The following is a 72,089-nucleotide window of genomic DNA, read 5'->3' as shown; positions in this document are numbered from 1 at the left end:
GTGGGTGGGCGCTGTGTCAGTACAGACCACCCCCATTCCCTTGCCCAGTACAATCAAACATGCTAACACCACAACTGGTCAGTTCATGGACTTGTCCTTTACCTTCACATACAGATGCAATCAAATGTCCATTACCATGTTGCTTCCTAAACTAGAATCCAAACAACTGCAAGCTCTCATGACCATTCTTTTCTATCCTTGACTCGTGTGACCAGGAAAACCACCTTTGTGTTATATCCCAGGGTCAGCAAGGTATAGCCAGTCCCCTCCTCCCACCAGGCACAGTACTGTATCCATGGATAATTTGCACCCAAAAAGACGTCCCTGGGGCACTGTGGGATTCTGAGAGGGTGACAAAATCAGGATGGATGAGCCATGTGGGGTAGCATTTGCATGCTGGCTGTATTCAATTGAATCATGACTCTGAAAATGGCACAGCCTCTTTGGCATTTGGTCAATTAGAATGTGGAAGCAACTGGGCCAGCCCATGGTCGATCACGCTGGGTATTGAATGTATGGGGAGCACCCTTCTTGGGATGATCTGTCTGTTCTTAAGCCCAGCCTGGCTTCTTCCCGCCACCTGGAGCTCTTCAGGCTGTTCCTGCCCCTTGCTGTGTGCCCAACAAACTTTAATTCATTGTGGAGATTAAGCCAAGCATCCTGAAGAGGACAAACATTTTACCGGAAGGAAAACTCTAAACATTGATGCACTCCTGCCCACGTTACCAGCTGCTTTAACCATCCGCCCCTTTGGCTTAGCTCTGTGAGCCCTGGGAGCTGGACTTCAGAACCTTGCACTGTGGAGACATCCACATGGTGCTTTCTGGGGCAAAGTTGTGCCCACCGTGTTTTGCCGGTCTGTGGACTTAGAAGGTCACTGAAGACAGGGACACCCAGGGGAAGCGCCGTGGGATCCAGGCAGGGAGTGGAGTAAGGCAGCTGTGAGGCAAGGAATGCCCAGGGCTGCCTGCAGAGCACCAGAAGTGGGGAGGAAACAAGAGGGATTCCCTGACAGGTCTGTGAGGGAGTGTGGCCCTGCCCACGCCTGGCTGTTAGACATCTAGCCTCTGGACCTGTGACACAATGTGTTTCTGGTGTTTGAATCCGCCCAGTCTGTGGTCCTTGCTTCTAGAAGCCCTAGGAAACGAATAGCCACCTTCCCCTGCTTTTGTTGAGGTTGCGTCAGTGATACATGGACTGTGTAGCTAATGAAGCAAAGGAGTCGGTCAGGCCCCTTACTTGTGTAAGCTCCTTCCAAGACCCTGCACCTCATTTTGTCTTTGCAAATGGGGATTATTTCTCTTAAACAGTGTCCCCCACATTGTAGAACATTCGCCCTCCATGAGCTCTAGTTCTGCCGCTGTCCCCAGCCACTTTTGCACTCTACATCAGGAGCAGCCTCAGAGGGGTAGGACTGCAGTCTCTCTGAGGTTGGTCCAAAGTTCCCGCTCTGCCATCCCTGGTTCCCCAGGCAGCATCCCCTGTCTGGAAGACCTTGGAAAGAGAAGCCAATATTAGGTAGCTTTCTCCATCCGTGGGGCAAAGGGCTGAATTAAAGGCCTTCTCGGGGTCTCTCTAGCCAGCTGCCTCCTGGATAGCTGCATAGAACCACTTTCCTCTGGAGTGTCAGTGAGCAGAAGCTAACATTTCCAATACGGTGTCTTAGTTTGAGCAGAGCCAAATAAGCCTGATGGGAGAGTCAAGCCCTGGGAAAAGCCTGTCACCATTCCAGTCTGGCTACTCTTCTTCCAGGCTGTTCTGCCATGTGGCTTCTCCACCTCCACCCACACCTATCTTCCTTCTCTACAGTCAGATCAGCAGAGAGGGCAGAAATGGCCCCTCAGGCCCTCTGTGCACATGCGCACAGGGAAATGTCCCTTGTCTCAACAGGACTTCTTTCTCATCCTGTCTCCCCACCTCTGAGCCAACCTGAATTCAAACTGATGTCACAAACAGGAATGTGGCATTTAGTCTGTACGAGGCGCTGGGGAACCCTGGATAAATGGTACGCTGGCCCTGGGAAGGGAGAGACCTGAATATAAATGACCACATAACAGAAATAACATTAAAGACTGTGCTAAATGCCCAAAGTGTAAACAATGTGCTATCTGATTTCCCAAAGGGCAGTGAATTCTGATTTGGGGAGGGGGTGAAGTTTTACAGAAGTGCTAAGGGTTGTGACGAAAAATATTTAACATTGTCCAGGATGATGGTGTAGGGAGATTCTGACCCCACCTCCTCCCATAGACACACCAAATCTACAGGAATAATTCCCTGTAAATCAATGTGATACACCACATTCACAAAACTAAAGATACAAATCTTATGATTACCTCAATAGATGCAAAAAAAAACATTTGACAAAAGCCAACATCCATTTATGATGAAAACTCTTGAGAGGGAATGTAACTCCAGGTAATAAAGGCCGTAATAACAAGCCCATAGCTTCCATCATACTCAACAGTGAAGAGCAGCAAGCTTTTCCTCTAAGATCAGGAATAGACAAGAACAAAGATGTCCAGCCTCACTATTTTTACTCAACATAGTATTGGAAGTTTAAACCAGAGTATTAGGCAAGAAAAAGAAATAAAGAAATTCATGTTGGAAAGAAAAAAGTAAAATTGCCACTATTTGCAAATGGCATAATTTTATACATAGAAAACTGTAAGAAAACTTAAGAACTTGGCACCTGGGTGGCTCAGTGGGTTAAGCTGCTGCCTTCAGCTCGGGTCATGATCTCAGGATCCTGGGATCGAGTCCTGCGTGGGTCTCGGCTCGGCAGGGAGCCTGCTTCCCCCTCTCTCCTTGTCTGCCTCTCTGCCTACTTGTGATCTCTCTGTCAAATAAATAAATAAAATCTTTAAAAAAACAAAAAACAAAAAGCTTAATAACTGTAAGAAATACCAAAAAACTTTTAGAACTAATGAATAAATTCAGTAAAGTTGCAGGATATAAAATCAACATACAGAATCTATTGCACTTATATATACTAACAACCAACTATCAGAAAGGGAAATTAAGAAAACAATCCCATATTTAATTGCATAGGAATAAATTTAATTGAGGAGGTAACAGACCTGGTTGCTGAAAACTGTAAGACTTTGATGAAAGAAGTCTAAGATGACACAAATAAATGGAAAGACATGCTATGCTCATGGCCTGGAAGAATTGATATTGTTAAAATGTCCATATCCTTAAAGTAATCTACAGAGACAATGCAATCCCTATCATAATTCCAATGACATTTATCACAGAACTAGAACAAGCAATCCTAAAATTTGTATGGAACGACAACAGACCAAAGAGCCACAGCAATCTAGAGAAAGAAAAAGGAAGCCTGAAGCATCATGTTCCCTGATTTCAAGTTATATCACAAAGCTCTAGTAATCAAAACAGTATGGTATTGGCGTAAAAACAGGCACATAGATCAATGGAACAGAATAGAGATCCCAGAAATAAACCCATGAATTCATGACAAAGGAGCCAAGAATACGCAATGGGGAGAGAGCATTCTCTTCAATAAGTGGTGTTGGAAAAACTGGACAACCACATGCAAAGAAAGGAAACCAGAGTACCATGTTACACCACACACAATAATTAGCTCAAATGGATTAAAGACTTGAATGTAAGACCTGAAGCCATAAAACTCCTAGAAGAAAACATAAGAAATAAGTTCTTTGATGTCTGGCAAAGATTTTTTGAATCTGCCTCCAAAAGCAAAGGCAACAAAAGCCAAAATCGACAAGTGGGACTACATCAAACTAAAAAGCTTCTGCACAGCAAAGAAAACCAGCAATGAAATGAAAAGGCAACCTACTGAATGGAAGAAAATATTTGCAAATCATATACCCAAGAAGAGGTTAGTATCTAAAAGATATTTTAAAAATATATAATTTAATAGTGCAAAAAATTTTTCAAAAAATGGGCAGAGGATCTCAATGGGGATGGCCAACAGACACATGAAAAGATGCTCAACATCACTCATCATCAGGGAAATACAAATCAAAACCACAATGAGATATCATCTCACAACTGTTAAAATGGCTAATATTAAAAGTATCAGAAATAGCAAGTGTTGGTGAAGATGTGGAGAAAAAGGAACCCTTGCACACTGTTGGTGGGAAGGCAAACTGGTGCAGCCATTCTGGAAAACAGTATGGAGCTTCTTAAAAAAATTAAAAATAGAACTACAATACACTCTAGCAATTCTGCAATTAGGTATTCATCTGTAGAAAACAAAAGCACTAATTTAAAAAGATATATGTGTGCCATGTTCATTGCAGCATCATTTCCAACGGCCAAGATATGGAGACAACCTAAGTGTCTACTCACCAGTGGGATAAAGCCATGGGTTATATATGAAATGCAATACTGCTCAGCCATCAAAAAGAATGAAACCTTGCCATTTGGGACAACACAGATGGAGCTGGAGGATATAATGCTAAGTGAAATAAAACAGAGAAAGACAAATACCGTATGATTTCACTTACATGTGTAATAGAAAAGACAAAGCAAAACTCGTAGATATGAAGAACAGAATGGTGGTTGCTGAAGGGGTGGGGGGTTTGAGGGATGAGTGAAACAGGTGAAGGGAGTCAAGAGCTACAAACTTCCAGTTATAAAATAAACAAGTCATGAGGATATAATATACATCATGGTGACTATAGTCAATAATATTATAGCACATACTTGAAAGTTGCCAAGAGATCATATCTTAAAAGTGATCTCACAAAAAAAAAAAAAAAAAAAAAAAAAAAAAAATTAGGGCACCTGGGTGGCTCAGTGGGTTAAGCCTCTGCCTTCAGTTCAGGTCATGATCCCAGGGTCCTGGGATCAAGTCCCACATCGGGCTCTCTGCTCAGTGGGGAGCCTGCTTCCTCCTCTCTCTCTCTGTGCCTGCCTCTCTGCCTACTTGTGATCTCTCTCTGTCAAATAAATAAATAAATTCTTTAAAAAAACTTAGTTGTCCTTTTTTTTTAGATTTTTAAAAATTGATTTATTAGAGAGAGAAAGGGTGAGAGAATGAATGAGGTGGGGAGGGCCAGAGGGAGAGGGAGAGAGAGAATCCCCAGCAGAATCTGTGCTGAGCGCAGAGCCCAATGCAGGCCTCGATCTCACGACCCTGAGATCATGCCCTGAGCCAAAATCAAGAGATGGATGCTTAACAGACTGAGCCATCCAGGCACACCTTTTGCTGTCCTTTGTATGGTGACAATCGCTAACTAGACTTATTGTGGGGCTCATTTTACAGTGTATACAAACGTCCAATCATTATGTTGTGCACCTGAAACTAATATAATGTTATATGTCAATTATACCTCAGTTAAAAAAAATTTAACAGAGCTGACAGCATGGACAAGTGGGAGAAGCAAGTTCCTGGAGGGGCCTGATACGAGTCCTCACAGGTTGGGCTGTGAGAAAGGCCAGGCATCTTGCAAAGGCAGGCCCAGGCTGCAGGGGACCGGTGGGGGCTTGGGACAGCAGCTTTATTACTCAGAACCAGAGTATTTCAATATTTTAACAACCCATTCAGCTGCGCCTGGGTTTACCAGCCAGCTCTTAGCGCTGAAGTGGCAGGAAGTTTGGGCATGTCAACAGCACTGGATTGGTCCCTTCCCTCTGGAAACATATTTCGTTCCATTTCCAAAACAGCCGCTCACAGTTAGACTTGATTCTTCTTACTCCGTGTTGCAATGAAACCACCTGCTTCCCGTGAAAGAGGGTATTGTTTTCCAGCGGGGCCGCCCACAGCTGGGTGGGTAGAGTGGCCAGCGCCCACTCAGGCCCATTGAGCACCTTGCTCCGAGCAGCTGAGGTGCTGGCTGGGCCAGGCGGGGGGATGGAGGGAGTGGGTAATTGGTGGTGGCCCTGGAGGCCCGAGCTCAACAGTGGGTGTGGCTCACAGCAAATAAACAACTCCCTGCGCACTGCAGATTCAGACCCAGGCCAGCAGTTTTCTGAAAGATGTAATTATCGTTGGGAAAACCGCTTTCCTTCAATGTCGCCAACCCTTGGGAGATAGGATGTTTACAACAGGAAAAAAAAAAACGTAAAGAGATTTTGTTCTGTTGTATTTTTCTTTCTTTCTTTTTTTAAAGATTTATTTATTTATTTATTTGACAGACAGAGATCACAAGTAGGCAGAGTGGCAGGCAGAGAGAGAGGGAAGCAGGCTCCCTGCTGATCCTGGGACCCTGGGATCATGACCTGAGCTGAAGGCAGAGGCTTTAACCCACTGAGCCACCCAGGCGCCCCTGTTGTGTTTTTCTTGAATTACTTTAGCCACCCACAATCCCAGTTATGTCAAATAAAATTCTCGACACTATAGCCCACAGGAGGAAAGCAAAGATGAGGGTCCTGAGTATGGTAGGGTTGGGCCCAGGCCTGTGGGATGGGATTGAGGGGCAAAATACCCAATCTGTTAACAACACAGCTGCACCAGGGCCCAGGGTTCCCTGGGGGTGTGGCCTAGTCTTCAAAAGTCCTTTTAAAAAAAAAAAAAAAATGTTAAAAGACAGATTACCCAGGCAGAGGGATTTGAGGTGAGTTTCTTAGTTTAGTTGAGCATCTAACCTGGGAAGGGGACCAGGGGTGTTAGTTTAGAAGTGACAGTGGCATGTATATGCGTGTGTATGTGTGTGTGCATGTGTGTGTGTGTGTGTGTTTATGAGAGAGGAAGAAAGAATGAACCAGCTTCGAGGCTTGGTTCATGGGAAGTGAACTCTGGAGGCACCTCCAGGTGGGCCAAACTGGCCTGTCAGCCGCGCATGCCATCTGAACCTTGCCACACATACATTCTTCAGTCACCTTAACTTTTCCACTCTGAAGGCAGCAAAGGGACGGCAAGTTTTATGCTTCAGGTTGTTTTCTTGTGGAAGTCCTAGGAAAACAAACACGTAGGTGCTGGGGCTGGAGAAATGTCCTATCCGCAGGGCGAGTGTCTGCGTGCCCCCGCACTGATGGCAGGCTGCCCCGGGCGCCTCTCTTCCCCCCTTTCTCCCTCCTTGTCATTTTTAAATCTCTCATTTTCCTCTTCACCTTCTCAGGCGTCTTTCTCAAGGGAGAAGCAAATGGCAGGCCAAAGTATGTACCTGGCCCCTCACAGGAATTTTCTGAATCTGAAGCCTGTTGGGAACAGGTTTTACCTCAAAGCTCCTGACAAGAGCAGCCCTGGGGCAGAGCAGGAGGGGGCCTGGGAAGGGCCGGCTGCTGGGGGACGCTGTCTGTCAAGAGGAACTCCCTCATTTGGGCTGTCCCTTCACAGACCTGCCCAGCCGCCACCATCCATCAGTGTTACCTCGGTTGGCCAGGCCTTGGGAAATTTCGAACCATCTCATTTCTATCAGGGTCATTCCACACCAAGTTGGCTGCCGTAAGACTGAGGGGGTTTCATGCTGTGTTTTCTGAAAACGACTGTGGTGTCCCCAGAGGGCCACTTGAGGGACACGCCATAGCCCCAATGTAATCTTCCACCCTGTGGCACTGGCCTGGTTATCCTGCCAGCACTTGGTGGCCTGGGCATCCCCAGATGGTCAGAGCCAAGGAGTCCTGTCTCCTTCCAATTCCCCATTTACTCATCAGAGTTTATGTCATTCTTCGTTGTCATTGTTGTTAAATGTATATACCGGAAGAAATTCTGTGGGGAAGGAGTGCACACACCAATCATATAACTGTCAAGGGAAAACCTGTCCTTCTGCGGGCCAGGGCACAAGAAGAACACCTTTGGAGGGCTGCATATCTTGTTTCCTGGGTGTGTTCATGTGTGTGAAACTGTAAGTGGGTGGAAAACCAGCAAGAGAAACGGGGAGAGAACAAACTGTGTGTGACCACATTTCCTGTCCACAGCGTCTGAGCTCTGCCTCTGCCAACCTGCCAACCAGCCAGTATTTCTTCTGGGCTCCAGAGAACCCATTACGTGCCTAACATAATCCTCCAGATGATTTGGGATTGTAGGACATGGTCCTTCTCTGTAAGGACTGAATGATCTTTGGGGAGAATATAAAACACACATGCATGATACCTTTTTTTTTTTTTAAGATTTTATTTATTTGTTTGACAGAGACAGAGATCACAAGTAGGCAGAGAATCAGGCAGAGAGAGAGGGAAGCAGGTTCCCTGCCGAGCAGAGGGCCGGATGTGGGGCTCGATCCCAGGACTCTGAGATCATGACCTGAGCTGAAGGCAGAGGCTTTAATCCACTGAGCCACCCAGGCGCCCCACATGCATGATACTTTATAGAGTTGCCTCTTCCCCATCCCCCCGTCCCCCAAAAAAGATGGTGTGTGTGGGTTCAGGACAGTTTAGAAGGGGCAGGTGGTGGGGGCTGGGGTTCCTGGAGAAGGCTTCAGGGACGGGCAATCTCAGGTGTTTGGGAAACAGCAGGTGCCAAGGCACAGAGGGAGGAGAAACAAGCAGGGTGTTGAGGGGGTGGTGAGGGAGCTCAGTGGGGCCACATGTCGGCCCCTACAAACTGGACTTCTGCATTCATTCATTGCCTCAGGAAGGATCTGGATCTTTGGGTCTGGAAAATGCGGAGACATGAGCAGGTCACTTGATCTCAGAGTTTCCATGTCTCATGAGCAAGAGATAGAGGTAATAGTCCAGGCCTCTGACGAGCAGGAGTGGCTCGGGCACCACCCAATCAGACTTGACCCTGGCAAGGTCCCATCTTGGTCTAGCATTAACCTTTTAACTGCAGGATTATTAGGAGGTGGGGGGACAGGTGGCCGGGGCGGAGGGGGGGTTGGATCTTTGGGAACTCAAGGCAGCAGCTTTTATGGAAATAGGTTGTTAGTTTCGAACTGGTCCAACTGTACTGGGGTGTGTCAGTCAGAAGTCCGCCCTGCTGTGATAATGTTAGTTCGACTGACCTCAGAGGGCTATTGTGTGGACCCAGTATCATGATGTACACGAGAGCATTCTGTAAACAGTCACAGGCTATGCAAAGGTAAATCATTGCCATCCCTGTCATTCCAGTGTGATGTGGGCCAGTAGGGTGTGCTGGGGTGCAGAGCAGAAAAGCAAGTCACAACAACAATAGAAAAACCAAAAAGGAATTTTTTTGACCATGTATAACTGGTGATAGATTATTTTATTAAAAGAATATATATTTTAGGGGCACCTGGGTGGCTCAGTCATTAAGCGTCTGCCTTTGGCTCAGGTCACGATCCCAACGTCCTAGGATTGAGCCCCGCGTTGGGCTCCTTGCTAAGCAGGAAGCCTGCTTCTCCCTGTCCTTCTCCCCTAGCCTGTGTTCCCTCTCTCCATGTCTCTCTTTCTGTCAAATAAATAAATTTAAAAACCATATATATAGTTTAACATAAAGAGCTAAGTATTTAAAATTCCTGACATGTCCCATTCATAGCAAGATTACAAACGAAAGAGCAAGGATCTATGATTTACCGGGTTTGTATCCTCTAGACCACTGGTTGTCAAATTTGAGACCCTTCTTACTCTTAAATTACTGAGGACACTTTTGCTTCTGGAATGTGTGTTAGACAAACTTTTCCATATTCCTTTCAGTAAGTACAACTCAAACACCCTTAGATATTATACATAAAGCAAAGCTTTATACATAAGAAAGCTGTGAAATGTGTAAAGAGTTGGTAGTCTGGCTAGGGACCTAGGAACCCTTGGAATGATGCAGTGATGGGTCTCTGGCTTTATCTTTTGCCTCCCATTATCCCCGACTTGGAATTGAAGAAGCTGGCAACCTAGAAACACCGATGTGTGCAGATAAGAGAAACTCCAGCAGAAGTCTCCTTTCCCTCGCTAAGGGACCAGGAGAGGGACAACTTAGCTAGATAGGAAACTTCTAGATAATAGCCATTCCACTCCAGTCACAAACCATAGCCCTACCAAACTCTCGCAAAGGTCAGTGGAGTCCAGACTTCTACCCTTAAGAGGCTGTAATGAAGTACCCCAAACCCCTCACCCAGGTGATGTCCGAGAAGGCCAAGTAGGGAGCTGGAACTTTCATCCCCACCAGTCTGTAACGAACGAAATATGGGTAACTATAATGGGCTGTCCTTCTTCCCTTGAGTTGACGAAATGGACCGCGTCCTCAAAAAACCCAAACAACCATTACTTGCTATGAAAGAGATAATTTGAATAGGCTTATATCTATTAAGGAAATTGAATTTGGGACTAAATAACTCATAAAGGAAATCTCTAGGTCTGGATAGTTTCTCTGGCGAATTCTACTACTCTCTTAGAAAAGAGTTAATACAAATTATATATAATCTTTTCCAGAAAATAGTAAGAGAGAACACTTTCCAACTCATTTTATGAAATTAATATTACCCTGATACCAAAATCATAGACAGTATTAAAAAATTCAGACCAATATCCTTCGTGAATATAGATGCAAAAATCCTTTACAAAATGTTATCAAATAGAATTTAGCAATATATAAAAAGAATTCTATACCATGACCAAGCAGGATTTATTCCAGGGAGACAAGCATGGTTCAATATTTGAAAATCAGTCTGGGCACCTGGGTGACTCAGTCGGTTAATCGTCTGCCTTCCGCTCAGGTCAGGATCCCTGGGTCTTGGGATGGAGTCCCACATCAGGCTCCCTGCTCAATAGGGAGTCTGCTTCTCCCTCTCCCTCTACCCTTCCCCGTTGCTCATATGTTCTCTCTCTCATGCTCTCTTTGTCTCAAATAAATAAATAAAATCTTAAATGAAAAAAGAAAATCAATCCATCATATTAACAGGCTAAAGAAGAAAAATCTCGTGATCATATCAATGCGGCAAAAGCATTTGGCAAAATTTAACACTCATTTGTGATAAAAACTCTTGGGAAAATAAGAACACAAACAAACTTCCTCAACTTGATAAAGAGTATGTACAAAAGCTTTATAGTTCCCATTATACCTAATACTAACACTGAGTGCTTTCCTCTAAGATCAGGAACAAAGCAAGGATGTGTACTCAACACCACTCTTACTCAACTGGCTGCAAGTTCCAGCCAGCGTGATAAGGCAAGAAAGGGAAATAAATGGCATACATTGCTCTGCAAAAGACCCTGTGAAGAAGATGAAAGACCAGCTACAGAATGGGAGAAAATATTTGCAATCCCCATATCCAACAAAGACCTATTATCTAGAATATGTGAAGAATGCTTACAGCTCAGCAGTCTAATTAACATGTGGGTGAAAGGTATGAAGAGACATCTCATCAAAGAAGAAATACAGATAGCAAATAATCACATCAAAAAAAATATCCAATAGCACTAGCCACTGGGGGACTGCAGACCCAAACTACCTAGAGCCATCACGATAAACATATCAGAATGCCTAAATAAGAAATATTAAGAACAACACATGCTGGTAGAGATACAAAGACATGGGATCATTTATACTTACGTGGTGGGAACATAAAATGGTACAGCCACTCAGGAAAACAATTTGGCAGTTTCTTTAAAAACTAAACATGCAACTACCATATGATCCAGCAATTACTTTCCTAGACATTTATCCCAGAGAAACGAAGACTTCTGTTCACACAAAAACCCATAAGACAATGTGTAAATATAAACAATTTAATTTTAAAAATTATTAAATCTTTAAAAAAAATAAATAAAAGGGGCACCTGGGTGGCTCAATGGGTTAAACCTTTGCCTTCAGCTCAGGTCATGGTCTTAGGGTCCTGGGATCAAGTCCTGAATTGGGCTCTCTGCTCAACGGGGAGCCTACTTCCCTCTCTGCCTGCCTCTCTGCCTACTTGTGATCTCTCTGTGTCAAATAAATAAATAAAATCTTTAAAAAAATAAAATAAAATAAAAAATTATTGAAGTCAACAAAAAGCTTGCTTATGTTGGTTATATCTCTTGATATTTTCCATATTAAAAATAAAAACAAATTTAAAAATCTACTTAACTCATTTGAAAATAATGATAACATACCTAATACATATTAATGCAACTAATGTAGTTTATGTAAAATCACCATATATTCCAAAACAAAGGAAAGTGAGTGTGAAAAGTGGCATTGCTTTGCATTTTTCGGGCCTTTGTAGTGTTTGGCTTAATGGAAGGCAGCTAGATTCTCAGATGTGATTTGCACTCTATCTCTTGCAATAGGAGGTTTTAGGTGAAGGATTTGAAGACAATCCAGCCTCATTTTGATATGTTACTGGAAAAGAGAAGACTATTTTAATAGCCTTTTCAGATAATTATGGATAACTTTTTATTCTACATAAAAACTTGACAAGTGTTAGCTTTTTAAATATTAGTTGCAAGGTGAAATCTGAAACTGAATCAATCAGCTTTTCATACTTTGTTACATTAAAATGCATTAAGCAACCTTGCACTTTGAAAGCCATACTGTGGAAAGAGCCCGGATGTCCATCGACAGATGAATGGATAAAGAAGACACAGTATATATATATATATACAATGGAATATTACTCTGTTATCAGAAAGAATGACATCTTGCCATTTGCAGGGACATGGATGAAACTAGAGGGTATTATGGTAAGTGAAATAAGTCGGTTAGAGAAAGACAAATAATCATATGATTACACTCATGTGGAGTTTAAGAAACAAAACAGATGGACATAGGGGAAGGGAAGGAAAAATAAGATGAGAACAGAAAGGGAGACAAACCATAAGAGACTTTCTTTTTTTAAAAGATTTTATTTATTTATTTGACAGACAGAGATCACAAGTAGGCAGAGAGATAGTGGGGGAAGCAGGCTCCCCGCTGAGCAGAGAGCTCTATGCGGGGCTCGATCCCAGGACCCCAAGATCATGACCTGAGCCAAAGGCAAAGGCTTAACCCACTGAGCCACCCAGGCAACCCCCTGTAAGAGACTCTTAACTCTAGGAAACAAACTGAGGGTTGTGGGAAGGGAGGTGTGTGGGGAGGGGGGAGACTGGGTTTCACGGTTGACGTAATGAGCACTAGGTCTTCTAAGCAACTGATGGATCACTAAATTCTACCTCTGAAACTAATAAGACACTCTATGTTCATTAAATTGAATTTAAATTAAAAAATACACAAAAATTTTAAAAATGCATTAATCTACTTTGCACTTTAAAAGGATCCATGCTTGACTTTTGGCCTGGTGGACCCCCAGAAGGTGTCTGAAAGCACCAAGGGTTTCTGGACCATACTTGAGAGCCACTGCCCTAGATTTCTTAGTCTCAGGCCTTATTTAGGTGTCTAGTACATTAATTTGATAATGGGGTACTGAAAACCTGGGTTCAAAAGACTGCCCAGAGACCGGACGGATAAAAGGGCTGGAGGCAGAGAAGGACTTCCCCAGCGGAGGGTAGCAAATACATATAGTGTGGATTACATGGTCCTTGCCTCCTTGATGCCTGTCCAGGTGCCTGTATGTTGATGTGCGTGCCATGAGGCTGGAGTGTACCCTTGGTTAGCATGGATCTCCTCTGCGATACACCAGCCCGTTAGGTAACATCGCAAACGCCTTTAAAAGACTCTCTTTATGGATGAAGATAGTGAATGGTTGAAATGGCTTGTCGGAGGAAGCAGAATGGGGACCAGGTGCCAGAACTCCCGACCCTCTTCCCCATCCATATCCCCAGCAGAGCAATGAGTGGCCCCTTTTAGTGGCTGTGAACCCGCTTGTGTGTACTTCGCTTTTCTCTTAGCAGAGCATAATGGCTCCACCATTTAGATTTCGTTGGTGAATCTAAACCAATGAAACAAAGAGTCCTTTCCCTTTCACAGTGAATAGTAACCCAGGAGAACTCACTGCCACAAGTTATTATTACAGCAAATAACTAAGCAAAGATAAAAACAAGATCAGACACTTGTCCGAATAGGGAAACCACGGCAAGCTTTTAAAGCCATTGGCTTTGAAGCAGTAAATGGTCACTAACTCAAATCTGGAAAGACATCTCAGTAAGAGATGATTAGGTGTGTTTTTGTCTTGCTTTGTTCTCTCTTTGTAGGGAAAGGTTGCATCTTATTCTGAAACACCCTGGGAAAATCTGAGAAGAGATTAGCTGCAAAACTCTTATGAAGGCCCCGATGGGTTTTTACTTAGAACTACGGGCAACTGGACCCCCTTTGTGCCCTCCGGTGTGTCCCTGAGGAGCACGGTTGCAGGGTGACGTGATGGTCTGTTTCCCTGTGAATCTCTCTCAGGGAATTCCTGGTAGATAGGGGCTGTGCTTCCATCATTGTGTCATCCCTCCTCCCAGGGACAGTGAGTCACACAGAGTTAGTGCTCGCTATTTGTTGAATTAACACATCGCAGTGAACCAGCTAGATTTTGAGCCAGTGGTAAAGTCATTAGATAGGAGCTTGTCATTTCAGGTTGTGCTAGAATTCTATGGAAAATGTCCTAGGATTCCATTCAGGGGGCAAATTCGGGTGTGTGTGATGTTGCGTTTTTGAATTGCCTAAATTATTTTTAGTTAATTTGATTTTGTTTAATTTATTAGGTGAAAGGACTCCTGGGATCAAACTCATGTTTTAAAGGGCCTCACTTCAGGCACATGGAGTAGGTTGGTATGCCGCAGGGCCAGGAATAATTTGGAAGGACACTGTTCAAAACTAGACTTTGTCGGGCACCTGGGTGGCTCAGTGGATTGAAGCCTCTGCCTTCAGAGTCCTGGGATGGAGCCTTGCATCAGGCTCTCTGCTCAGAGGGAAGCCTGCTTCCTCCTCTCTCTCTCTCTCTCTCTCTGCCTGCCTCTCTGCCTGCTTGTGGTCTCTGCCTGTCAAATAAATAAATAAAGTCTTAAAAAAAAAAGATACTTTAAAAAACAAAACAAAACAAAAACTAGACTTTGTCTTCTTGGTGTCGTGCCAGGTGAGAAGCCAAAGATTTCATTTCCCTCCAGGCATCTTGGAAATCGTTGCAAGCATTGTAGTTTTACTGACAGAGAAATAAGGATATGACTTTATTGTCCTGTGTATTTTCTTTAAATCCTCACGGGTTTTGTGAGTCTATGCATGCTTTCCAAGAGCTCTTAAATTCACTTCCAACACATGTAAGTAGAACAACAATAAAAACTCTATATAATAAAACATTTCCAAGCCCCACCTGGTGGACTACTTACAATAGCAATTACCCAGTCCTCAGGTTTGTTATAATGAGATTTGATTCATGTTTGGAACCAAATATACCATATACCCCTAAGAGATAAATGCAAAGAGGATTTCACTACAGTTTGCAGGTGTTTCCAGGATAGATGTATATCTTAGCAACTACATTTTTAGTTCAAGTTGACTTCATTCATATTTTTTCTCACTCCTTAAGTAGTTACAACTACTATCAGAGGTGAGGCAAGGCTACAAAAAATGAGTTTTTTAAATAAGCACTTGTACATTTTCTGCTATATGGCAGACACTGTTCTAGAACCTTGTTATAGTGTGTCATTTAATCTCCTAACAAGCTTAAACTATAGGTATTTTATTTGTTTCTGTCAAGAGTGTATAGTCTTTGGGAAGGACACATAATTAAACAGATAAGTAAGAACAATATGGTGGACGTAGGGGTGGAGCTATCACAAGAGAATTATGAAGACACAAGAGAGATATGTGTGACTCAATTTCCATAACACTGGGGTGTAGGGAAAGGTAAAGAATACTTGAACTAAGTCATTATTTCTTCTTTCATGTACGGTTAACATGTTATGGCTTGACAATATTATTTAATATTTTATAGCAGAGATCTACTGTATACCACTATTTTCAGTATCTTTCTAAATATTAAAGTATTAGGCTTTAAAATATATCTATTTTCTTCTGAAATCATGGACTGAACATGGTTTCTGCTCTTTTGAGCCATCTGTGGGTTAAATTGGTATGAAGAGCCATGAGTTTCACTCTTTGAGAATAGAATATGTGATGATTAGGTAAATTATTAAAAAGCAAATTTAGAGAACTTAGGGTAGAATACTTCAAAATGGTGCTCAGCCTGAATTCAAAATTCAGATGTGTCTTGACTCTACAGTGTTTGCAAAAAAACTTAAGGCAATGTTGAAACATTAGGAAATTTCACATAAAAAATGGTGGGTTTCTCATTAAAACTGAGATTTCTTTCTTTTTTTTAATTATATTTATTTGAGATAGAGAAAGAGAGAGAATGAGTGAATGGGAGTGGCAGAGGGAGAAGCAGATTCCCCACTGAGCATGGGGCCTGATGCGAGACTCGATTCCAGAACCCTAGGACCATGACCTGAGCAGAAGGCAGATACTTAACCGACTGAGCCACCCAACTACCCCAAAACTGAGATCTCTGATTTCTCTTAGGAAGAAATGACCTATTTGGTAAAACTGGGGCAATATTTTGGCTTGGGCAACAATCTGCTGGCCCTAAGAAGCAATTGCTTTCTCGGGATATAGTGTGTTGGTCTTAAAAGGATGAGAAGCTGGGATTAGGAGTAGACACTAGAAGCCAAGGATTTGTATTTGTGCGGTGAACTACAAGCAGCTCCATGAGGTAGTGGTGTAAAATTTCAGAGTCAGGAGGAGTAGAGATGAGGTGAGAAGGTGACAATGGGCCAGATTCTGGCAGGTCTGAGTGTGATGCTAAGGTGTATGAACTTGATCCTATAGCTGGTGAGCAGACATTCAGATTTTAAGCAGGGGATTCGTGTGGTCATATTTCTATTCTGGACAGATCATTCTCATGGCAAGTGGCAGGGGAAGTCAAGGGCAACCAACCTAAAGTCTGAGAGTCTATTTAAAAAACTGTTATAGATATCTAGGAAAGTTGTAGAGAGCCTTGAACAGTGGAGATGAGGAAAAATTATTCAAAAGTCTCGAGACATATAAGGGAATACAGAAAAAGCTTAAGAGTTTATATAATATGGAGTGAGAGGATGAGGAAGTAGACAAAGATAACTCCTATGATTCTAACCACTGGGTGGGTGGTGCTACCATTTAGAGTGGGAGGAGATCACAGAAGAAAGAGCACCATGGAAGGGAAGATAATGCTCATTTCCAGGCCCACAGAGTCTGGGTGTCTATGTGGATGGCCAAGTAGAGATGGCCAACAGGCTGGGGGATATAGGTGCTGTCATAGTCCATTTAGACTGGTAGAGCAAAAATCCCACCGACTGGATGCCGTAAGCAACAGACATTTATTTCTCCCAGTTCTGGAGGCTGGGAAGTCCAAGGTCAAAGCATGGCAGATGTTGTGTTTGGGGAGAGCCCACTTCCTGGTACGGAGGAGGCAGTCTTCTCACTGTGCCCTCATGTGGAGGAGGAAACTCAGGTTCTCTCTGGGGCCTCCTTTAAAAGGGCACTAACCCCATTCATGACGGCTCTACCCTCATGATCTACTCATCTCCCAAAGACCCCACCTCCTCATACCATTGCATTAGAGGTTAGATTTCAACGTATGAATTTCAGGAAGACACAAACACATCTATCACAGGGGTCTAAAGCTCCAAGATTGTTTCTCCTTTCCTTCTTCCCAGAGGTAATCACCGCTATCCTAAATGTTGTGGGTTTTATACACGTTTGTCACATGTGATTATCACTTAACAATATGCTGCTTTTGGGGGGTGTTTGTGTAAGTGGTGTGATACTGTCCTTTTTTTCCAGCTTTGGTGTTGATGTTGTTTTTCAATATTATGCTTGTGAGTTTCATCCTTGAGGACACTTGTACGGTTTGTTCTTGTCTGTGTATGTGATGAGCACCTGAGCCTAGGGCTGTACGTAAAATTAGAATTGCTGAGTTGGGGGTGCCTGGGTGGCTCAATCATTAAGCGTCTGCCTTCAGTTCAGGTCATGAGCCTGGGATCCTGGGATCGAACACCACATCGGGCTCCTTGCTCAGTGGGGAGGCTGCTTCTCCCTCTCCCTCTGCCTGCTGCTCCCCCTGCTTGTGCTCTCTCTCTCTCAAATAAATAAATAAAAATCTTTTTTTAAAAAATTGCTCAATTGTATTGTATAGGCAGCTGCACTCTTTTCCAAAGGCTTTGTGCTGATTTATAATCCCTTGTGGGGCCTTTCTTTAAGTTAAGAATGTTTATTTTGTTGTAGAGAAACCAGTGTTCCTTAAACAGTTTTTTAGTAGAAAAAAACCTACCCATCATTCTCATACTCACCAATCAAAAAAAAAAAAAGATTATTTTTAGCATCTTTTCTCCACTGCTTTGACTTTTCCATTCTACCTTCTCTCCCCCTTTGAATTCCCTATTTCTTTTTCCTTTCGCAGATTCGTTCAAAAGGCCAAAGTGCTCCTCTTTATAATTTTAAGCCCTGTTCCCTTTTCCTCTTCTTCTTATTTATTTTCCCCCCACCCCATTCTCTGCCACAGACACTGGAGGAAGGGCCACCCAAGTTCCATATCCTGAAGTTCCCTGCAAATCCACGGGCAGGAGCAAAATTCTCAGTGTCAGGAAAGCAGGAGAGGGCAGAGCGCTGGTGGCCTCCGGAAAATCCCACCCCTGGACTCCCTGGGACCCGAGCGCAGCTTGGCTTTTTCTTTCAATATGTGTCATCACTCTCATGAGCCTCTGGGGACTGGCGGATATTGGGTCTGTTGAACTCCCTGTCTGTTTCCTGAGCAGAAAGGTAAACAGCACTGGGACCTACTCAGTATTTCCCAGGGGTTATTTATGAACGCAGCGGGACAGTCTGAAAATAGAAACATTGCAGGGTGAGGTGCCCCAAGGAGAGAGGAGCAGGGCTTGCTTGCTCTTTGCCAGAAACAGGCAGGTTGGGCCTCATCAGAGAGAGCAGACTAGAGCCTGGTTCCTTGCTGAGTAGAGGGAAAATTGGCAACTCCACCTGTCCAGGGAGAGGAGGGGTGCAGAGGCCCCAAGATCCCCAGCAAGGGTCTGGGCCCCCACAAGGGCTTCAGATGTTTTGGTTGGCTCCCAGCCGCCTGGTGTTGGGGCATCTTGGCTCTGGACAGTGTGATGCACCTTTGTAATTAGCCTCCTGGGGATTCCTGGAGTGAGGGGACTTCTCTGTGAGCAGTATCCTTACCGCAGCAAAGGCCAAGTTGCCCTTGGTGGTTTATCCGAGCTTGATTCCCAGTCCTTCTGCACTTTTCCCACACAGTGGAATCACCTAGGTGGTATTTAAAAAGCCCAATACCTGGGTCCCACTCTCAGAGATTCTGATGTGGTGAGGCCTGGGCATCAGGATTGGTCAGTGCTTTCCAGAGGGTTCCAGTGTGCAGCCGCAGCTGAGAAACACTGCCTAGCTGAAAGCTGAACTTAAAGGGATATCAAGGGACTAATCCGTTGTTTTCTATTTTGCTTTAGTAACTACCACTTATGAAAGCCCATTATGTGCCAGACAAGGTGCTCAGCTCCGAACACACATTAGCTCCCAAGAGTAGCTGACCTGGGTTAATGGTAAGTAAACAGCGGCCCAGAGAGGTGAAGGGATTTGCCCACGTTTACACAGCGAAGCTGGGAGGTAAATTCTGCTCTTTCTGACTTCCTTGCTTGTACCCGAGCCACTTTGCCACGCTGCCCTGGGAACCTCCCCGCTGGGGGAACATCACTGACGGTTTGGAGAAGGACAGCCCTTTCATTCACAGGAGCAAGTTAACATAATTTAAAATATGAATGAGAGAGAGGCAGAAGAATGCGACGGGAGTGAGGCAAGAGGAGGGAGTTGCCCAATGTGAATTTGGGATCAAAATCCCCTCTACAATGCAGTCTTTCTTTGTGAAGTCCAGAGGAACCACAGTCATACCCGCACAATCTGGGGGCCAGCCTGCTGTGGGAAGGGGCAGGCCCGGGCAGGGCTCTGACTCAGTGTTGACGACAGAGACGAAGGCGCTCTCATGCCCATGGTCGTCCACAAGACCCCTTGTTTGGGCCTCTGGGATGGGCACAGCCGACCATCCAGACCCCGGAGATTCTGGTGCAGTGCTGCAGGACACGGCCAGGTCAGCCAGGGAGAGAGAGAGAGACGGGAGAAATCCAAGGAACTGGCAATGGGATTTTAAGCTTTCTTACTACCTATTTGTGTGTGTGTTAGTTTTACGATAAGAAAAATAAATACTGAAAATATTAGCTGTCATGCAAATACTAATTCTACAATCTGTTGTCCTTGAATTAACAAGGTCTCCGACGGCGCTTACTATAGACAGAAAGTCTGGTTAAAAAATCACAACGATCCAGCCTAAGGTTATTTATGAGCATGTAGACCGTATGGTCACCTAATTTACATCCAGTCTGGGGCATGTAAACAGTTGGAATACTGATATTCTTCTTTTTGAGCCCAGGTTCTCTAATCCTGTAAGCATTTCCCAAACAATGACAGTTCTCTCTGGTTCCCGTCACCAGAATTCCTGATAATGCTGGAAACAATGTTCAACAGCCTCTCTCTGGGATGGTTGTAGACCCAGGCAGGCCGTTGCCCACCGTAGTTTCTGTGGAGACACATTTTTAGCTTGAGCCAGATTCTCACTTCCTGATTCTGCGACACAAAGATGCTTCTGGAACATTTTATGAAGGCTCCTATATGAATGGAACTGCTTCCTTCCTGCCAAGGAGTTGTTTCTTTTATTTCTTTTTTTTTTTTTAAGGTTTTTATATTTAAGTAATCTCTACACCCAACGTGGAGCTTGAGAATTTGCAACCCTGAGATTAAGAGTCACGTGCTTCTGGGGTGCCTGGGTGGCTCAGTCATTGGACATCTGCCTTCAGCTCAGGTCATGATCCTAGGGTCCTGGGATCAAGCCCTGCGTTGGGCTCTCTGCTCAGCGGGAAGCCTCGTTCTCCCTTTCCCACCCCCCCTGCTTGTGTTCCCTCTCTTGCTGTGTCTCTCTCTGCCAAATAAATAAATAAAATCTTTAAAAAAAAAAAAAAAAGTCACATGCTTCTACCAACTGAGCCAGCCAGGCACCCAGGGAGTTGGTTTTCTTGTCATGTTCTCACCTCTTTGGCTCTGAGATCATTACCCCAGAAACAACCCCCACACCCACCATCGTGGTGTGTTTGGGTATTTATTTTGGAGAACCAAGATGTCCCAGAGAGTGGGCTGCTGTTTCTCATTAAGTATACCACGTGCCTAGAAGGACTTTTATGGAAAGCCTACCGAAGTCTTTCTCATTGTATCACAGAAGATCAAAGACTTAGTTCACAGTACCCCAAACACGACTTAGTTTAACTGTAATGATTTTCTCAAGTACCTCAATCATCTAGGTTGTTGAAAAAAGATCTTGAAAAGAGTATGTCTTATCTTAAGAACTCTGACTTAGCCTGTGTGTGAGTGTGTGTGTGTGTGTGTGTGTGTGCACGTGTCAGGCACACAGGAGAGTGAAGTTGGTTGTGTTGATGCTAATGGAATGGGCAGCCATGGTTATAGGGTCTGACCAAGGTTTTTCTGGAGTCCATTGTGTTGACCAACAAACCTATTTCTCCCTTCTCCAACAATGGAATGCACCAACAGGTGGAATGGTAAATTTCTAGAAGTGTTCATTCTTCACTGCTGGGAGTGGAGGGCTGGTTCTCTTTCGTCTACCAGGATTCTGATTCTATGATCCTTCTGCTGGGAGAGCAGTTAAAGCTGGATGTTAAAAATGCTAAACCTGGACACAGAAGCCCTATGTAATTATTGGAAGAAGTGCTTTATCCTTTGGGTCGTTTTCCCCTAGAGAGGCGTAAAGTTGTTGAGAAAAGCAATACTGTGGAGGAGATAAAATTGCTTTCATTACCCCAAGTAATATTCTCAAGCTTGAAGGTGAGACAAGCTTACCTCTAATAGGCAGACCAACATAACAATGTGGCCTTGGCTTGTTTTTATTCCTTCTGTGGAATTAGATGGGAGTTTTGTTCTAGTCTGAGCCCTGTGAAAACTACAGAAAAGGGAGGGAATAAGGAAAGTGTCTGTGTACAGGAAATGTCACCACAGGAAGACATTTGACCCTGCCATGCAGCCCCACGGAGCAGAGTTACAAGGGATGGGGAGACCCTGTGCTGCACAGGTCTGGGCCACCAGTCACTGTCTTCTCGGTAAACCTAATGGCAGCCAAAACAGTCTTGAGTTCAACCATAATCTTCAGCCCAATGGGATATAAAAAATGTGATCCAGAAGTATTTTTCAAATTGTAGGCTATAGATCCCTAGAAGTTGGCAAATGAATTTTTAGGGATCTGTACATTTTAGGTAGACTTTGAAAGTTCTGGACCAGCTGATAGCTGTTTAGAACAGAAACATCATGGGATTACAGTGCCTGTGTTTGCTTTCATATTTGCAAATAAAAAACATTACCAAGCCATTAGTTAAAGCAGTTGTGGGTAACGTTTTGCTTTGTTTTGTATTTTGAATCAAGTAACATTCATACAGAGTAGTATGCCTTTTACTAAACCTGTCAGGTGGCTCCTGGTCAACCTTGTCTGTTATTCATCTCCAGACCTGTGGCCTCCCTGCCAGAGGCAGTCATGCTGCATTTCCATCCTTGGCGAAGCCCCACTGGGGAGGCAGGGGTGGAAACGGACCTTGAGGAGGGGTGGGCTATAGAGAGGGAGGGCAGAGGAGGTGTGAGGAGAAGGCGGGAATGTGGTGCCCCTCGTGTCCACTCACTTCCAGTCCAGGCTGTCTCTCATCCCACAGGGAGAGCTTCAGATGGGAGCAGTTAGATAGTTCCTCCTGAAGTGTCATAATTAATAGATTGTGTGTCATCTTTAAAAATTATATCAGTAATAGTCATGCCTTCTACTCACCTTCACCTCAGTATAAAGTTAGGGATGAATTTCGCTACAAGATACACATGTTAAACAAACAAACAAACAAACAAACAAAAAAACTGTTTCTGTATTAGAGTCTTTTTGTTCCCGACATGGAAGACAAAGGTAGTTCTACTTTAGGGGCTCAGTGATTGACAGCCGGCAACTGGCAAATGTCCAGGAAAACTCTTTTGAGTGACTTGATAACCAACCACAAATCCACATTTTGGTTTTCTCCTTGTCACTCCCCTAGGCTAAGTTCGACACCCAAAGTTGGGAGAGGGGGTTTGGGGCCTGCTCCAGATCGTCACAAGTTGGGATCCCTAGTTTCCCAGGCTAACAGCCGAGATTTGGGGAAGCCGCAAATGTGGAATCAGTGCATTTATTCTGAGGACGTGGTCTTGTCTTCCCTCCCCCTCTCCAACATTTCTCTCACAGAACAATGCATTTTCTTCTGGAACTGCAGTATTTGATTCTGAGCCATGTCTCCCTTTTGTCATAAGCACTAAGACATCTCATCAGACTTGTTTGATGTTTTAAGTGTAATCAGCTAACTTGAGGCAGCATCTGCTGGAAAGTTTCCTCTCCTGGCAGGGTCATTCCCCACCCTTAACCCCTTCTTCCCACATCCCCCAGGTGCCCTTTGCCCAGACCTCCCTCTGCATAGCCACTGCAGAGGTAATCTGTTCCAAACCCATCCTTACAATGCCAAGCCCCCACTTATTTTCATTCTTCTATCAAAGCCCAACACACAACAATGAAGAAGTTCTGAGCAGCACTGCCGCTCACTAGCCACTGCATGACCATGATGATAGACACTTGAAGCCCTAGACGTGATCTTGCCCTCACCCTCAGATCCTTTTATCTTTCTGCCCCAGTTCCAGGATCCCAGCTTGGCGCCCGCTCAACGTCTACACCTCCCCTGGGCTGGACCGGCTCCAGCTGGTGGGGTGTGGCCACAGATGAGTCAGGTGTAACTAGGAGGGTGTTCTGCTGTTTGACAAGCTGTGTTGACCTTAAGCAATTTACTTCACTTTTCTAAGCCTCATTTTCCTGATACGTAAAATAAGGATAATAATAGTACTACTTCATACGTGTAGGACTATTGCAGATTACATGGGAAATACAGGTAAAACAGCACAGTTATTGATGATGATGGTGACGATTGTAATGATAACTCCCAATCCACTCCACCAGGATCTTTTCAAATCTTCAGCCACTGAAGTTGGCTGGTGGTCAGGGGACAGCCCTGTCTTGGTTCTAGACTGGATCCTCTTCTTCTTTCCTCTTTTGGGAACTTTACCCACGTCAGTTCATAGTCCATAATCATATCCTGGCATCCTGGCTGACATGCTTATGGCAAAGAGCAGTAAGCAGTTTCTCCCACTGATTCGCAGAATTCAATACCTTGACTTTTAGTTTCTTGCCATTGGTTTCCCTTACTTCTGTCCCTCCAAAACCTCTTTACTGCAAGGGACTGTGGGACTCTTCCACCTGATTGCTTGCAACGCCCATCCACTGAGGCCTCTAGGCACAGCCTAGGCTCCAGCAGCGAAAGCTTGCACTTAAAGAAGGATGGAGGGTCCTGGAAGACCTTTCTCCTCCTCATCACCAGCCCCACCCCCACCCCAGCCCAATTCAAAAACTCTTTTGGAGTCCAGCCACTTCCTTATTTCCCCTACAGATTTCCCTCTGCAGAGGCTCACTTCCCTTTGAAACTAAGTTTGCTCCCGTTGAAGTGGAGTTTCACTGTTGAACTGTTTTGTGCCCACCAGTGGGTAGATTAGAGGATTCCTCTGCAAATTCTGGAGATGTGCTTGTGTGGAAGTTTGCCAGTGGCAAGTTTCACAAATAAAATAAAAAATAAATTTCTTGCAATTCCTGATTTATTCCACTTTTTCACCCAGCAAATTTTTCCTTCCCATTCATCCAGATCTAGAGTAGAATCCCTCTTCCCTTCCATGTATCAACTGGGGTGCAACAGATTCCTAACTTAAAGTTTTAAAATTTCTTGTTAAAATCTTCTAGGGGCACCTGGGTGACTCAGTTGTTAGGCATCTGCCTTCGGCTCAGGTCATGATCCCGGGGTCCTGGGATGGAGCCCCGCATGGGGCTCCCTGCTTGGCGGGAGGCCTGCTTCTCCCTCTCCCTCCACTTGTGTTCCCTCTCTCACTGTGTCTCTCTCTGTCAAATAAATAAATAAAATCTTAAAAAAATAAAATCTTCTATTTTATAGACACACACGCACACACATTCATGCCCATGCACACATATACACAATCAAGAGGACAGATTTCCAGTGTATAGCCCAGTGAATAGCCCAGTGAATTTTTGCATCTCACGCATGCACGTGCTCGTGCATACACACACACACACACACACACACACACGAGTACATACGTATCTGGCCTCCCAGTTCAAGATATAAAATCGCTTCAACATCCCCACAGCTCTTGAATGCTTCCTGATGTCCCTTCCCTGATAATACCACGTGCCACCGCTGGCGAGGTGACCTTGGTGACTCCTCTCGCCATGCTTTAGTTTTGCCTGTTCTTGAAATTCACATGAATGGAATCCCACAACACGTCCTCTTTAATGTTTGGCCTTTTTTGTTTATCTCACATGTCTGTGAGATTCTTTCTTACTGTGTGGAACAGTAGTCACTCTTTATTGCCTGGTGTGTTCTAGTGTGTGAATATTACCTGGTTTAATCCATTCCACCGTTGAAGGACATTTGAGTTGTTTCTAGTTTTTTGGCAATTTTGAATTAAGCTGCTCTGGAAATTCTCACACAGGTCTCTTGGTCAGCAAGCTCGGTTCTTTTGACTATGTACCTAGCAGCCTAGGATAGAGCTTAGCTGTAGTCAGGATTGCCCAACAGCTTTCCAAAATGGTTGTACTAATTGACACTCCCACCAGTGAAGTGTGAGTGTTTTAGTTGCTCAATATCCTTGTCAATACTTCGCCTTGTTGGTCTTTTAGTTTTAGTCATTCAGGTGGGTGTAAATAGTATTTCATTGTGATTTTAATTGGCATCTCCTGATGCAGTACTGATGTTAAGTAACTTTTATATGCTAATTGGCCATTAGGGTATCCTCTGTTGCAAAATGCCTGTTTAAGTCTTTTGCTCATTTAAAACATTGGATTATCAGGGGTTTTTTAATTCATAGTCTCTACATATTGTGGACACTAATACTTTGCCAGATATATGTATTGTGAACGTCTGTCAGTCTGCTGTTTGCCTCTTTGCTTTCTTTGTGTTTCGGGGTTTTTTTGTTGTTGTTTTTGTTTTTTTGGTTTGTTTTGTTTTTGTTTTCTTTGCTTTCTTAATGGTATATTTTTGGTAAAGACAGTGCTCTTAACTTTAATGTGGTCTAATGAATCAAAATCATTGTTTTTAATGGTTTGTGCCTATCGTACCATCCTTAAGAAATCTTGGACTATTCTTAAGGTAATGATGAAAATATTATCCTCTGTTTTCTTTTAGAAATTGTATTGTCTTACCTTTCATGGTAAGATCTATAAGCCTTTTTTTTTTTTTTTTTAAGATTTCATTCATTTATTTGACAGATAGAGAGAGCGAGAGAGCGCACAAGCACGGGGAGCCGCAGAGGGAGAGGGAGAGGAAGAAACAGGCTCTTCACTGAGCAGAGAGCCTAAACTGGGACTCGATCCCAGGACTCTGGAATCAGGACGGAAGGCAGGTGCTTAACTGACTGAGCCACCCAGGTGCCCCTATAATCCATTTTGAATTAATTTTTGTGTAAAATGTTAAGGGAGGTCAAAGTTCATTTTTCTCGTTAGATATATAATTGATCCAGGACTACTTATTGAAAGGACTGTTCTTTCCCTCACTGAATTGCAGACATGCCTTTGTTATAAAGTAATTGAATATGTGTAGGTCTGTTTCAGGCTCTCAAGTCTGTTCTGTGAACCTATTTGAATATCTTTGTGCCAAAACTGTCATGTCTTGATTAATCTAGCTTTTTAATAAATCTTGCTAAAGATCTGCTATGGCTAATCATTCAGTGTTGTCCTTCAAGGTTATCCTGGCTATCCTAGGTCTTTTCCACTGTCCTATTAATTTTAGAATCAGCTTGCCAATTCTCTCTCTCTCTCTCCCTTTCCTGACATTTGACTGGCATTTCATTAAATTCATAGATTATTTAGGGATAAACGGACATATTAACAAACTGAGGCTTGATATGTCCCCACTGTTAGGTCTTTGGACTTCCTCATGGTTTGTCATTGCTTCTCAAGGTTTTGTCACTTTTGGTGTAAAAAAAGATTTAATAAGATGTATCTTTTGGGCCTCCTGGGTGGCTCAGTCGGTTAAGCCGCTTCCTTGGGCTCGAGTCATGATTCTAGGCTCCTGGGATCAAGTCCCATATCAGGCTCTCTGCTGGGCAGGGAGCCTGCTTCTCTCCCTACCTCTGCCTGCATGTGCACTCTCACTCTCTCTCTCTCTCTCTCTCTGACAAATTAATAAATAAATACCCCCCCCGCAAAAGATGTATCTTTTACTTGGAGTAATTCTTTCTTTTCTTCTTGGGGAGGGGTAGCAATAGCAACACTATTATAAATAAAAGTCCATTTCTAGACTATTAATAATAGACGTCTGAGAAGTCTCGAGGCTGCTTGGTGGCTTTGGTCAGGCTGCCACAGTGCTGGACAGTACTGGACAATGCTTGCTATGCCCGAAGTTTCCATAGATGCCTTGAGAGGGATGGTTGAAGGCTGGAGGCAGAAAAACGACTCTGCGTATCCTAACTAGATGGCAAGCAGCTCGAGGGCAGTCACAGGACCCTGACTATGTGACCAGTGGTACTTGGGATTGCTGTTTACAGCAATAAACACAGTCCAGAATATGCTCAGAAGACTAACCCCCTGGAAGGGGCTCCTTACACCTCATTATGAAGTGGAAAATGGTACCTCACTCTCTTGTTTCTTCTGGGTAACCTCCGTGATAATCCATAGGAGCCATCAATAATTTTAAAGAGGAAGGGGAGGGTAACAATATATACAGAATGGTTTTAACCATGTTAAAATACACAAAAGTAAAAAGGAAAGACATATGCTCTAAAATAGTGAGTGGAAATGTCTGGATTATGAGAGTATAGGCAACTTCAATTTGAATGCTTTTATTTCTTGTATTTTCCAAATTTTTCACAGGGAGCATATATTACTTAGTTACATTATAGTCAGAGAACCATATTTATTTATTCTGTGGACTATTGTTGAGACATCTTTTCTGGTCAATTCTGTAAATATTTCATTAATAAGTGAAAAAAATATGTGGCTTCCATTTCCTGAATGAGAGTTCTCTTCATATCTGTCTTTTACCAGAAAAATCATGTGTTTTTAGTAATTCATGTCCTCACCCACCCACCACTGTCCTGCCTTCTGCGCTACTGACTGATTTTGCTGGGCTCCGAACTTTTTACAAATGGAATCATGCAAAACTTATTCTTGTGTATGATGTCTTTTATTCAACATTATATTTGTGAGTTTCATTTATAGAGGGTGTGGTTGTAACTTATTTGTTATCATTGGTATAAGTTATTCCATTGTATGAATTTACCACAATTTTTAAATCCACTTTACTATTGAAGATTTAGAGGTTTTTTTCCTAAGTTTTTAGCCACTATGAATAGTCTTACTACCAGAAGTGTTGTATAGGTGTTTTAGTGAACATTGTATGCTTTACTATTGGGTATATACCTGGAGGTAGACGTGCGGGGTCATAGGGTATGCATATAATCAAGCTTTAGCAGATATTTCCCCAAGCAAAGTAGCCATTTTCCGAAGCAGGTTCACCAATTCATGCTCCTTCCGGTGGTGCTTGGGATTTTCGGTTGCTCCACACCTTCCCTAACACTTCATATTATCTTTTCCACTTCAGCCATTCCAGTAGGATGTAGTGGCCTCTCATTGTGTATTTATTTGTTTATTTATTTACTTATTTATGACTGAGAGAGCGATTGAGAGAACGAGTGGTGGGGGGGAGGAGAGGAGAGAGAAGCAGACTCCCTGCTGAGCAAGGAGCCCAATGTGGGACTAAATCCCCGGACCCTGGGATCATGACCTGAGCCAAAGGCAGAGGCTTAACTGACTGAGCCACCCAGGCATCCTCATTGTGGTTTTCATTTGCATTTAGCTGATAACAAAAATGGTTGGGTTTTTCTCGTATGTTTATTGACTATTACCCTCTTTTGAGGAAGTGCCCATTTAAATATCTTGCTCTTTTTTCCCAATCGAGCTGTCTGTTCAATAGATCTATTAGATTATGCTTGCTAATATTGTGCTAGTCTCATCTTCTCTGTCCTTATTCATTCTCTGTATGCTTGATTTATTGAGGTTTTAAAAAATATTAGAATCGTCTAGAAGCTTTAAATAAGTGCTATTGCTGGGTCTCCGTCTTTAAATATTAAAGTAGAATTTCTAATTAGTGAAACAGTTGTACCACTTGTGTCAGAACTTTTTAAAAGATTTTATTTATTTTATTTAGAGAGAGTGTGTGCTCTTTCTCTTGCTCACTCTCAAAATAAATACCATTTTTTAAAAAATTTTTTTTAAAGATTTTATTTATTTATTTGACAGACAAAGATCACAAGTAGGCAGAGAGGCAGGGAGAGAGAGAGAGAGAGAGAGAGAGAGGAGGAAGCAGGCTCTTTGCCGAGTAGAGAGCCAGATGTGGGACTCAATCCCAGGACCCTGAGATCATGACCTGAGCCGAAGGCAGAGGCTTAACCCACTGAGCCACCCAGGCGCCCCAAGTAACATCTTTTAAAAAAGAATTTTCCACCTGATTATTTTTTTAAAGATTTTATTTATTTGTTAAAGAGGGAGAGAGAGCATGAGCAGGGGGAAAGAACAGAGGGAGAGGGAGAAGCAGACTCCCTGGTGAGCAGGGTGCTCGACTCAGGGCTCCATCCCAGGACCCCGGGATTATGACCTGACCCGATGGCAAATGCTTAACTGACGGAGCCACTCAGGCACCACCCACCTGCTTTTTGAAGAAAAAATTCTACATTTTGTGAAATCTATTATCCCTGATTAAAAAAAAAAGGTCAACTGTCACTTTGTCTTTTTAAAAACACTCTGTCTTAACTCTTTGTTAGATTTTATAACGTTTCTTTATGTTTGTTTTATATTTTATATATTATTTGTCTAAATGGGAGATTAAAAGCAAATGTATCCAGCTTATAATACAGACAGTCTTTCAACTTCAGAATACCTTCATTCTTCAATTCTGGAATATTCTCAGCTATTTAAATATTCTATTCTTTCCTTTTGTGACGTTATAACTTTTCATTATAGGTCCCAGTTTCTAAATTTCTTCTAGATTTTTCATTTCTCCCTCTCTGTGCTATATTCTGATGATACCATCAGATTTATCATCAGAGTGACTAATTTTCTCTTCAACTGTATCCAGCCCATGGTTCTACTGTTCATCAATGTTTGTATATAAATAATTATGGTATTTTATTAAAAGGATTTTTTTTAGAAATAAACTAGTAGTTTTTATATTCTTGCCTTATGACATTCAATTTTTTCCCCAAAATTTAGACATTTGTTTTAAAAACCTTTTCAGATCTGTTTCTATTATTTATAATTCTTAGTTCTCCCCATGGCGGTTTGTTTCCTTGTGTGATTTCAAACTACTGATTATGAAGTAATCTTCAGGAATGTGGTTTTTGTAGGTGACATGCCCTGGGTGACAGCAACAGCTTTCAGAACTGGTCTATCTTTGCCTCTCCTGGGATCCTATGTGATTAATGGACACAGGAGCAATTTTTAATGTTACTGTTGGTTTGCATTCCTCCTCTCGCAGCCTACTGGGCACTGGTCTGGGTTCTAGAATTTGTGAATGATTCCTTTTCTATCCACAGGCCTGATGGTTAGCAAATTTCCTTCCCCTGCCCTGACAGGTGGCAGTTTAGTCTGTTTTCTGTGGGCAGCCATTGTTGAATCTTCATTTTATTCCAGGTAGCTCAGTTCCAATTCTCCTTATGGTTTGCACCCTCCTCCCCAGGCAAGATTCGAAACCTCAGTATCCAGTGGCCAAGGCCTAAATTCAATCCTGTTATCCTTCTTACCTACTTACGTCCTAACTCCTGCCCACTGTTCGGCTTTAAGACCTCATTTTGTTTCTGAAAGCTTTAATGCATTATGAGATATGTATTGGATAAGAATTTAAATTTGTAACAGTTCAGTATTTGTCTATATTTGAAATGAGAGAATGAATATTTCTCTGTTAGTCCAATTGACCATATTGACTAAGTGTGTATCTTACAGGGGACATGCCAGGGAGGTAGCAGAAGAACCAAAGAATTTTGTATGTATTTGCCAGAGAGTGAGAGAGAGAGAGAGAGTGCGCATGAGCAGGGGGAATGGCAGGCAGAGGGAGAAGCAGGCTCCCTGATGAGCAAGGAGCCCAATGTCAGACTCCATCCCAAGACCCTGGGATCATGACCTGAGCTGAAAGCAGATGCTTAAACGAATGAGCCACCCAGGAGTCTCTGGAGAGTGGTCTTGACACAGAAGCCAAGAGAGGAAATAGTTTCAAAAGGAAGTTGATCATCATTGGTTATTATCAAGGAGAGGAAAAAAGAGAGAGAGAGAGAGATGAGGACTAGAGGTGAACACAGGGTCCAAAAGTGAATGACTCCAGAGGCCACTGCTTCATCAGGTTTCAGGAGAAGGAGAAGGTGGTGGTAGAAAAACAGAAACAGTGGTGTCCCTAACACCTGGCTGAGAAGTTTGATCATCATAGGAAGGAAAGTACCACAAAGGTCGTTTAAAGGAACATTGGATTGTGTGAAGATTTGTTTTTCATAACAGGAGACACAAACTAGTGCCAGTAATTCACCTTCCCAAATGGTGGAACTCCTATTCTTTTAGTGATGTAAACTTTGTTTGCTTCCTCTATGGAAAAGTACCATTGCAATTTAATTTGATAAGTTCTTCCAGCCCTTGTGACCTTCACAAGCTCTCTTTTCTAAGATCTCTTTGAGCCTCTGGGTTTGAATTTGACCTTATTAACCTGTGTTATGGCTCTGAGCCTGGGCCTTGTCCTCTTAGTGAAATAGTTAAGGATGTGATTGAGATGGTAAAGGCAACTTCAATCATATCTAAGCCCAGCAGGTAGTAAAGTGTGACCCATAATGAACTGGAGTTGGAGTGGGGAGAGGGGGGTACTATGGTAAGTGATGGAGGGAAGTAAAGAGAGAGGGGGTAGGAAAAGGGAAGAGATGAAGGGAGAGAGAAGAGAAGAGGAGAAAGAGAGGGTATGACTATATTGATTGGTTAATGAAGAAGGCAATTGCAGACCCCATCACATTTGAACTTCTGAGGGCTACTGACACTATAATGCCATAGACCTCAGCAGATATAGTCAGCCTAAAGAGAGTCTCCGCCTGTTTCAAGCTATTCCTACTCACTCTCCTTAAGTTTTGAGGTATCTGGTTATTGCATCCCTCAAGCAAATCTTCTCAGGCTAACTATATCTGGTGTGGTTCTGGGAAGTACCATGCCTGCAGTCCCCTGGTCCAAAAGGGATCCTCAGGGCCCACATGTAGTAATTGCTCCCCATCTGCTCTTGGTTGGACTGAGATGACCCTAGGTTCACATCTCCTCCCTGACATTGATACTTGGTGGGTTCACTCTTGAGGTTTTATTACATAAACCTCTTCCAAGAATCTTATCATTGACCCAATTTCAGATATTTTAGTTGGGTTGTGATGTTCTCCATGTGTGAGTTGAGTGCGTGAACAGGATGAATGTTGACATGGCTGTTGGAAGAAATGGCTTAGCGAGGCAGGGGTGGGACAAGGCCTCTTTGAGCCAAGAATAGTCTTTATGACCAGGCTCTTGAGCAGAAGTGGTATTGAAAGTGGTATTGACCAGTTGGTGGTCAAAATCCTTAGTTACAACTGAGCTGCAGAAAATGGAAACCAACAAACAACCTAGTAGCTCTCTAAGCCACTGGCCGCCAAGGCAGCCTATTCAGGATTAAAACAAGAAAGAATAAATCTGAACGCTCTGGAGAACAACCTCAGTAAAGCTTTTCATTAACTGAAGTTTGGATGGAAGCGCTAGAATCACTCTGGGATTCTCCCAAAATTAATTAACTGCTTGGCTGAAATGAATAAATAAAAAAGCTTAAGAAAGGGGATTCCACATCTCTGTCTACTCATGGCTGGTAGGGCTCACTGGTGGGAGACTCAAAAGAAACTCTTGGACCAGAATAGTGGAGTTGATAGAGCTGAGCCAGAGACAGGGACAGGCCAAGTCTCTACTGCCCGATGTTAACCTTGACTTGGGTTGGCTTTTTTAAAGCCCTCTCTGCCAAAGAAGGGATTTTTTTATTTTTGTAATTAAATTTTTTTTTCAGTGTTCCAAGATTCATTTTTTATGCACCATACCCAGTGCTCCATGAGAAGGGACGTTTTTATTGAACTTGCCCCTTGCTCTTTTCGACCTTGCCATGAATTGCCTCCCTCAAGAAGCCTTCTTTGACTACCTCTCTCAATCTCCCCATGCCCTAGTTGCGTGATCACGGTCCTCTGTGTTCCTCCCCAGTCTGTGTCCACCTCTATCACAACCCCAACCACTCTGTGCTGTGATTGGTGGTGCTGGTTGTCAATCTTCTCCATTTGCCCATAAGCATCTTCATGAGGAGGCGTGTCTTCGACGTCTTTATACCGCAGCTTCCATCCCATGGCCCAGGGCGTGTCCTGCTCGTCTGTTTTGAAGTGAATTGCTGTTAGAAACCTGTTTAGATGTGTACGTGGCTTATTTCATTACTACTATAATTGGTTGCAAGAAAAGTCTTGAAAGGAAGAACTGGTTGTTTATGTGGGTCACTGTGTGTGTTTTAGTTGTGCCTCACACACTGTCCATCACCACCTTGATGTACACTGGAATCACAGAAGTCAGGCAGGGATTTCCAAAGCTAACCGGGAAGCCTGGCACAGCGAGGAAGAGAAAGCTTTTCTTGTGTCTGTCTCTGTGCCTTGGGGCCATACGTGGTTTGCCCAAAGTTAGACTAGAGCTACTCGTTCTCCAAAGATTTTTCATTTGGGGTTTTCTTTTCTTCTCCCTCCACTCTGGGACTCTTAGATAGAACACCAAAGGAGACTTGAATTTGCCATTAAGTGAGGAGTCCTTGTAGAGTTCCTTGCAAATAACTCTTTCTTCTCAGAAGATCTATAAGAAAAGGGGTCTTGGCAGGGGGAGCAGTCCCAGGCATCTGGGGCTGGGCAGGCTCACCCCTCATGAGCAACCACAGAGCTGCCACTCTGTCTGGTCATCATCCCATTTTCTTGGTCATTTGAGTCCATTGTGGTGGGGGCTGGGGCGTGGGGTGGGGAGGAAGCGTGGCTGACAGTGGGTCACATTTTAATCATACAGACAACTAATACCTTAACCTCATCAGTTAGTGGTTGACTAGGATGAGTTAGGGACCTGGAATGGGGCTGGCCAGGGAGAGGCAGGATGACAAGGTGCAGAAAAATGGGAAGTGCCAAAGATACATTGTTCCTGTGTCCTGACTTTGTTCAGGATCTTGATGACTCAAAATAAGGTGTCTGTATGTGTGTTCGAGGTTGCCAGCCTCTCACCTATGAGGTCAAGGAGCGGGGCAGCCTCAAATCCCTGGGGATACTTTCTCTTCATAGAGACAAGGAACCAGTAATACAAACAAACGAAATAAGCCAGGGCAAATGGGGTAGAGTCGCCAGATAAAATACAGGATGCCCAGTTAAGTCTGAATTTCAGATAAACACAGAGTTATTTTTTAGTATAAGTATGTCCCAAATATGGAGTGGGATAAGCTTACATTAAAAAACCTATTTGTTGTCATGTGAATACTTAATACAAATGAGCCATTTACTTAAAAATGGTGAGGGTGACCCCCCCAAAAAATTATCTGGTGTTATCTGACGGTCTAACTTAACTGGTTATCATGTATTTTTATTTGCTAAATCTGGCAACTCTAAAACAGAGGCAATGTCCTTGCCTTTCAATTCCCCATCACTTTAAACCAGGGTCATAAATGGAGTCAGAAAGGTTCTTCTGGGATCGGCAATTCAGCTCCCAGGATTGGCAGCCCCTGATGTGGGGTTCCAGATGAAAGATGGGACTCCAGATCCAGAGTGGGCAACTTCCTGAGGACTCTGGGGTAGGGGGTTGGGAGGGCTGGGGGCATGTGTGGCTGATAAGGATGGGACCATGTGATCCCTGGTGTCATGGGCCACGGAAGCCACCCTCCAGGACAGCAAGAGGCTGAATCTTGGGTAGTGAAAAGTCCACAGGCCCTGACAGAAGTCAGAAATCAATGGCCTGGTTATGTCTGTCATGGCTTCCTCTCACATAGACAGTCATACCCAAGCCTTTAAGCTCAGGGCCCTGCCTAGGGGCACTCCCACTTTCAGCAAACCTAGTCCCGCATCTAATAATCTGGTTTCAGAGGCACCTGGGTGGCTCAGTCATTAAGCGTCTGCCTTTGGCTCAGGTCATGATCCCAGGGTCCTGGGATCGAGCCCTGTATCAAGCTCCCTTCTCGGCAGGAACTCTACTTCTCTCCCACGCTCCCCCTGCTTGCATTCCCTCTCTCACTGTGTCTCTATCAAATAAATAAAATCTTTTTAAAAAAATTAAAAAATTAAAAATCTGGATTCACCAAAAATATGGTAGTGTGTGATTTTTTTTTTAAAAGATTTTATTTATTTATTTGAGAGAAAGAGAGAGAGCACGAGCTGGGGGAGGCGGAGAGGGTGAAGCAGACTCCCCGCTGAGAAGGGACCCCCCCCCACCCCCCATGTGGGACTCGATCCCAGGACCCCATGATCACAACCTGAGCCAAAAGCAGACGCTCAACCTACTGAGCCCACCAGGTGACCTGTGAGTGATTACTTCATCTATTAACAACTGGATAGACCACAGGCTTTCTTTAATTAGTGAAATTTCCCTCATGCTTTTAAAATGGGAAATCATGTGAAAGAAGAGGAAGATTGGCACACGACCCTGGGAAGGGCAGGGATTGCAAAAGCAAGCTTTGCCTGAGGAGGGTAGGGCCACTGGCCTTCAGCTCTGGGTAACCAGGACCACCTGTGCAGGTTAGTGGGCTGAAGAATGGCTCCACGGCAGGAAGACTTCGTGGGGAGGGTCATGGAACTGGTCTGTTTCACAGGCATGCTGCAAGTGTGTGAGCTCAGGCTGCTGTTGGCTCCCAGGTGTGCCCTCCCCCTCACCGGATGTGATGTGCTCTGCAGAAGCTGGAGACTTGCTGGAGGCAGTGGGAAGTGTGGTGCTGGAGGAGTGCTCGCTCGTGGGGTGGAAGTGGTGGAGAGAAGGGGAAAACTTGCTCTGGTACAGGGGAGCCCCAGACGGTGGACGGGAGTCACCGACTGAGGTCTGGGCAGAGACTGCTTTAAGAAAAGGCTATGCAGCCAGCACTTGGTCATGCTGTGCCCCGTGCACAGTGCCACGTGAGCCAGCGCTGGAAAATGATGACAATAGTAATGATAGCAACAATAGTCAAAATCCTATACCCACCCCCCGTGTCGTAAGTTGAATTGTGTTCCTCTAAAAAGGACACATTGAAGTCCTAATACCCCATACCTCTTTTTATGACCTCATTTAAAAATAGTGTCCTCGGAGTGCCTGGGTGGCTCAGTCAGTTAAGCATTGGCCTTTGGCTTGGGTCATGATCCTATGATCCTGGGATCCTGGGATCGAGTCCTGCATTGGGCTCCTTGCTCAGAGGGGAGTCTGTTTCTCCCTTTCCTCTGCCACCCGCCCCATGCACTCTCTCTCATACTCTCTCTCTCAAATAAATAAATATTTAAAAAACCGTGTCCTTGCAGATATAATTAAATTAAGATGAAGTCTTACCAAGTAGGGTGGGGCCATGATCCAATATGACTGATGTTCTCTAAGAAGCCAGACATGGGACAACAGGGACACGCAGGGAGAGGACCACGTGATGGGAATGATGCAGCTGGAACACCGAAGACTGGCTGTGAAGCAGCAGCTCCTGGAATCTTCTAGAGAACGATTCTCCCTTGCTGTCTTTAGAAGGAACGGTCCCCACCGACACCTTCCTTCCAGACTTCTGGCCTCCAGCGCTGTGAGACCATCCGTTTCTGCTGTCTGAAGCCACCCAGCTGGAGGGGCTCTGTTACAGCAGCTCTAGCAGACTAAGACATATAATAACGAGAATAATCACCACTGCATTATTACTATGTGGCAGGCACCATAGTAAGTGGTTTACACAAATTATATCATTTATTTTTTACTGCAGCCCTAGGAGGAAGGGACTATAATTATCTCACATTACAACGGAGGGAAGGGGAGTTTGGAGAGGCCTGAGGCTGCACAGTCAGGGGTCAGCCCCAGAGGCATCTAGATCAAAGCCTGGGCTCCCCATCATCCTGTCACCCGGCCCGCTTGGCACTGAGCAGCACACAGCCACGGCTGCGACAGGTCAAGTTCATCTGGGGGCACAGGCCATAGTGGGGGCCACAGAGCAGGCACTACAAAGTTCAGGAGGCTTTCTGGCCCAAAAGAGGATGAAAGAGGAGGTGCCTGGGGCACTCAGTCTGTTAAGCTTCTGCCTTCCGCTCAGGTCATGATCCCAAGATCCTGGGATCCCATCCCGCATGGGGCTCCCTGCTGAGTAGGGAGCCTGCTTCACCCTCTCCCTCTGCCTGCTGCTCCCCACTCACGCTCGCTCTCACTCTCTATCACAAATAAATAAATAAAATCTTTTAAAAAAAGAAGAAGAAGACTAAAGTGAGAAGCAGTAATTTTTAAAAAAGTCAAATCACTATAGGTAGAAACTTAGACAAAGTGAGAGGTGCTTTGGGCTGGGAAACCTTTGAATTGCACTTGAGAAGCAATAGTTTTCTTCATCCAGATGGTGGGTCAGCCCTACTCAGCCCTCCAAGGGAAAGAAGGGTAAACTACTTAGTCCCTGTGTGAGTCCGGATGGGCTAGGTCATCCCAGACAAGCCCGAGAAGGCTCTGGAAGTCTCTGCCACACAGATCCTCAAGTAAGCAGAGCAGCACATCTAGACAGCAGCTGTGTTCCCTTCAAACTGACTGGGGAGGGTTTGGATTCATGATTTTTTAAATAATGTTGCTAAGAAAAAATAACTAGGCTTCATGATCAAAGAGGAAGTTTTCTTGGTAGTAGCCGGCCGGTGAAATGTTAGGGCTAACCTGTGGTTAAGCGTGTCACCGTAAGTGTGTCAAGGATAAATTGGAGAGCCACTTAATACTTTTGTTTTATGGGGGCGCCTGGGTGGCTCAGTGGATTAAAGCCTCTGCCTTCGGCTTGGGTCATGGTCCCAGGGTCCTGGGATCGAGACCCATACCAGGCTCTCTGCTCGACGGGGAGCCTGCTTCCTCCTCTCTCTCTGCCTATCTCCTCTGCCTACTTGTAATCTCTCTGTGTCAATTAAATAAATAAAAATCCTAAAAAAAAATACTTTTGTTTTATGTTGTTCATTTCCAAAATGTTCAAAATCTTTTATCACCTGCAAGGAAATGTCCCATCTCAACAAAGTTTTCTTTCTGGCACACAGAGGCAGCTTATTTGATGTCCACTGAAGAACTAAATGACATGAACGTTTGGCGCTTGGAGTTTGCAGTAAGATACAGATGGAATCGTCACAGAAGGAAAGGCCAAAAGACATGCCCTGGGATGCTCCTCGTCTTGGAAGCTTGGATTTTCAGGGGCCAGCAAAATCAAAAGAGAAAAAAAAAAATGGGCAAGCTGGCCAGTAAGAGCCTTAGCAACTATGATCACCTCGGAGGTCACCTCAATAAGGCAAATCAGAACATTAGACTGGACTTGGCATTAGCATCAGAGCAATCTTTAAATGGAATACATTTAGCTCTTTGAAAAATCTCATTGCCATGTCCTTATTTTTCTCATTTTGTCAACGCAAAAGGCACTAATTGGCCTGGAGCTAAACCACCTGTCTTCCCCTTCAGAAGTCTCAGAGACAAGAACCCCCTGGGGCAGTAGGGCCTGGCGTCAGCCAAAAGAGTTGAAGAGCTAGACTGGGGAGAGCTGCTGCCCATTTCTGGAGCTTTGAGGGGTGGAGTGGGGGGTGGGCGGGGGCGGTTGCTCCCAGGGACAGTGCCCCTCCTGGTTCCAAGCTGTCTCCCGACCGGCCCACAACCCTATCCCACCGAGCTGGGTAGGATGGGGTGGGGGGAATTAGCCCTCTCATGGGACAGCACCCAGGGCCCTGGCTCCTGGACTCCTGCCCTTGTCTCCCCAAGCGAATAGTTCTCACAGGGATTAGCCTGAGGCCCAGTCTCCTTTTCTCTCCTCATCAAGCCTGCATTTCCCTTCCTTCCCTCTGCACCCACCTGTAGAAGCTGCCTGCCTTGCAGCTGCCTGCCTGCCTTCTTGGCCCTTCAGACCCTGCGGCTCTCCACAGAATTTTCTGGCAGCAAAGAGGTGATGGCAAATAGAAGCACAGAGCCCGAAGCTGGGTTCTGGGAGCCGGGCCATGTTGCTCGGACCTTGGCCCTTCCTCAGTTTGTTCTCATTTCAGGTGATTCCCAGATACTCTCAGGCTCCCATGCAGTGGTGGGAAGGGGTGCCCCTGGCTGACTGGCAAGATTCACAGGCTCCAGGAAAGGAGGGAGCCATCTTCACTGTCTTGAGCTGAGAGACGCACCTCTCAGTACTAATCATGAGAAAGAAACACAAGAATGAGCACAATGGACATTTATAATGATTTTCACTTTGACTTGCACACAGAGGATAACATGCAAAGGGCCCAGGGAGGCGGCAGGTACTTTTTAATAAGTTGGATGACATGACTGCGCAGCCTGGAAGTCAGGCAGATGTAACAATTAAAACATTTTGGGGCGCCTGGGTGGCCCAGTCCTTAAGTGTCTGCCTTTGGCTCAGCTCATGATCCCAGGGTCCTCGGAGAGAGCCCTGCATCCCGCTCCCTGCTCAGTGGGGAGCCTGCTTCTCCCTCTCCCAGTCCCCATGCCTGTGTTCTTTCTCTCTCTCTGCCAAATAAATAAATAAAATCTTAAAAAAAAAAATCTTTTACCGCTTTACAGGGCAATAAAATGGGGAAACGGGATCCAGGGCTAGGGTTGTCTGCTTTTAAATGGGCTCTTGTTTAGATATGCGCGTGTGTTCTCCCAAGTTTAAACTTTCCGAGTTATATAACCAGTCCCCTTGGCTTACAATCAAACTTCCAGATTAGCTGGAGGCGCCCTCCATGAGCAGGGAGTTGGCACCAGGCGGGAGGCACGTGACCCTGCGGGCTTCCGGGTCAGGCGGCTGTCTGCAGTGCAGGTGCTGGCTTGCAGGTCTGGGAGGAGAGTGGCAAGCTCAAAGATCCTGATGTCCGTTTTCAAGATTTTCCAGTCAATATTCTGAGCATCTCCGGTTCTCAAAACCGTAACCTTTAAACGTAGGGAATCTACCGCCCTTAGACCCTTGAAAAGGATGTCGGGTGCGTTGCAATGTCTACAGTGGCAGGAGACACTTCCGAGAAGGTCAAAACTTCCAATTACTCGTTATTTCAGCGGTGTGATCGGAACAGGGTAATTCTTGGAAGGGTCTTGTGGGACGCAGATCCTAAATGTTGCCTTTTTTCTCGTGCTTGCTTCCTTCTGTTAACTGAGTTACCAGCACCTAGCTGCTAATTAAAATGAAAAGTTTAACTATATATGTAGGATTTGCATACATGGTGGAAGAGAGATTATGGGGGGGACTGAACATTTCAAAGTTCTTTTGGTAGGGCGCTCTGTCATGGGTAGAGAGCATTCGGTCTCCCCCAAGTCCCAAACCAACTAGTCCTTTCTTGGCCCCCCTGGGCCTCCAGAATTTGCACGAGAATTAATGGCTCCCAGCTCTTAGATCCCTTCTGAAAGGCCTATAGAAATGCAAATGACCAGACATCCCTTAACTCCTCAAAACACAGAAAAAACAAAAAACAAAAACAAGGGCGGGGCAGTGCTTGGGGACCCCCAGGCATTGATTTCCTGCTCTGGAAGCTCCAGGAGGAGGCCCAGAAGTCAGCTGCTGGGGGTAGGGGAGGCAACCTTCTGGTCACCAGGGTGGTACCACTTGATGTTAATGAAGCAGAGACTTTAATACAGTTCTCAGTCTGATTTGCGGTCTTCAGGTCTTCACCGGGGTTAGCAGGCCAAGTGGTGAAAATGGCAAGCAACGTGGGAATGTGAACGGATGACCTGTGACCAAAACAGACCAGATTATTTCCCCCAGAACTTTTGTTTTTAAAAAAGAGAATACCATTGTTTTTTCTTATCATAAAAGTGATGTATTATTCACTGAACAAACTCAAACATGCAGGAAAGTATTAAAAAGAAAGCTGAGGGGCACCTGGGTGGCTCAGTGGGTTAAAGCCTCTGCCTTCGGCTCAGGTCATGATCCCAGGGTCCTGGGATCGAGCCCCGCGTCGGGCTCTCTGCTCAGCAGGGAGCCTGCTTCCCCCTCTCTCTCTCCCTGCCTCTCTGCCTACTTGTGATCTGTCTGTCAAATAAATAAATAAAAATCTTAAAAAAAAAAAAAAAAGAAAGCTGAATTCCATGACCCTGAGATAACAACTATTAAAATTTGATGAACATTTTTCCAGGGAAGGATGTGTGTCTGTGCATGTCTCTGTGTGTGTACCTATAAGAACATTTACATTATGATCTTATGTTTGTATTTATATAATTGCCTTTTTAAAATTCATCAACATATGACAATAGGTATAGCCATTTCACATGACTACTTGGTATTCCATCATATGTGAGTATCATAACTTATTAGCCAACTCTGATTTGACACATATTTCAGTTTTTTTCTAATATTTCGTTCTTAAAAACTACATTACAATTGACATCTTTTGGATATTTGAGCGATTACTTAAAGGTAAATTGCTAGAAATTAAAGAAAAGATGAAAGCAAGTGGTTAGTAAACACATGAAAATAAGTTCAGTATCACAAATACTCAAAGATATACAAATTACAATTATTATATATATGGGTTCATTGAATAGACAAAGTTTAAGAAGAATCTCAGAGCCTGGTGTTGGCAAATGTACGAAGAAATATGTACTCTCATACTCTGGTGTGGGGATTATAATTATACAGAGCAGAATAATAATCTATATCAAAATTTAAAATAAGCTTTTGGTTCCCTTGATCTCACCACCCTGAGAGCATGACTTGAGTTAAAATCAAGACTTGGACGTACACCGACTGAGCCACCCAGGTACCCCCTACTTCAACTTATTTTTAAAGTAATTTTTGTTGTCGGTTTGGTTGAAGCCTATGGAAAAGTGCACGAGTCAAATTATATAATTTGATCAATTTTTAAGAGTGAAAACGCGTTCTTACTACCCAGATCAAGGAGCATCCCTAGAACCCCCTAATTTCCCTGATGACTCCCAGTCCCTAGACCTTCACCAAAAGTAACACTGCACAGTGTCCATCACCATGTTCATTTCACCTTTATTACTTTAAAAAAATGTTTTAAATTATGGTAAAACACATACAACATAAAATGGACCACATGAGTCATTTTTACAGTTCAGCAGTGTTAAGTATATGCACATTATTGCGCAACCCACTTGCAGAACTCTTTTCATCTTGCAAAAGTAAAACTCCATACCCATTAAATTGTACCTGTGTACGTGCCCTCCCTCTAGCCTCCTACCTCCTATCTCTGTAAGTAGGACTCCTCTAGGTACCTCATTCCTTTCAACAGCACGTGGAGTTCTATTTTTTCCATATCCTCACCAACACTTACTATTTTCTTTTTGTTGTCGTTTGTTTGCTGTAGTAGCCATCCGAATGTGTGTAAGGTGGTTGCCTCTGTTTTTGGTGTTTGTTTTCAAGATTCTTTTTTTGTTTTTGTTTGTTTTTTTTTTTTTATGTGGGGTTTACTCATGACACTGAAATCAAGACCTGAGCTGAGATCAGGAGTCAGATACTTAACCCACTAAGCCACCCAGGCACCCCTGTTTTTGAACTTTATATAAATGGAACCATTCCATATGTATTGTTTTGCGTCAGACCCCTTTTAAAATTATTTCTGTGAGAATCATCTACATTATTGCATAGAACATTATTTAATTAAGGAGTGACCTGGGTGTCTCAGTCGGTTAAACGTCTGCCTTCGGCTCAGGTCAGAATCCCGGGGTCCTGGGGATGGAGCCCCGTATCTGGCTCCCTGCTCAACAGGGGAGCCTTCTTCTCCCTCTGCGTGTTCTCTCTCTCTCTCTCTCTCTCTCTCTCTCTGCCTTAAATAAATAAATAAAATCTTTTTAAAAAAAGAAAAATACTTAACTAATTTTCAGTGCTTTATAACATTCCATTAGGTAACTTTACTATAATTTATTTGTCTACTCTAACATTGAGGGACTTTGGGTTGTTTCTAGTTTTTGATTATTATGACTAGTACTACTATGAACAACTATGCCTTTTTGTGCACACATGTATGCACGCCTATTGAATGACGAGTGGCATTGCTGGGTCATAATGTACTTATATACTCAATGTTCCTAGGTACTTTGTTTTCCAAAGTTGGCCCAATTTGCATACCCACCAATAATCTATAAGAGTTCTAGTTGCTCCACATCCTCACCTCACTTTGCTGTTTTGCTGTTAGCCATTCTGGTGGTGAAAGTGGAATCTAATTGTGGTTTAAATTTGCATTTCTCTGGTGAATAATGAGATTAAGCACCTTTTCAGACCCGTTATTGGCCATTTGGATGCTCTCTTGTGATGTGCATGCTAAGTCCCTTGCCCATTTTTCTGTAGTTTTTTTTCTTGGTTTTTTTTTTTTTTCTTTCTTAGTAACTTAAAGGACTTCTTTATTCATTCTGAATGAGTTCTTTGTTACAAATGTATATTGCATATCTCTTTTTTCAGTCTGTGGCTTGCCTTTTCACTCTCTTAAAATGGTATCTTCTGATGAACAGAAGTTCTTTATTTTCAGGCAGTCTAATTTATCAATGTTTTCTCCTGTGGTTGGTGACTTTCATGTCCTCTTTAAGAAATATTTGCATATCTTAATAGCTTAAAAATATTCCCCTGTGCTATCTTCTCAAAATATAATTGTTTTACTTTTCATAGTTAGATCTACAATCCAGCTGTGGTTTCTTTCTCTCTTTCTTTCTTTCTTTTTTTTTTTTTTTGGTGGTGGTGATTTTGTTTTTGTTTTAATCCTGTGAGGTAGAGATTAAGATGCGATTTTCTCCATACAGCTCTCCATTGACCAGAGTCACTTTTAAGAATGCTGTCCTTTTTCCCACTGTACTACAGTATCATCTTTGTTTCCGCTTTCTCTTTTTTTTTGTTCCATTGATCTATTTTTCTCTTGGGCCAACACCATTCTGTCTTAATTACTGAGTATTATAATACCTTGTGATAGCTAATGTTAAGTTTTTCAAATTTGTTTTTCAAGATTGTCGTGACTATTCTTGGCCCTTTGCCTTTCCATATGTAATTTAAATGCCACAATTTAAATGTCAAGATCTACATTAAAAAGGAAAAAAAAAATCCTGCCAGGATATTTTTGAGGTTTACATTGACACTATGGATCAATTCTGTGAAATTGTTATCTTTATAATATTATGTGCTTCAAATCACAAACATAGTATATCCATCCATTTAGGTAGATTTTCTTTAATGTTTCCAAATAATGTTTGTAGTTTCTGTATAGACATCTTTCAAGTCTTAGAATTATAAAATAATAATTATTATTCTAATAATATAATTATTATAATATAATATTATATGTAATATTATATATAATTTATTTAATATATTATATGATATACTATATCAAATTATTATAAGTATTATTCTAACAATATAATTATTAGAATACCTTAGAATTATTCCTATTTAATTTTTTATGTTATTGTAAATGATATCACGCTTTAGATTTTTTTCTAATTATTTGTTGTGGATATTTAGAAATACAATTGATTTTTGTGTATTGGCCTTCCTTGTTCCAGCAGACTTGCTTAATCTATTTATTAATTCTGATAGTTTGTTCATGGCTTCTCTTTGATCTATCAATCTATCTGGTCTATTTTTTCTTGCCTTATTACAGTGGCTAAGGCCTCCAATATGATGTTAAATAAAAGTGATAAGTAGAGTGTTCTTGTTTCATTACCAGTCTCAGGGGATTTCAGTGTTGCATGAGTAAATGTAATGTTACTATAGATTTTTTTTGTATATCCCTTTTATCAGATTAAGGGAGTTTTCTTCTATTTTATCATTGATGTGTATTAGATTTTATAAAATTCTTTATCTTTTCCTGTATCTAATGAGATGATTATAAGATACTTCTTTTATTCCATTAATATGGTGATTCATATTGATTGATAAAATTTGAATTTCGGAGATAAAATCAATTTAGTTGTAATACAGTTTCCTGAATTCAATTTGCTAATATTTTGTTTAGGACTTCTACATGCATGTTCATAAGAGAAATCAGCCTATAATATTACTTTCTTTTACTATCTTGTCAGATTTTGTTATCAAGCTCATATTAGCCTCATGAAACCATTTGGGAAGTATTCACTTTTTTTCAATTCTCTAGAAAATTTTATGCATTATGATACAGGATATTTTCCCTAAATTTTTTTGGAGACTTTAGTCACAAAGCCAACTAGAATAGAAATGAGAAGGTTTTTTTCACAGAGGCAGTCTTTTAAATAGAAAATGGACTATTCAGATCTTTTAATTTCTTTTGTTGGTTTTGTTCAGTTGTATTTTTCTAAGGAATATGTTTATTTAATCCACATTTTATAATGCAGTGACATAAAGTTTATAATAGCCCCTTATTAGCTTTATAATGTCTATAGCAAAATCTGTGGTGATATTCCTTTTTTGATTCCTGATACTGGTAATATATGTCCTCTTTCTTTTTTTTCTTGATCAGTCATAGCTTGTTGATTTTTTTCTATTGCATGCTTAGTTCCTAATTCATTATTTCTGCCCTTTATTATTTCTTTTCTCATACTTTCTTTGCATTAATTTGAATTTTCCCCTAATTTTTAAGATAATGGATCATTAATTTCCAGTCTTTATTCTTTACTATTCAAATATTTTCTTCTAAATTATTCATTTTGAGGTTATATATTTTCTTCTAAGAGTGACATTAGCTGCATCCCACATATTTTTTTATGTAATGCTTTCATTACCATTAGATTAAAATACTTTCTAATTCCATTGAGACTTTTCCTTTTAAGCCATGGGTTTTCTTGAATGCACTGTCTAATATAGTCTAATATACTAATATTGGGTAATTTTCTGCTTAAATTTTGTTATTATTTCTTGATTATTTCCATTTCAGTCATAGATATACTCTGTACGATTTCAATCCTTTGGAGTTGTTGAATATGTTTCATGACCCAGCATTAGAGTAATTTTAGTAAAACATCTATCTGAGCATAAAATGTATTCTACAGTTGTTGGGTGTAGTATTTGGAACGTTTAAGTCAAATTTGTGAATTGTGTGTTTCAAGTCTTCCATATTCTTACTGGTTTGTTTTCTGTTTGTTTTGTCAGTTTGTACTATCAGTTTCTGAGAAATGTGTGTTAAACTCTCCTACTCTGATTGTGTCTATTTAATTTTTTGGATATGCCAACTTTTGTGTGTTATGTATTTTTAAATTATATTACTAGGAACACACAAATTTAGAATTGTTATATCTGCCTGGTGGGTTGACCCAATTATCATTATAAAATATCCTTTCTTTATCTTTAGTAACACTTCTTACACTAAATCCTACTTTGTGTGTTATTAGTACTGCTTCACCAGCTATTTTAGTATCTGTGTGGTATTTCTTTTTCCATCTATACTGGTATATCTCTTTTAATCCATTTATCTTTAATACAATTGCATATATATCTTGGTTTAAATCTACTGTCTTGCTAATTTTTTTGTTCTTCTTATTCTTTATTCCTTTTTCTTTTTTGTCTAGTTTTGGTTTCATCAAACTTTTAAAATTTTTTATTATTCCTTCACTCCCTGATAAACTTGTTTTTCAAATATATATATGTATATATATATATATATATATATATTTTTTTTACTAATAATTTAGTGGTTACCCTAGAGATTACAACATGCAACCTATCTTATTTATTTATTTATTTATTTATTTTTAAGATTTTATTTATTTATTTGACAGAGAGAGAGAGAGAGATCACAAGTAGGCAGAGAAGCGGGCGGAGAGAAGGGGGGGGGAAACAGGCTCCCCGCTGGGCAGAGAGCCCAATGCAGTGCTTCATCCCAGGACCCTGGGATCATGACCTGAGCCGAAGGCAGAGGCTTAACCCAGTGAACCACACAGGTGCCCCTCTTTCTTTTTTTAAATTTAATTTTTTAGAAGTGATCTCTATACCCTATCTGGGTTTGAATTTACAACCCCAAGATCAAAAGTCACATGCTCTACCAACTGAGATAGCCAAGTGCCCTGATATTTTTATTTCTACTTATGTATATATTTTAAAGATTTACTTATTTACTTGGTGGGTCAGGGCAGGGCAGAGGGAGAGGAAAAACTTTAAGCAGACTCCCTGTTGAGCATGGATCCTGGCATTGGGTCCTATCACATAACCCATGAGATCATGACCTGAGCTGAAACCAAGAGTCAGAGCTTAACCAACCAAGCCACCAGCCATATATATATATATATATCAAGATTTTATCTTTTTATTTGAAAGAGAGAGTGAGCTAGAAGGGGGGGGGGCATGAGCAGGGGGAGGGGCAAGGGAGAGGGAAAAACAGACTCCCCACTGAGCAGGGAACCTGACTCGAGGCTCAGTCCTGGGACACCCGGGATCATGACCTGAGCCAAAGCCAGATGTTTATAACCGACTGAGCCATCCAGGTGCCCCATATTTGTTCTTACATTTTAAACCCATAAGACTTTATTGTTGTTGCAAACATTTAATACTCATTTAATTTTAACAAAATATTTACCATTTTCATTGCCCTCCATTCTTTCCTAGTTTATTATGCTTCCATCTGAAATCGTTTTCTGTGTCTCAAACACTACTTCCTCCTGTACTTCTTTACGCAGTTCTGTTGGCAATACATTCTCTCATTTTCTGTGTGTAAAATGTCTTCTCTCTTCCCTTAAATTTTTGAAAGATACTTCAGCTGGGCATAGAATTCTAGGATGATATTATTTATTTTTTCGGCATATCAAAGATATTATTGGATTATCTCCTGCTTCTGTTGTGTCTGATAAAATGTTAACTGTCACTGTCTTCGTAGGTTCTTTGGGGATAATGTGTAACTTTTTTTTTTTTTTAAGATTTTATTCATTTATTTGACAGGCAGAGATCACAAGTAGGCAGAGAGGCAGGCAGATAGAGAGAGAGGTGGAAGCAGGCTCCCTACTGAGCAGAAAGCCCAATGCGGGGCTCGATCCCAGGACCCTGGGATCATGACCTGAGCTGAAGGCAGAGGCTTTAACCCACTGAGCCACCCAGGCGTCCCTCTTGTGTTTTGTTTTTAGCTGTTTTTACTATGTTGTACTTAGGTCTGTTTTTCTCTTGAGTTTATTCTTCTTGGGGTTTGTAGAACTTGGATCTATAGCTAGATGTAATTTGTTGGTTTTAGGAAGTTCTCAGCTGTTATCTCCAAATGTTGCTTCTATTCCATGCTCTCTTTCCTCCCCTTCTGGGACTCTGATTATATGCTTGCTCAGTCTTTTTATTGTGTTCCATCTATTTATAGTCCTCCCTAAGTTTTCCCATTTTTTAAATCTCCTTCCTTTTTTTTTCAATATTTTCTTCTGAACTTTATTTTAGATCACTAATTCTCCCCTTGAGCGCATCTAATTTACTATTAATTTCATTAACTAAGCTCTTAATTTCAATTATTTTATTTTAGTTTAATCATTTCTATTTGACTACTTTCTTTTAGTTGAGATATAATTGATATGTAGCATTGTAGTTGTTTTAGATATGTAACATAACAATTCAATTTTATGTATGTACATATTGCAATGATGTGTTAACGTCCTGGTTACTTTTAATGGATTCTAACTCTTCTGTAAAAATTTCCATTTTGTCATCTTTTTTTTTTTTTTCATTTTTGAGAGAGAGATTTTGAGACAGAGATACTGGGAGGGGGAGGGGCAGAGGGAGAGGAAGAGAGAAACTCTTAAGCAGGCTCCAAACTAGGTGTGGAGCCTGAGGTGGGGCTCAATCTCATGACCCTGAGATCATGACCTGAGCCAAAATCAAGAGTTGGACACTTAACTAAGCTACCCAGGGGCTCCTTTTCATTTATTTTCTTGATTATATTGATCAGTTATTTTAATGCTTCTCTCTGATTAATACAAGTGTTTGGATCACTTGTGGATCTGTTTCTATTGCCCATTTTTCACTTTATTTCTGAGCATTTCTGAAGCTGGTCACCAAATTATATTAATTGAGTCAGCTACAAGTTCACGTAACAAATTTTAGGTCTCATTCCAACTTGGACAACTTTTTAGCATCTCTTTTTAACTCTCTCCTGTTCTTCAAAACTGCTAACTATTTTCTGTACCTCAACTATTCAATCCCATTCCTGCTTCTCTCGTTGTCAGCTTATGACCTAGATCTCTGAATTTATTACGGTTTAAATTTATTGAGGGCTCCACCTCAAGATTTCTCTATATTCGTATCTGTCTCCTCCTCCTTTGCTCCTAACTCAGGAAGACAGGTCTCTCTTCTATTGTTGAAGAATCTCTGACCTTGATCTCGTCTTAATTGACTCCTCCTAAGCTTTGCCTGATCAATTCTTACTCCTCTTTCTTGAATCTCTGAATACCCTCTGATTCCTTATTTTTTGTCAGTAGACATCCTCAAATCTCCCCATCCCCAAACAAAGAAACAAACAATCCTGTTGCTTTCAGTGGCTGCTACTTCTAAGAAGTCATGGTAGCAAACTTTTCAAAAAAGTAATTTATATTCATTGCCTCAACTTCCTACCACCAATTTGCTCCTTGCAATTTAGTTTCTATCCCCACCACTCTACAGATACTCTTTTCAATAGCCTCTTTTGACCTATATCCTAAGTCCAGTGGCCTTCTTTCAGTGTTCATCTTCTTTGACCTCTTTGTGACATGGTCAATTGCTTCTTGACACTCCCCCTCCCCACCCCCTTAGGCCTCTGTAACATTTTTTCTTGGATCTTCTACTCCTCTAATAGATCTTTCTGTCTCCCTCATGACATCATCATCCTTTTCCCATTCTCTCAGTATAGATATTCTTCACATCTGCTCTTAGTCATCTCCTTTCCTTCTCTCCCTACTCTTTCCCCTTTTTGCTGCCACATTCACATTCACTTCTTTTATTACCTTAACGCAGATGATTTCCCATTTCATTTTCATATTTCCAGTTCCATTTTCACTCACTTGTCTTATAATACCAGCTACCTGCTGACCATCTGTCCAAGGATGTCCTACTAACCCCTTAAATTCAGCGTGTGAATGAGATGATTTCTCCCCAAATCTGCTTCTTTTTCTGACTATCCTCTCAGTTAAAGAAGCTTCCAGTAACTCACACCTAAAAATTTGTAATCATGATTGGCCCCTTCATTTTCTTGTTCTACCCTCCAACAAATCAGACACTACGTTCTGTCAATCTCTAAAATACTTTTTTAAAAAGTTCTTTTAAAAAAAGATTTTATTTACTTGTTTTAGAGAGAGAGCATGCACGAGGGCACAAGCAGAGGGAGGAGCAGAGGGAGAGAATCTCAGGCAGACTCCCGCCTGAGGCTTGATCCCACGACCCTGAGATCATGACCTGAGCTGAAACCAAGAGTCGGATGCTTAACCAATCGAGTCACCCAAGCGCTTCACTAAAATACTTTTTGCGTGTGTCCCTTCCTTCCATCTTTATCAGTATAAGTTATTATTTTTGCAATAACTTAATGTACTTTGGTTCCTGTTTCTACATCTTCTAATCTATCTGGCTTGCTGCCACTAGACTAATGTTGCTTAATATATGTTGAATGAATAAATGAATAACTGAGGCACAATTTTAATTACACTACCTGCCTGTTACCTCCCTATTGTTCATTAAATGTAATTCAGACTTCTTAGTCTGAGTTCCAAGCCCTCTGAATCTGGTTCTAGTCTCTATATGTATTTTTCCACCTTTATTTATTTATGTACTTTCTTACTTACTTTTGAGAGAGAGAGAAAGTGAGAGAGAGAGAGGGACAGAGGGAGAGAAAGAGAGAAAATCTTAAGCAGGCTCCACACCCAGCGGGGAGCCGGATGTGGGGCTTGATATCGTGACCCTGAGATCATGACCTGAGACAAAATTAAGAGTTGGACACTCAACCACTCAGCCACCCAGGCGCCCCTGTATTTTTCCAGCTTTCAATCTTTCATTTATCCTGCCTTTCAGTCAAATATACCATCAGTTTTCAAGCTGTGTTCTGCAGTACAATAGTGCCCTTCAGGAGGTTAATATTTGTTCCTTGACCAAAAAAAAAAAAAAAAAGTTCTTTGATCATCCAATTTAACTAACGTCAAACAGCTTCCCTACACACTCTCTCAAAGCCTTTCCTATTTTAATGTATACTGTGACTTTCCAACCATGGGACAAGCATGCGTTATTTCTCAATGCTATTTGTCCATGAACCTTATTTAAGGGACTACCACTTCTCTCACTAGACCTAATGTTCCCAGGAACACATTTTGAAACAGGCTGATACAAATGTTTCTTTATTCCCCAAACATACTCCATTTCTAACATCATTCTCCTAGATTAGAACAGTAGTTCCCACCGAGGTTGATTTTGCCCTCCAGGGGAAATTTTGCAATGTCTAGAGACATTTTGGTTGTCAGAACTGGGAGGGGTATCTAATGGGTAGAAGTCAGAGCTGCTGTTACACATCCTACAATGCTCAGGACAGCCTCCCACCGCAAAGAATTACCCTGGCTCAAAACGTCAGTAGTGCCAAGGTTGAGAAACCCGGATCTGGACTCTCCTCCCCTCACTTCTTCCTCTTGCCACTCAAAGCAGTATTCATTTAATAAAGTCCAGATCAAATATTGTCCCTTCAGTGAATGCTTGTTTTTATCACTTAGATTTTCTCTCTCCTGAGGAACAAATTCTACAGCACTTTGTACATTTCACTCTTAGAGCATTTGTCGGAGTGCTCCCTGTGTTATACGTATTTCTGTATATTTACAATATCATGTACTAGGCTACAATATTTTAGGGCAGTAGTGTGGGGGAGATACTGTGATTATTTTTTTTTTTCTCACCAAGTAGACCGTCGTAACAGGAAGTTCTTGCTTGAAGAGCAAAATGAAGCTTTATTTAACTCCCCTTTCGGTTACCTTCTACACTTCATCGTTCACCCTGTCTGGTCAGCTTTTCCTTTATGTTTTCCTCACATCTTTCTTTTCTTCCCATGTCCATTGTCACTGCCCTGGTTCAGGCATTGTGACTCTGTGCCCCTATTACAACAATAGAAAGAGGAAAGTGGTGTTGAGGATAGAGCTCTGGCCTGCAGCCTGAAAGGCCTCCGTGGGACCCCTGCAGCCATCACCACAACTGCATGGCCCCGCGCAAAGTACTTGCCCTTTCCAGGGACTGTAGTTGTCCTTGCCAATGTGAAGGTGATTATATCTGCCTTGCAAGGTTCTTGTGAGGATCAGAGATAAGTATGTAAAATCCCAGAATCACAGCGGGGGCTCAGTGTATATGAGCTGTAATAGCTTCTGGGGGCTCTCCTACCCCAGCCTCTGCTTCAAAACCTTTTTTTTTTTAAATTCGGTTGCTGGTATTCAGAGCTCTGGATATTCATTACCAGTCTACTCAAGGACACTTACCCCTCATTGTCCTTCCCAAATTCTCAGCTTCTAAAACTGGTTCATTCCGTGTTCTTCGAACACACCTGAGCATTCTCATCCCCATCCCGGTTCCTGTGGTTCTCCGTCTTGGAAACCTCTCTCTCTGTCCACAGATCCCACCCATCCTTCCATTTCCGCTTTACCTTTTCATTCTATAATGTCATCTTAATCCTCCCTACCTATAAGGATCCTTTTCTTTCCTGAATATTTGTGGAGTCCTTATAGTCTTCCATTAATGAGTCAGTTAATTTCTGTTGCCTGACACTATTTCTCCAGTGGTGAACTATTAAAATATACCTTCTATGATTATCCAGCTTTTTGTGTGTTTTCTTGCTTTCTTATTTTAGAAGGTATACTGCTTGAGGACATGACCGTACCTTCCCCAATTGCCTTCCACATACCAGAGGCTCCACAAATACTCAGCCCAAAATATTTGGTCTTCTCTTAATTTGGAGAATGTTTTAAAATACTTCTTCTCCTTCAACTTCATGCCCACCTTTAGAGGGTTCCTCAGTCACGGGCAGAAATGGGGGGTGATATCAAGGCCCTGGATTTAGCCTGGATTCAACAGGGGAGCCAGGAAAGAGAAGTGCAACATGCCCAGGCTCTGGGAGAATTCTTATAAACAAGAACAAAGGCAATCTGACACTAACATTTTAATTAATTTTAATGACTTATCCAAAATAATCCTCTTGCTTTGGAAGGATTAAATTCCACTTGATAAAACTACCAATCCATGTGGAAAGGTGTCTCATGTGCTGCTCTTGTAAGTTACAACAGGGCCCTTTGAGACAGGAGGGGTCGTCTACCAAAGTGCACGGCTGGTGGGAGCCACTGTCCCCAGGCAGGCACATAGCCCTAAATCTCTATTCATGCTTCTTTGTTCCCCTAACATACTCCATTTCTGCCATCATTCTCGTAGAGCAGAACAGTGGTTGCTCACCAAGTTTGGTTCTGTCTCTTCTCTTTAATTTCACACGTTAGGCGTTAGCATCTTAAAACCAACAACAACAATTTGGAAATAATTAAAAACCTACAGAAGAGCATCTGGGTGGCTCAGTCGGTTAAGCATCTGCCTTCGGCTCAGGTCCTGATCCTGGGATCAAGCCCCGCATAGGGTTCCCTGCTCAACGAGGAACCTATTTCTCTTCTGCGTGCTGCTCCCCCGCTTGCTCTATCTCTCTCTATCAAATAAATAAATAAATAAATAAATAAATAAAAATCTTTAAGCCCTACAGTGAAGTTCTAAGAATAAGAATAGTATGTAGTATATCCCACACACCTTTTGATCAGATTTAACTTTTTTACACATTTTATTATTTGTGCTGCTTGCTCCTTCCCTTTTTCTCACTCTTGTTCTCTATTTTTTTTTCCTGAACCATCTGAGACTAAGTGACATATATCAAGTCCCCTTACTCCTAAATACCTCAACTTACATTTCCTAAGAACAATGCTATTTTCTTGTGCAACTAGAGTTGAGTTATGCTCTTCAGTAAATTAAACATTGAGGTGCGCCTGGGTGGCTCAGTTCGTTAAGCATCTGCCTTCAGCTCAGGTCATGATCCCAGGATCCTGGGATCGAGTCCCGCATTGGGATTCCTGCTTGGCAGGGAGCCTGCTTTTCTCTTTATCTAATGTGCCTGCTTTCCCAGCTTGTGCTTTCTCTCTCTTTCTCTCTGACAAATAAATAAGATCTTTTTAAAAAATTAAACATTGATACTGTTCTTTTACCTAATCTACCATCTAGTTTCTAATTTTGTTAATGTTTATAGCATCCCCCTTACCCCAATATAGAATGCAGTTTAGCGTCAGGGATTTCATTTAGTTGTGGTTTCCTTTAGTCTCCTTATTCTGAAATACTTCCACAGTTTTTCTTTATCTTTTAAAATACCATTTATAAAGAATAAATTTGACTTTTAAAAATAACATTCATTTATTGAAAACCCTGAAGATTACAAACACACACTAAACAACTTAGAACTAATAAATGAATTCAGTAAAGTTGCAGGATACAAAATTAACACACAAAAATCAGTTGTGTTTCCATGCACTAAGAATAAATGATACAAAAGGGAAATTAAGAAGACAATCCCATTTACAACAGCTTTGAAAGGATAAAACACTTAGGATTAAACTTAACCAAGGTTTCACCAAGGAGGTGAAAGACTGATTCTGAAAACTATAAAACATTGTTTAGAGAAATTTAAAAAGACATAGATGAATGGGAAAATAGCCAATATTTATGGATTGGAAGAATTAATATTATTAAAATGTCCATACTACCCAAAGCAATCTACGGATTCAATGAAATCCCTATCAAAATATCAATGGCATTTTTTGCAGAAATGAACAAAAAATCTTAAAATTATACCTATGGAATCTCAAAGGACCCCAGATAGCCAAAACAACCTTGAGAAAGGAAAACAAAGCTGGAGGCCTCACACTTCCTAATTTCAAAATATATTACAAAGCTACAGCAATCCAAACAGTGTGGTATGACATAGACAGACATACCGACCAATAGAACTGAATAGAGAGCCCAGGAATACACTCATGTGTGTAGCCAGATGATTGCCAACAAAGGTACTAAGGTTACACAACAGGGAGGAGATAATCTGTTTTAAAAAATGGTGTTGGGAAAGCTGGTTAGTCCCATGCAAAAGAAAAAATTTGGACCCCTACCTTATACCATATTAAAAAATAGACTAAAAAATGGCCAAATACCTAAATGTAATACCCCAAACTCTAAAACTCTTAGAAGAAAACAGGAGAGAGGCACCTGTGTGGCTCCCTTGGTCAAAGTCCCTCTTGATTTTGGCTCAGGTCATGATCTCAGGGTGTGAGATGGAGCCCCATGTTGGGCTCTGTGCTGGGAGTGGATCCTGCTTAAGATTGGCTCTCTACCTCTCCCGCGTCCCTCCCCCCACCTGTGGGCATGGGCATGCCCACCCTCACTCTCTCTTGTTCTTTCTCTAAAAAAAGAAGAAAGAAAGAAAGAAAGAAAGAAAGAAAGAAAGAAAGAAAGGGAGAAAAACGAAAGAAAGAAAGAAAGAAGAAGAAAAACCAGGGGAAAATCTTTATGACTTTCACTTTGGCAATGGTATCTTGGATATGACACCAAAAGTAAAGGCAAAATAGGCAAAAAACAAACAAATGAGATTACATCAAATTTAAAAGCTTCTGTGCAGCAAAGGAAACCATTAACAGAGTGAAAAGGCAACCTGTGGAAAAGGAGAAAATATTTGCAAGCCATATACTTGGTAAGGAGTTAATATCCAGAATGTATAAAGAACTCATACAACGCAACAACAACAACAACAACAACAACAATGAACAATCTAGTTTTAAAAAAACAAAGCACTTGAATAGACACTTGCCAAGAAAGATACACAAATGGTCAAGAAGCTTATGAAAAGATGTTCAACATTACTAATCACTAGGGAGATAAAAATCAAAACCACTTCATGTCACCAGGATGGCCTCTATTAAAAAAATAGAAAATAACAAATTTTGGCAAAAATGTGGAGAAGAGGGTGCCAGGGTGGCTCAGTGGGTTAAGCCTCTGCCTTCAGCTCAGGTCATGATCTCAGAGTCCTGGGATCGAGCCCCGCATTGGGCTCTCTGCTCAGCAGGGAGCCTGCTTCTCCCTCTCTTTCTCTGCCTGCCTCTCTGCCTACTTGTGATCTCTGTCTGTCAAGTAAATAAAATTTTTAAAAATGTGGAGAAGAGATCTCTCATGTACAGTTGGTGGGAATGTAAAATGGTATAACCACTGTGGAACCAGTACGGAGTTTCCTCAATATATTAAAAATAGAATTAAATATGATCCAGAATTTCCACTTCTGGGGATGTAGAAGAATAGAAGGCAAGATTTTTTTTTAAAAGATTTTATTTATTTATTTGGCACAGAGAAAGAGAAAGAGAGAGAGAGAGAGCAAGAGAGCATAAGCAGGCAGAGTGGCAGACAGAGGGAGAGGGAGAAGCAGACTCCCCGATGAACAGAGTCTGACATGGGACTCGATCCCAGGACTATGAGATCATGATCTGAGCTGAAGGCAGACATTTAACCAACTGAACCACCCAGGTGCCCCCAAATAGAAGGCAAGATCTTGAAGAAATATTTGCACACCCATGTTCATAGTAGCATTATTCACAATAACCAAGAAGTTGAAATAACCTAGATGTCCATCAACAGATGAACAGATAAAGAAAATATGGTGTTTACATATATGTACAATGGAATATTACTCAGCCTTAAAAGGGAAGAGAATTCTGACATGTGCTACAAATGGATGAACTTTGAGGACATTATGCTAGCTGAAATAAGCTAGTCATAAGAAGACAAATACTGCCTTATTCTACTTATATATATAAAGTATGCAAAGTTGTCAAACTCTTAGAAATAGTCAGTAGAGGGGCACCTGGGTGGCTCAGTGGGTTAAGCCTCTGCCTTCAGCTTAGGTCATGGTCTCAGGGTCCTGTGATAGAGCCCCGCATTGGGCTCTCTGCTCAGCAGGGAGCCTGCTTCCTCCTCTCTCTCTGCCTGCCTCTCTGCCTACTTGTGATCTCTCTCTCTGTCAAGTGAATAAATAAAATCTTAAAAAAAAAAAAAAACAGACACTGTAGATGTTATATGTATAAAAAAAAAATAGCCAGTAGAATAGTGGTTGCCAAAGATTTTGAGGGAGGTGGGAAAAGGGGAGTTGTTCAATGGATATAGAATTTCATGGACACCTGGGTGGCTCAGTCAGTTAAGTGTTTGCCTTCAGCTCAGGTCCTGATCCCGGGGTCCTGGGATCGAGTCCTGCATTCAGCTCCTTACTTAGTGGAGAACCTGCTTCTCCCTCTACCTGCCATGCAATCTTTCTCTTTCTGACAAATAAATAAAATCTTTAAAAAAAAAAAAAGAATTTTAGTTTTGCAAGATGAAAAATATCTAGAGGTCTGTTGCACAACAAACTATATAGTTGATACTATTTTATGGTAACTATAAATATGGTTAAGATGGTAGATCTTATGTGTTTTTTACACATAATTTTACACAGTAAAATTAAACAGAGAGAAATAGTTTGCCATTTGGGATTTGTGGAGTGGTTTCTCATGGTTAGATTTCAGTTATGCAAGAGTATCACTAAAATCACTACATGTTCTTTTCAGGATATCCTATCTGGAGGCACATAATATCCACCCGTTCCTCATTGCTGATGTTAATTTTGATCTAGAGATGGTCTTATTTCTCCACTAGGTAGTTACTCTGCTTCCTCCTGAGCAGTCTCCGGGGAGACACTTTGGGACTATGAAAATATCCTGCTCCTTTAGGGGGAATAAAAATTCCCCCTAAAATTAGAATCCATTGATCTATATAAATCTTTACTATGACAGCTTCAAAATGATTTTTCAACGTGAGAATTTTCAAACCTTCTCAACAATGATTTCTTTGGCCTCTGATTTATTAGCAGGCACTCGATATTCTGCTGTAAGCAAAAGATTTTCCTTCTCCTCTGCTTACTTGTTTATTTGCGTTTGTTTGTTCCATCATTTACATATTTATTATTGGCGCGGACTCATGAATTTCTATTTTTTAGTGTTTTTTAATACATTTCTGTACTCCATTGTTTTAGTTCTCATATTGTTGTTGGAGCCTTTTCCAGCTGCTTCCATGTCCTTGTGCCCCATTTTTTCCTGAGCACTTGCTTTCTGGCAATGCCAAATGTTTGGCATTTTAAAAAATACTAGGTAAAATCAAGAGAGAGGGAAGAGCGAAAGAAAGAAGAGAAATAAAGTATAACAGCAGGATAAAAAAGGAAGAGAAAAAGAGAAATGAGTAGGGCATTGTGGGGAGATTGTTGGCACAGGTTCAGATCCCCTAGTCCCTCTGGGAGAGGTGACCTGTTCTCCCACCATTCCAGACAGCAGAGCTGTGCCTCAGAGACACCACAGTGTACTCTGTATGCTGGGCTTTCGGAGGTGATGGGCTTTCAGAGGTGACAGGCTTTGGGTACTCTTTATGACTCTGTCCACTACAAACAATGGAAACCCAACCCAAAATGAGAAAGAGAGAGAGAGATAGATTGACAATTTATTGGTTCATATATCTGAAAACTATGGGGTCAGTTTCAAACAAAACTGGGTCTAGATGCTTGAATGGATCACAGAAATCCATCAGATCTCCTCCCACCCTCTACTCTCAGTTCCGCTTGGCTTTATTCTGTGTTGTCTTTATTCTTGGTTAGTCTCTTCTCCCAAGTTGGTAGAAGTGCCTCCCGGCCATGCTAGAATAATCCTATCAATTTAGCAACTCCAGCACAAATAGAGCCCCTGTTTCCTAACTGGTGTGACAAAAATCTCAGGCATGTTCCTGACTGGCCAGTGCCTGAACCAATTATGGTGCCTGGGGTGGGGGGCAGGCCTTCACTGGCCAGTCCCACGCTGTGTGCTCCCTTGCTGGGCTGGAAGTAAGGGTAACGTCTCCCGGGACCACATGGGTTAAGAAAGTAGGGAGGAGCAGCTTCCCAAAGAGAGCTTGGAAGCACACTTACCAAAGGGAGGGAAGGGATCTTGGGAAAGCTAACACAAAACTTCACAGCGGATGACACTTGGGGCACGTGATGGTACCAGAATTTTGACTTTAAGATGCACCAAAACCCCACAGCCCAGCCTCTTTCTCATGACCCATCTTTTTCTCCTTTTCACAAGGCTCCTGACAAGAAAGAAAATCTTGAACCCTCTTCCCTCAAGGGGAAGTCTCTGTCCACTTGCCCTTGCCTCTGACCTGGTGCCCGCCCACAGGCAGGAGAGGAAGTGGACAAGCTCTGAGGGCCCCATGAGCGGTCCTCTCTCCACCTGGACAGGTCTTGTTTTCATCACTCCTCTCAGAGCCCTGGCGGGCCCAACAGGGACATGTCAGTCACGGTGCTGTGTTACGTCATGTCAGATGGCAATCGAATGCGCCGCGAACATAAGCTGACAGGAAAGCTCCAGCAATCTGCTTATCTGGATGCCACCCTTGCTGAGTAAAGGGTCATTATCAGAATTATTCACACGGAATTATAGCAGCTGGAAGTCTGCAGATTATTCATTACATCACCCTCATTTTAGTCACACAGCACAGACTGAACCTCAAAGGAGCCTGCCCTCAACCCTTCCCCCTTTCTCCTCACTCCCCCCGCCCCTTTTCTTGGCACATTAGTGCCTTCCCCACCCACTGAGCCAAAGTGAAAAGCTCCATCAGGTCAGCCCTAGGCATGGTCCTTGCTGTGGCCTGGGATGCCTGTATGGAGTTTGCTGCTCCAATACGAGCAGGGAGGGTTACACATCTCCGGAGGAGAAGGGCTCGGGGCTGCCTTGCAATTAAACCCATTCCTAGAATGGTCCCACCACTGCCTTTGGTATCAAAATGTCAAAACAGGCTTTTTAATTGACCTATTAAATTTCAGGTCTGGTTCCCACCGCTGCTGCTGGCTTAATACTCACCTTGCCAAAGAAAAGATACAAGTATTCGGAGAAGGAGACACCTTCGAGAACCCGTAGACCCACCAAAATGTTCCCCAGCTTGCTTGCATGTGCCAACGTCGGTCTCCACCCTCACCACACCCACCCCTCCTGCACCTTCTCATCCAACAAGCCTGCACCTGTGATCCAAACACACTAGCGCTCACCCAACACATTCGTATCCGCATGCAAAACCCAACCGAACCCATGGTGGAAGCTGTGGGAAAGAGGCGGGAATGGAGAATGCGGTTAGCAACGTAGGTTCAAAGGCGTGGGCTTCTTCATTACTACCATCCAGTAATAACATATAAGGATAATGTGCTCTGAACTTGACGCATGGCCAGAGGAAGATCAAGGCTTATGTGGAAGGGAGAAATACTCCTCAACCTATATACCGATTTACTTCCCAAATGTGCTTCAAATGTCTGAGTCTGCGTCTGGTATTTAAAATAATGCTTTAGAACCTGGCAGCAAACTCCTGCCTTACTCCCATCTCCGGGCACTGCTGCTCTTTGGAACTTGAGATTGAATGGGATGCACGAAATCAGGGTGTGAGTCTTTTTAAGGTGTTGAGTGGGACAGATGTTTCCTTGGTTCGTGTAAGCCCAGAAGCCAAAGAAGCAGAGTGTTGGGCTGGAACGATGCTGGAACATGTCCAGCCAACCTTCAAATTTCCCAGACTGCTGGAAGGATCTATGCAAAGACACAGCCATCTGGAGAGTCCCCAGGGATGAACCCTGGGTATTTGTTTCCTTGGGCTGCAGTACGAAGTACTACAGGCTGGGGGGATTCCACAGCAGAAGTTCACTGCCTCCCAGTTCTGGGGACTGGAAGTCCAAGATCAAGGTGTCAACAGGGTTGGTTCCTTCTCAGGGTTGGGAGGGAGACTCTGCCCCAGGCCTCTCTTCTCAGCTTGGTGTTTTCCCTCTGTGTAACTAACTCGGTGTCCAAATTTCCCTTTGGTACAGGGCCGTCGGTCATATAAGATGAGGGCCCAACCTATTGGCCTTATTTTAACTTGATTACCTCTGTACAGATCCTATTTCCAAACAAGGTCACATTCTGGGGGTGAGGAAGCCTGTATATCCATCCATCCATCCATACATATATGTATGGAAGGACAGAATTCATTCCATAACACTGTGGTTCTCTTGACTTCTCGTTCTGTTATGACTTGGCACTACCACCTTGTGATTTTTCTGTCAAACCTTTTCAGTGCCTAAGTACTTTTGATAGACTCACATCTCTGCTTACAGGGAGTTCCTAAAACCAGAGAAATCATGAGATCGGAAGCCTGAGCTTTTCTCCCCCCCAGGATCTCAGGAGCATTGGCTGCTGAAGTCTAGGCAGGGCTGTGAATGGCCCCCGGTCATGGTCTTCCCCTTCCGGTTCCCCTCCTCTCAACTCTGAGCTGCCCTGGGGCTGGGTCTCTGTATCCCAGTCAGGATCTGGAGAATAGCAAGTGGCAATGAAGACATCTGTATTGGGGTATTTAGTCGTTATTGTAGTTAAGAGGAGCAAATTATTTGTAGGAGTCTGTTCCTCTTCACCCCGGTTACCTGAAGTCCAGGTGCTTCGGGCCTCTTGAAACAAGTGAATTGACTTTCCTGGCCTTTGGCCTTTGCCATTGGGGATGCTTTGGTGACCGGGAAAGTGTCTGGGAAAGTGATTGATACAAGAGTCACCCTCATTTCAACCTTTTCTAGTCCCAAACAAGGAAAAGCAAACCAATTTATGCCTGAGAAAACTGCTACCTGCTGAACTGCACCCCATTCCTTCCTCCACACCTTGGCCTCCTGCCCCTTCCCCCAACTTGTTACTCCTGATCCGTGAGGTGAATGGCTCCTTCTGAGTTGGGTTCCTGTTTCATCTTCTTCCTGTTAATTAACGTGAAGTACCCGTTTCTGAGAAGTGCCCAGCTATTTATTTCAGAACAGGCAAGTCTGAACACAGCTCTACCAAACACAGCACGAGAAGGAAGATGTAAAGTTACTTGGCTCGTCTAGAGGAGAGCCATGGGCACTGGGGAGCTGGTGACAGGGAGAAGGGTGTTCATTTTTAGGACTTGAAGTTCAGGGTCTTTGAGATCCAGTCTGGAAGGTCAGCCCTACCGGTATGGAGAGGAGGGGCTTGCTATAGGTTGGGGGTGGGGGTTGCTTCAGGTGAGGTCTAGTGCCCATAGCTACTTTTCACAACATAACAAACCCCCTCCCCTCCCCCGTCCAATTCCATTATTAGAAATTTTATTCTTTGGCTCATGTAGGTTTTGTGGAGCTTCTATTGTTTATTTTTTATTGATTTATTTGACAGAGAGAGCATGACAGAGCATGAGCAGGGCAGAGGGACAGGAGGGAGAGGGAGAAACAGACTCTCTGTTGAGCAGGTGGCCTGACTCGGGGCTCAATCCCAGAACCCTGGGGTCATGACCTGAGGCAAAGGCAGATACTTAACCGACTTAGCCACCCAGGTGTCCCATGTGGAACTCCTTTGAAAATGAAGATAATCTCAGAGAGTATTTTACCTTAGCGAGCACCACTTTTCAAAATTGGGACCCCAAAGTTGTCATGTTTGTGTCAGGATGGGCTATTGTGGAACTAGGGAGAGACGTGGTCAGGGAAATGATTCCCCCCCCCGCAACCCCAGCTAAGGGGCAGTAAGGGACCCTGGAGAAGAATTTTGCTCGAGCATTTTGCTCACGGAGAGCCTTGTTCTGTGGTTACGAATCGGAAGATGTCAAGTTGGGGTCACTTTAGTCATTGCCGTCTACCAAAGAGGACAAAGGCCAGTTTGTGTCAGGGAGCCCAAGGCAGGATGGTTGGATGTGGGGAAGGTTAAATTTGTAATGCATTAGTCTTGTAAAAAATGGTCTTTGGTCAGTGAAGGAAGTTTTAAATGAGAAGGGGAACCTGACAGAGAGTTTCTATTTACTGCAGAACATTCATAGAAAAAAAAAACACCAGCATTTCTCAGGTATTTTGTCCTTTCTAGAACTGTCACAACAAGAGGGTAAAACATCACAACTGAAATGACTATTTTTCTCATGCTCTGCAAGATCTCAAAGAGAAACTTCTTCCCTCCGTGCTGCGTGGTTAGAATGTTGTTAGAAAACTTGGGCCTGGGTACTTTAAATTGGGGGAAAAATTTGAAAAGAGGCCTGCCTGTGCTGTGGAAGTTTGGGTATTCCCAGGCTTTCCCAGGTAATACAGACTGGTTCCCTGCAGTCTGCAAATCAAAAGGTCAGGCTCCTTTGTGCAAGTAATTTGCATCTGAGGCAAGGATTTATAGAGAATGGCCACCAGATGGTGCCTTTGCCCTCCTCAAGTCAATGTTCGGGCTTCCTTTGTTCTCCTGACGAGAGCAGACATTTCAGGGGAAGAATGGTCAACACCAGGGAAGATGGTGGGACCAACCAGAGAGGCCACAGATATGATTTTGTTTGTTTAGCCCACAAGACGCCAAGCTCATAAATGTGGAGAGCTACAGTCACTGACCTAGAACTAATATAAATGCATGTTTCTTCACATGGTGGGATGCCGCGATTAAAGTCCTATCAGCTCCCAACATGCATTTGGATCTGACTCAGTGTTAATTGCTCCCACCAAGCGTGTTGATGCTGGATTCATTGCTGATTTCTAGCTCTTGGGGTGTCTGGGGGACCTTGCTGTAGAGGGAGATGAGCTCTGTTCTTACGAAACCATCTTTCCAAACCATGCTGACGTTCTAAATAAATCACATCAGGCTAGTTTCTTAAAAAGATGATCTTTTTGAGACTGAAATAATTTTGTTTTTCTTCAAATTTTCCACTCGGGAGAGAAAACAAGAATCCAAATTGGAAAACTCGGTTCTAAATGAGCACAGTGACCTTTATCATTTTCTTCTCTTCAGCCGACTTCTGCACGGCTTTTCCCAAGGATTTCCCAGTTAGCCGGGATAACTGGTCAGACTGCTCTGAGTTACGAGATTTCGCAGAAGTTGAAGAGTGGGCGTGAGCTGATAGTGCAGTACGGGGAAAGGTCGGTAGCTCTCATGACATGGCTCTGTTGGCCTCCTCCAGTGGTGGCTTCTGTCCTTGGAGATGTTCTGACATCTGACTGTCACCGCCAGTTAGAGCACATACACACATGAATCTTAGGTGGGGCATGAAGAAGGAAGAACCGTTGTCTCCGTCTTTACCCTTCTGTTTCCCAAGTCCCTGGGCATCAATGCCTTGTGTCTATTCTCCACTGTCTGTCTCAGACCGTGGAGATAGGCAGGTCATGGCTGAACCAGCCTGGGGGTCATTTACTCCACCAGCAAGGAAGGGTCAGCATACTGATGACAACTCCTGCAGCTTCTCAGTCCCCGAGGTTGTCAGAGAAGGACATGGTCAGACCATCCTTACTTCGGTGACTCATTCTCCCTGAAAAGGCCATTTGTGGACTTGAAATCCCTTCCCAAGGCAGCAAGCCCCTGCTGTGCTTTTGTTGCAGACTCTCTCCATCTTCGCGAATCAAGTTGGGCTTCTTCTATTTTCACACGTACACATGGGGACTACTGGTCAGAGGCCTCACAGGGATTTCCGAGGCTAGGGTTTGGGTGTGCTATGGACAGTAACTCTCTCCTTCTTGGATTAAGAACATTTGCATTCTTATGGCACACATCTACTCCTTTCCCATTATTTATTTAAATGTTGATTCTACATGCTATTTGCAGAAAACATAAAGGTGCTGCAAAGGAGCTAACAGGAAGTGATTGACAACCTAGATCTCCCCTTTACCTATCAACTAAGAGGGGCAGCCGCGAAGCTGATGGAAATATGCCACAGGAGTCGGACCAGATGGTTAAACTCTTGCTTCTGCCACATGGAGGCTGTGTGGCTTTCCACCCATCGCTACTAGAAATAAGTTTCCTCTCCATTCCCAGACCACAGTTAAGAGGGTTGAGGGGGTAGGTAGGTCTTGGCAATCAGACTGCACCGTTGGCTCTTAACCCACCTGGTGGTCGATGGAAGTAAAGCAGCTTCCTGAGGAGAACACAGTTTGAGAGCAAAAGGGACTTTTTAAAATGATTTAATTTTGCGCTCTTATTTTCAGCGGAGGAAATTCAGGCTTAGAGAACATGACAGGCTTGTCTGAGTTCTCACAGTGGTAGAATGTGGTGGTTAAGAACAAGCGTTCTGGCGTCTCTGTGTCTGAATCCGGACTTGGCAGCTGGGAGCAAGTGTAACCTTGGGCAAGTTTTGTAACTTCTCAGTAATCAGTTTTCTTATCTATGAGATGGAGGATAATGCTCACTACCTCAAGGGTTTTAAAGATTAAATTAGGCAACGCATGTGGAAGTGCTTCGCTCTGTGTCTGACCTCAATGAGAGATACATCTCTAGAGCCCTCTCTCTTATAGCAATTAATCTGTATTTATAATTTTCCCTGCAATGGATGACAGTCTTCAGATTTCTCATTTTGACCTGAAAGTAGGAAAAGGAAGACTCTCAAAGCCTACTGGAGAAAGCAGAAGCAGATATTTGGTTTTCAGCTAGAACATACTGATTTTGGTCAATAACCAAAGGGGGAGTGAAAGTGACCTTGGGGTCCCTTCATGGCTTAAATTCATTACCATAGATTAAATGTCTTGGGTACTCTATCAAGATTTGTTAGATGAGTGAAGGTAGGGATGCCTGGGTGGTTCAGTGAGTTAAGCGTCTCCCTTTGGCTCAGGTCATGATCCCCAGGTCCTGGGATGGAGTCCCATGTTGGGCTCCCTGCTTGGCAGGTTGCCTGTTTCTCCCTCTTCCTCTGCAGCCCCCTAGGATGGCACTCTCTTGCTCTCACTCACTCTCTTTCTCAAATAAATAAAATCTCTCTCTAAAAAAAAGAAGAAGAACAAGAACAAGAACGAGAAGGAGAAGGAGAAGGAGAAGAAGAAGAAGAAGAAGAAGAAGAAGAAGAAGAAGAAGAAGAAGAAGAAGAAGAAGAAGAAAGATGAGTGAAGGTAAAGAGTCCCAAGCACAGGGCTTTGGGGAACCCCTGCAGCTGAATCTCTCTGGCTTTCTCTGTTCTTGTAGTAATGACATATACAAAGCCCACTTACTTAATGCTATGCATACCATATTCTTTAAGTAAGCATGGATGCCTTCATCCTGTCTGTGACTGGTCTGACAGTTCTGCTGAAAATAGGACAAGTGAACTTTGCCAGAAGCCAGGCAGATAGGAAATGGATACCTCTACCTCTTTCTGTGCCTTCTTTCTAATCTACTAACGGTGTCTCCCATGGGTCTGACCTAAGTCAGAGCCAGGGGGCAAGGAGCCCAGGTGATGCAGCCCAGAGATGGCAGCTTCCCAGGGCAAGGGGCAGTGCAGAAAATAGATTTGAGGGAGCAATGAAGAAGAATATGCACATCCAATGGCTTACGTGTGTGTATAGAGATTTACATTTTCCTGTTACTTATAAATTAACTGTATATCTCCCAGATTGAAGAGGTTCTTCATAACTTCATCGTATGGGACTGTATTCTTACTGGTATTACCTGAAAAATAGTGGTTTTCCCTCCCTTCTTTCCCAGTCCTTTTTCCTATCCTCCAAATTTTTATCAGGGCTGAAAGCTAATATCCAATATGAATGGACATATTGGGAACTTACACAGAAATACACAGTAGGAACTTACACAGTAAAACAGACAAATGCACCTTTCTAGAACATTCTCATTTTTCCCAACTTTGGTATGTTCTCCGGTGCCTGCTCACAATGCTGGTGCCTAAGAGTCAAGGAGGAAAAGGCAGAAACGAGGGTGACGTGAAAGAATCACTGAGAAGGAAAAAGGTGGGAAGGCTCCATTGTGTCTTGCTTTATAATAGACATCAGAGCTATCACTCCTTTGCTCTATTTCTATATGGCCATGGATCCACTCATGTAATTAATTAGTATTTATTGACTATGTTTTTAATTAATATTTATTGGATATGCAATTTGTGCCAGACACTGTGCCAATTGGTGAATATTGTACAGCCTGCCTACTGGGATCTTCCAGTATACATTCTACTGGTGCTTGTGGTGTGCAACGGTTCACATTTACCACACAAGATAGCCTCCCTGAGAGAGATGTGCCCAAGACACAGAGGGGGACCAGAGGAGGATACTGAAAAGTCAAGGAAGGCTTCCTGAGTCAACTCCTAGGAACTGAGTATGGGGCCAAGAGATTAATAGCTGAAGAGAGAGGAGAGACAGGAGATATATCTGGCAGAAGGGAGATCTTGAGCAAAAGCATAAAACACGGCCAATTCTGAAAGACCAGGGCAAAGAGTGTGTAGAAAGCCCTAGAGAGGTACTCGGAGAAGTAGACTGGTCCCAGAGCAGAGAGGTCCTGAAGGCTGAGACAAGGACTGAAATTTTATCTTGAACGCAATAGGAATGTGTCAGGTGAACGCCATTGGTAATAACAACCATGGTAGAATAGTGTGGAAGCTGAACGAGGGTTGAGAAATTGGTGTGGCAGGTTTTTACGGGAAACTGAGTGATTGATGGCAAACCCTGACCTTAGCTGGCAGTAAGAGATAAAGAAGGAAAGATGACCGTCTAAAAGAAGAGGACTAAGAGACAGGGCATTCGAGAACTTCAGCTTCAGTTTCTGCCTCAAGTAATGTTGGTCTTCTGCTTACACGGATTACTCTGTGAGTTTTGCTACCTGTTTCACTTAAATTCAACACGGACAGGAGAGAAAAACTCTTTCTAGATGAATATCTGTTCCTTAAAGAATATGGGGTCTCCCTTATCTACTTTGTCTATCAATTTCTACTTGATATCAAAGAGATATGACATGACCTTTGAGGGCTCCCTGGAAAGTCTGGCTCGGCTGAAACTTAGAAGCAGCACGAAGGGCCAGTGCCCTAAAATCTGAGGTCGTGGTTATTATGGACGTCTCTGCCCTGGCTATTTGTGGGGTGGACACCAGTGCAGATCATTGCCTTCAGGGAGGCAAAGGGGATCCTGGCTGCTTTGTTTAGATCACCTTCTTTTAAAATTCTTCCCGTTAGTTGATACGGAACAGCTAAGATTAAAACACTGGCTCAACAAGCTTACCTGACTTACCATTGACAGCTGCCTGTCTGCCGAGCCCCTAAATTTATACCCATATTACAAAGACTGAGCATTGCTTCCAAAAGAACTATTTTGGAATGAACACTGCTGCTCACCACTTCCTCTGGGAGCTTCTTCCCAAATACCCCGAGAAGTCTCAGGAGAGCGGTTTTGGAGCTCTCCACAGTGGGCGCTTGAGAAGGCCTCCCACGCCTGTGAACTGTGAGACTGAGTTAACATTAGCTGACCTTTGGAGCACCTGGGAGCACCTGGGTGGCTCAGTGGGTTAAATCCTCTGCCTTCAGCTCCAGTCATGATCCCAGAGTCCTGCTTCGGGCTCTCTGCTCAGCCGGGAGCCTGCTTCCCCTCTTTCTCTGCCTGCCTCTCTGCTTACTTGTGAGCTCTCTTTCTGTGTCAAATAAATAAATAAAATCTTAAAAAAAAAAATTAGCTGACCTTTGAAGCTGAAAGGTTTGTATTGAAAACGCTGATTTAATTTTCATTCCGGTTGTTAATGGTAAGATTAAAGCATATAGTTGAGGATTCTGACAGGACACGTTTTTAAAAAAACCTAAATGACAATGAAATAGCTTCATGCAGTAGTAAGGGTCTTTGCTGTAAGTATAAAAAAATGCAAAATTGTTGAAGTAAAACTGTAAGATAGCAAATAAGTGCAAGACACATTTATTCAAGTGTGTTTCTGCAGGTAGATGGCCAGTCTAACACAATTCCAACAAAAGTTGTATACAATGCTCATAATAAAAAGTGATCACGATACAGGTGCCTTTGAAATGAAAATTCTTTGCCTTTTTAAACAATGAAATTACCTTCCTGAAGGAGGCTACATAGAGAAACGCAAAGGAATACAGGACCTCTGCTTGAAGCATTCAGCAGCTCAGTTAGAATTGGCAACTCAAAACTCATTTGCATATAATTCTCAAGCAAAGAAGAAAGCCATGAAATATTACTTCCCGGAGAAATTTTAAACATTGTTAGGAATTTTGGGGCACCTGGGTGGCTCAGTGGGTTGAGGCCTCTGCCTTCAGCTCGGGTCATGATCCCAGGTTCCTGGGATTGAGCCCCGCATTGGGGGGGGGGAGTCTCTGCTCAGCAGGGAGCCTGCTTCCTCCTCTCTCTGCCTGCCTCTCTGCCTACTTGTGATCTCTGTCTGTCGAATAAATTTTAAAAATCTTAAAAAAAATTTTTTTTAGGAATTTCTTTGAGCAAACTAGGAGAAGGGAAACAGAGCTGGGAAACAAAGTGAAACATATGTAAACCTGCAGAGGTTTGGCCTAACCAAAACCATTCTGACGCCGGCTTACCGGAGCAATCCCAGGGCGCAGGCTCATACGAGGCAGTGCGCCCGGCTCTCCAGAAAGGAAAAACATGCATTAGAGGCGGCTCCTGTACGTTTATTTACCTTGTAGTTAGGAACATAAGGCCCCAGACGCAAGACAAGCATCCGCACGAGTGCAGAAGTACAGTTAACACCACCCCGCTCCCATGGCGTATGATGGGAATCCATCCTCAGCCTCTCCTGAAACTGACACTGCCTCATAAAGCTGGTCATGCATCTTCGTGAATGGGGGACCGAGGCATAACAGGCCTGGCTTTCATGTTACTTAAGAATAGCTTTTGTGGGGCACCTGGTGGCTCAGTCCCTTGAGCATAGGACTCCTGATTTCTGCTCAGGTCATGATCTCAGGGTCAAGAGATGGAGCTCCACAGTGGGCTCCACATGCAGTGGGGAGACTGCTTGAGATTCTCTCTCTTTCCCTCTCCTTCTGCCCCCACCCCATGCTTGTGCACACTCTCTCGTGTTCTCTCTCTCTCTCAAATAAATAAAATAAAATACAAAAAGCTTTTGTATTTCAGGTTCTTTTTCCTTTAAGACAGATCCAGAGCATTTCCCCTCCATATACCCTCCCTTAACTTTCTTTAACTCTAAGTGGGAAAAACAAAGCTGGCTGACTTAGCTGGGTTTGGAGGCCAGGGGTCTCTTGCCAGGTTATTGTGGTGACTGAGATTTAGACAACGAAGATTATAACTGTGGAAAGACGGGCCCATCAGTTTGGGCTAAAACTCCAAATGGTGGGACCCCTGGGTGACTCAGTGGGTTAACTCTCTGCCTTCAGCTCAGGTCATGATCTCAGGGTCCTGGGATCAAGCCCCACATCCAGCTCTTTGCTCAGCAGGGAGCCTGCTTTCTACACCCCCACCCCAGTCTGCCTCTCTCTGAACTTGTGATCTCTCTCTCTCTCTCTGTGTCAAATAAATAAATAAAATCTTTAAAAAACAAAAACTCCAAATGGTGGTGGTCTCGCATAAAGGAAGACCAAAGTAGGCAGTCTGTGCCTAGGGACCCCGCCTTCTCCTCTCTTGCCCCTCTACCACCCTCAGTGTGAGGCTTTCACCTCATTGTCCCAAGATGTGATGCACCAGCCATTATGTTTGGATTTTAGGCAGCCGGAAAGAGGAGGGAGAGAAAAAGGGCATGTTTGATCCTTTAGGGTTGCATCTTGAGAATCTCACACAGCATTTCTACCCATATCCTATCAGCCAGAACTTAGTCATGTGGCCTTACCTAGCTGCAAGGGAGGTGAGAAAATGTCTTCATTCTGGGCAGCCATGTGCCCAGTTACAACCAGGGCCTTCCTGGGAGGCAAGAAGGGAAAAACAGACATTGGGGCTCTCTGCCATAGGGAATTAAAAATGCAGGAGGGAGCCTGGGCACCATTTCTTGAGAGACATAGTTTTTCCTGCTTGTCTAGGGAAAAGTATTGAGCCTGTGTTTGCAGAAGGCGAAAGCCTGTGACTCTCACTAGCCCCTACCAGGATGGGCAATGAGCACTGCTTCCCCTACCATTTGCTTCCTGCATAGTATTGATAGCTTCACATTCATATCTTTATTAAGGAAGAGCTGAATTCTGATGTCTGTTTTCACTTTTTCTTTGCAGAATCACATGAACTCACTCCCAGGGGCATTTCAGCCCAGCTCAGAACCCACCAGAAAGTTCCAGGTGCTTCAAGGAGAGAGCTATATCCCTCACCATGACCCTTCTGCCATCGTGCTGGTCTGTTGGGGAAGTGAACCATCCAGGGAATGGCTAGCAGTCACTGGGGGGAGGGGGGATGGTCTGCAACCCACCTGGCCTGTTCTGTCTGCAGAGACACCAGTGCCAGGGGACAGTGAGAAACTGCCATGCACACAGAGCCAAGGTGAGCTCTGAATGGCTCTTCTGTCTCCTGGGTAGAGCTGATCACGTTATGGGCGACGGCAGGGTCTTGGCATCCGTCGGGCTCCCGCGTTCCCTCAGTGGCAGACAGGGGTGTGCAGAGCCCAGGGACACCTTGATCTGGGTTCCAAAGTGACTCTGCTATGTATCGGTTGGGAGACCCTAGCAGGTTACATAATTATGCCTCTGTTTCCTCATCTATAGAATGAGGCTACACTGTTTTTGTTTTGTTTTGTTTTGTGGTTGCTGTAACACATGTATGATGTGTGTGACAAATTACCATCTACTCGGTGGCTTCAAACAACAGAAATGTATTCTTTCACCATCCTGGAGACCAAAAGGCTGACATCAGTGACCCCCCCAGAGGCTCTAGAGGAGGATCAGCTACGGATGCTGGCCAGCATTCCTTGGCGTGTGTGGCTATGTCACCCCAGTCCTGGTTCCGTGCTCCCTGTGCACTCTCTTCTCTGCATGTCTGTCATCTCTCTCTGCTCTTCTCTTATAAGGACATGCGATGGCGTTTAGGACTCACCCAGATAATTCGGGAAAGTCTCTCCACCTCGAAATCCTTAACCACGTCTCCAAAGACCCTTTATTCCATATGAAGTAAGATTTATGGGTTGTTGGAATACGACCTGATATCTTTGGGGACTGTTATTCAGCCTCCTACAAGGAGTAACAGGAGTACGACTGCAGACCGTTCTTGGGAACATCAAAAGATTCAATACACATCAAGTGCTTAGAACGGGGTCAGACACACTGAAATCAAGATCAAATTGTTGGCTTTTGCCATGCCT

Source organism: Lontra canadensis, unplaced genomic scaffold (genome assembly GCF_010015895.1).
Source record: "Lontra canadensis isolate GAN:19392208 unplaced genomic scaffold, GSC_riverotter_1.0 scaffold10, whole genome shotgun sequence".
NCBI lineage: Eukaryota > Metazoa > Chordata > Mammalia > Carnivora > Mustelidae > Lontra > Lontra canadensis.
The sequence above is the reverse complement of the archived record's forward strand: the minus strand, read 5'-3'. Positions refer to the sequence as shown.